Source organism: Botryllus schlosseri, chromosome 10 (genome assembly GCF_051294905.1).
Source record: "Botryllus schlosseri isolate E-star chromosome 10, Bs_hap1, whole genome shotgun sequence".
In the NCBI taxonomy this organism is placed as follows: Eukaryota; Metazoa; Chordata; class Ascidiacea; order Stolidobranchia; family Styelidae; genus Botryllus; species Botryllus schlosseri.
Genome location: NC_137245.1, coordinates 8001079 through 8073167, shown reverse-complemented (window position 1 = coordinate 8073167; position 72089 = coordinate 8001079). Strand labels below are relative to the sequence as shown.

At 40.1% G+C, this 72089-nt stretch overlaps 3 protein-coding genes across 3 annotated transcripts in view; 1 reads left to right on the top strand and 2 right to left on the bottom strand.

Annotated features, from left to right (window-relative positions):
* The window catches only part of LOC145449009 (D-beta-hydroxybutyrate dehydrogenase, mitochondrial-like), a 9201-nt gene extending 4121 nt beyond the window's left edge, over positions 1 to 5080 (bottom strand). Inside the window, exons 1-6 of the mRNA XM_080327470.1 lie at positions 4779 to 5080; positions 4553 to 4706; positions 4315 to 4488; positions 3334 to 3489; positions 2140 to 2284; positions 1562 to 1703 (exon numbers count right to left, since the gene is read on the bottom strand). Coding sequence (XP_080183596.1) covers positions 1562 to 1703; positions 2140 to 2284; positions 3334 to 3489; positions 4315 to 4488; positions 4553 to 4685 — 750 coding nt within the window. The 5' untranslated portion in view covers positions 4686 to 4706; positions 4779 to 5080. The remainder of the gene's footprint in view (positions 1 to 1561; positions 1704 to 2139; positions 2285 to 3333; positions 3490 to 4314; positions 4489 to 4552; positions 4707 to 4778) is intronic.
* Positions 5081 to 5232: 152 nt separating this feature from the next.
* On the bottom strand, positions 5233 to 8128 carry LOC145449003 (uncharacterized). The gene has a single exon (XM_080327462.1). The coding sequence runs from the start codon at positions 8077 to 8079 to the stop codon at positions 5920 to 5922; it is 2160 nt and encodes a 719-aa protein (XP_080183588.1). The 5' UTR covers positions 8080 to 8128; the 3' UTR covers positions 5233 to 5919.
* A 12115-nt stretch (positions 8129 to 20243) lies between these two features.
* Positions 20244 to 39114, top strand: LOC145448183 (nose resistant to fluoxetine protein 6-like). Its single transcript, XM_080326522.1, has 13 exons — positions 20244 to 20677; positions 24279 to 24424; positions 25838 to 25995; positions 26698 to 26819; positions 26891 to 27055; positions 27163 to 27349; positions 27590 to 27764; positions 30099 to 30178; positions 30813 to 30935; positions 31195 to 31408; positions 37967 to 38165; positions 38224 to 38382; positions 38507 to 39114. Exons 1-12 carry the CDS (start codon positions 20317 to 20319, stop codon positions 38241 to 38243), a joined length of 1950 nt encoding a protein of 649 aa, XP_080182648.1. The 5' UTR covers positions 20244 to 20316; the 3' UTR covers positions 38244 to 38382; positions 38507 to 39114.
* The last annotated feature ends 32975 nt before the right edge of the window (positions 39115 to 72089 follow it).

The window sequence follows — 72089 nt, the reverse complement described above, 5'->3', positions numbered from 1 at the left end:
TTGACTTGACTCGAGTCACCTTGGAAAAATGACTTGACTTGACATGACGCTTCAGAAATGCAGATCTACTCATTACTCGGAGAGCTTCTTGGAGGTACAGAACTTCAATATACAATTGTATAGTATATTCATATTGAAATGAACCCGAATATTTTCGGCTGACATTCGTCAGGGGTAATCGTCAGCAACTAGTAGAGAAATGGAAAGAACATTGTATATCAACAATCGTATCACAAAATATGACGTCACCAGCATGAAATTTGGTGAACGTAAACAAAATTTCATGCTGGTGACGTCATATTTTGTGATACGATTGTTGATATACAATGTTCTTTCCAATTCTCTACTAGTTTCTGACGATTACCCCTGACGAGTGTCAGCCGAAAATATTCGGGTTCATTTTAATATGAATATACTATTCAATCATTACTCGGAGCAAAATTTGCAAGTCAACTTCAAGTCATCAAGCAATAGATGTCGACTAAATCGCTGTATCTTGTTCAAGTTCGGATTGCCATAACCAATGAATCAATGATTGTGCGTTTTACCGAACCTCCATTGTTACATCACAAATAAATTGATCGCAAACGCGGTGATCGGACCTGATACAACAGCTTACATTGTCGTAAACTTGCTCACCTCAACCAACCATCTTGTATATAATTTAAATCAAACGAATATCGCTCACACATTTATAATTGTGTATCGTGGATAAGTGGGTGGGTAGGGTATTGAACTATATAATTTTTAAACTTCCTGAGGTTTGGTATGTTATCCTGTATTTTGGCCGATATTTAAAGACTGAGGCTATACCGCTATACTTGCGCAGTAGAGCAGTTCTGCATATGCGTGAGCGAAACAGCGTTTAATCAAGTCTTTATTCGTTCCTTGATTCAGAATAAATGGGTACGGTGCTTCATCTGTATTTAAAACAGTCAGGAAAATGTAATGACTTTGAATCATGTCTAGTACTTTGAAATTTCAACTTGACTTGACTCGAGTCACCTCCAAAAATCGCGTGACTTGACTTGACCCGAGTCACCTTTGAAAATCAAGTGATTTGACTTGACTCTTGTCAAAATGTGCACTGACTCGAGATGACTTGTGACTCGAAGGTAGTGACTTGATCCCAACACAGCCACGAACATTACCGAGCAAGGCTGTGTTTCAATATAACTGATGTTCGCGTGCAGTCTTTACCAAGGGTTTCCGCATACGACATGAAACCAGAGTTCATAAAACTAGTTGACAATATTAAACGACCACAGATGTCCGATTGACTTCAATAGCTGTTGTAAATAAATTCACTAAATACTGTTTTTGGTCGCCATGCTTCAAACTTAAAGTTTACATTAAATACAATTGATTCCTTGTATAGGTGGATAAATACGCGATTAAGCTATAATGTATATATATTCTGTAATCCCGCCAGCCAAGGTCTTCACTTTCCCATATCCGGCTCGCCGGCCGGAGAAGTGGCTCGCCCCTGTTCTAATCAATGGTCCGAAGTTTCGGGAATGCGCCTCAAGCTAGATGCCGCATCATTCTAAATCTAATCTACCTTCACTCCCCATTGCTTCATTTCATAGCGTAAGCAATCAGAAAAGGCTTGAACGCCAAATTTGGTGATGCAGTATACGGACCGTGACGGTGCAGCCATCCGTGATATACCGCTTGCCATGTTAACAACTCTTCCTTTAGCCCTGAAAGTGGAAAGCACACCTTAAGTTCGCAAACACTGATGTCAAATTCATATAACTTGATGAAACCAGTTACAGAACCAGTAGACAGCAATTACTACTATGATAGTGACAATCACATGTCAATCACTATGTCAGCGGTTCATTACCTTTACTAATCCGCAGAACACTCACACAAATCTGCAAGCATTTGCGGAACGCAAATTTTCGCTGAGTCATAAAAACAAAAAAGTTACCAAAATATACCTCTATCCGCATAGTTAGATTACTATAGCTTGCTGGTGCACAGATTGACCTGCGCATCAACGAAATTAAAAAAATAACACCATCAAAATATTACTTTCACACAAAATGAGAACATTGCAATGAATATCTATAGCATCTATTCTACTTTTTGACTCTTGCTACCAATACAGATGCTAAGCAAATCACCGCTTGCCTTCGGATAAGCGGCAGGCATGCCTTTGTCACTCTGACGACGCCCCACAAATTGACGTCCGCCACATGCTTATATAGCTCCATTGATGACCATTCAATGTCACCGAATGCGGATGTCCCGGCATTGTTGATCACTCCCCAGAGACCTGATGAAATTGTATGGATCAAATTATTTTGAGAACTGAACAAGCCTTTGTCGATTAGCAGTGATGGTGAAAGCAGCTGACATTGCTACTCAGGAAGAAATATCAAGTGAGCAGTCTAAGAAGTTGGCTACTCAAATAAGTAGTTTCAAGAAGTAGATTTGGTCGAAGTGTCACACAGGGTTGTAAAGAGTCGACTTTTACTCGAGTCATTTTGCATGCCTCGAGGCAAGTCATACGACTCGAGACTGAGACGTCCAAGACAGACATTTTGTTGTAACTTCAAAGATTAGTAAAGTCACCACATTATTGGTATTTCGTCTATCATTCCTGATTCTTGGAAAATAGAACAAGAATCTGATGGGACTGAGGAAAATTATGATCTTATGAACGCGAACCATTCCATATCACTCAAGCAGAGTTGGAAAAAGAGGGTTGAACCGGATTGAACTCAAAACTGAACAGTGAGCTGAGCACAATGACTTGGACTCGAGTCACAACACTATGACTTGGACTCAAACCTCTTCTCACTGACTTCGACTTGACTCGGCGGTGAATTGAAAATGACTCGACTTGACTCGAGTCAAACCTATAAAAGTGAGATTGACATGTCACTTGGAACCTTGTGACTTGGTTACAAGCCTGGTGTCACATACAGTCAATAACAGAAGACTATTTTAAATTGGACGATGCACCAGCGCTGCTAACAAAAAATAACCAATGACAATGCAAATAGGCAATATCTTCGAATATATATTCCAGTACAATGATACAGGGGCAATCTCACAAAATTCTTACGACAATTTCACCGATAAAATTGATACAAACTCATCCCAAAACTACTTTCTAATTTTTAAACTACAAATTGTCGAAAGTAGTTGGCCTTAAAAAGGTTCTACTAAGAATTTTACTAAAATTATAAACAATAGAGCACATCTGGCAATTGCTAGCGTTGCCCAAGGCTTTACTCCACTAACCACACATACAGTTAAAAATAACCACACATTGGCCCCAAAGTGCATCACATTCCTAATGATTAAAAACGGTCTGACCTGTTTGTCCCGCGGGTAGATTTTTTCCAATGAAATCGACTGCGTCTTTGACACTTTCATCGCTTGATACGTCAAGTTGAATCACTTTAAGGCGTTCAGAGCCTGTATCCTGGAGCAGCTTAGCTCCTTCACCACCTTTATCTTTCAAGTAGCATCCTACATCGGGAAGACAGAAAAAAATTGCAACAAATCGGAAAATGCTAAGCTGACTACAGTAAAAATGGCGTTCATTGAACGAAAATGCTGGTTCTAACCGAAAGATCCGATAAGTCGCTCAAAACAACTTTATTTCAGCCACTGAAATGAGATGTCATTCTAACGATTAAAACAACACTTTGAAAAGCGTCATTTAAAAAATCACAATTCTGTCATTCAATCGATCAAAACAGCTCACAGATACATGTGTCATTCAAAAATCATAACTTTGTCATTCAAACGTTCTGACACTTCACCATATCATTTATTATGTGTACAGTAGATGTAAGTACAATAGGCTATATAGCCTACAGTTGTACACTACACATCTCTGAACATGAAGATACCGACCTTTTGTGATTGACATAATGTCTACAGATATGTCTAGGTTGATAATGTTTGCATGATACCAACTAACAACAGGATTAGCACCTAACTTTGCAGTTAATCAACTATTTTGGGGATTCCATGTCAATATACCTTCATCATCTGCAATTGAAGGAACTAATAATTTTCCATAATTTGAGGGAAAGTATGGATCTAAATTGAATAAAGATAATAGTCCTATAGCAGAAATGAATAGTGGGCCACCAGAATATCAGATTATGATAAAAATGACATTTTAAGCAATTTATGGTAATCTTTCTAAACGTAACACCTTGCCTAATTGCATTGACTCTATAGGCTATAAGTCAAATTCTGAGATTTCATCGATGGCAACAACACGGAACATGAGTTTCTGTTCTGCATTTCGTGATATTTTGAAAATCAACGATCGAGTCTTACCGGCAAAAACGTGCATTCCCATAGCATCAAATTTTTTAGCTGCAATCAGCCCGAATCCAGTATCGCAGCCAGTAATGAATATTGCTTTGCCTTTTGAATTCAACCTTCCTCTTGGAATATGAGGTAGAAGCAAGCAGAATATGAATACCACAGAAAGGTATGTGCATGAAAGACCTGCCAATTACACCGATTTCAATATTTACATTTAGCCGCAACTAAAATCACCAGTTTCACATACCTTTGGTCAAGTCACCCTCCAATCCAATTGCTGTAGACACGTAGTATATGATGAAAGGTAGAAACAGTCCCAAGGTTCCAGTTAAAATCAGAGAAACCACCCAATAATACGCAGCTTCCACTAATTTACCCATGTCGACCACCCTGCAACAAGCCTATTTCAAAAGGAAACTGGAACTTAAATTCTATTGCCAGCAAACGCAGAGTGCATGCTACAATAACTTTACCGTCGTTTATCCGCAGACTAGTCATGTTTGCATTGCTTCGCCAGCTGAATTGACCTTACACGGGTAGCAAACAAAGCCATCGAAGACTTTGCACGTGTCGTTATTGCTAGCATCTCACTAATTACATTCCCAACAATACATCACATCATATCCACTAGTAAACTGCAGTGGTGGCATTCCTAACACGGGGAGATGCACCAAAATTGTGTTTAAACTGAAACCTAGTTGGTACAATTAATATGCTCTGCATACCACACAGAGTACTAATTGCACCAACTCATTATTTTAACTACAGCTAAAAATCTGTAAAGATGCCTTTCAACCCTGATTATTGGCCAAGCGCCGAGTGAATGACAACACACGCACTAACTGAGCTATCCACATCCGTAAGTGACCAAGATAACTCTCACCAAGCTAGTCCTGCACTCTTACACGTAATCATTTCGACAGGACATCATTTACACATCACCTCTCATATTTCACATATAATCAACAAAACCACTTTACAGTTGTCAAACAGCAGCACAATTTAATATTCGCGGTCGACACAAGCTACTGATGGTAGATTTTGTTTTGCAATAGCAGAACAACAACTTGTAACGTTCGCTTTATAAAGAACTCAAACATCAATTTATAGCATCGGACATCATTCAAAATTCAATAACTGCACAAAATTTAAATGGTGAAGCAGCGAAATCGCTTATGCTGGGAAAAATCGAGTGCCTGATAGATTCAATTCTGAATCTGGAATCAGTGAGTACCACCATGAAATCATAACAGGATGTATGTGGTAAGTTCGAATATAGTTTATCTGCGAGCGAAAAGAATACTGGTTTCAGATAATTTGGAGTTACGATCAAGCTTTGAAGCAGAAAATACCATCGTAATTATAATTTCACCAAAATTGTGCCCAGCCTCAGTTTCGACGTACATAGCTGGAGTACAACTAGTAACGTTTGCTTGGCGAGAAACTTAACACCAACGCATAGCGTCAGACAACATTCACAACTCGTTAACTTCACAAAATTGTCAATTGTCCTGTGTTCAGGAATTGTCAACGACAGTACATAAATCCCGTGAAACTTGGCATACCACCAGGGGTAGCCTGCAGATCAAACGTGTATCAGACGACGAATCAAACTCATTGATTCGCGCTGATGGCAATGTTTAAAAGCTCATCTCCCGGATCTGCAATCTGCAGGCCGTTTTCCTCGTCTTTTTCTGCGTCATCCCCCACCAAATTGCCCATATCCACGAGCTGAATCATCTCCCCAGACTGACTAATCACGGTTTTGACTTGGCTTTCGCCTGCAGAAGTGACTTGAGTCAAACCATCAGCTGGCTTCTTCTTCATTAACAGCACTGGTTCCGAATCGTCGTTGGTTAGAAGATCGTCAATCATGTCTTCGGACTGCACGCCTGCTATCAGAACAGCTGCATGATTATCATCTTCCTCTGTGTCCTCATCATTCTCCACAAAAACAGTGACAGTTTTCACTGAATCCGAAGTGCCGGCTTCGATGATAGCCGGTATCTTTGTGTCAATTTCTTCTTCATCCTCATCCATTTCCCAAGGACGCTTTCTGGATTCTCTCCCATTTTGATTCTGCCTCGTTCCGTAGCTTCTATGAGATTTTTGGTGCTTCATCAAGTTCCAACGGTCATGAAACAGCTCTCCGCAGTAGCGACATTGTATCGGCGTGTCGAGGTAAGCGTGTTGTTTACGCATGTGCACGTTTAGATCGCTCTTCCTGCCAAGCAAAGTGTGGCAGATTTCGCACTCGAATTTGGGGGCCGTTTTTAGATGCTGTTGCATGATGTGCATTTTCACGCTGCCGCGTTGTGTGAATCGCTGATGACATTCAGGGCATTCAAACGGTTTTTCTCCAGTATGGGACATTCGGTGGCGTTTGAGATGGAAGCTATCGGCGAACGCTTTTCCGCATTCGTCACAGCTGTAAGGTCTTTCTCCTGTGTGAGATCGGAAGTGACGTCGTAACTTGCTGATTTCGACGCTTGCGTAATCGCACAGAGTGCACTTGAATGGTTTTTCATGCGTGTGTCTGTACCTAACGTGTCGAGTCAGTTCTCCGCTCGTTACAAATGCCATTACGCAACCTTCTTCGGCGCATTTGTACGGTTTTACGCCAGTGTGGGTGTTGATGTGGTTACGTAGCAGTGTGTTGGTGCGAAACGCGCGTTCGCACAAGTGGCATTGGTACGGTCTCTCGTCAGTGTGAATTTTGATGTGTCGTATCAAATTGCTGTGGCGATGACTGTAGAATGAGCATTCTTTGCATTGATAAATTTTGCGGCGGTCTCTAGATTTATCCACACCACGCCTGGGACCGTTTTTTTTAAACATAGACGGATCAACGATAGCTATTTTACTGCTATCTTCATCAGCGTCCTTACCAGTCGGAGGTTCTTGAAATTCGTACACACTTTCGTCAGCTATTTCAAGGCCGGTGTTACCCATTATTGCAGCGTTCGAGTAGTCTTCCGCTATACTCATAGCGACCAATGTTGAAGTTGAGGCTTCTGACGAAATCGGAATGATATCGCCCGCTTGCGATATATCTTTTTGGCTGTAAACTCGAATTTGTAAAGACGGTTTCGATCCATTATCATCATTTTCCTCATCTGAGTCGCCAACCTCCTCTTTTGTGATAGACTGTTTCTGCTGTTCGAGTAAAGCCGCGGCAGTGGTGGCTGTAATCATATGCCGCGATCCACTGCCTCCTTCCGATAGCTTCATTGCTTCGTCGATTGTAATTTGAATATCTTGATCATTATCATCTTTTGTGATGAAAACAATGCCGGCTTGCTCTGCTGCGGCTTGCAAAATCGCGGTTTCAGTCACAGGAACACCATTGCTGTCGACAGCTATCAAACGAACTTGCTGTGATTCGGCGCCTGGAATTTGCATGTTAACATCTGCTCCTTGCACTGACACTGGTAATTCGCCGGAAGATACCATACGTTGATGCTCTTCGGCTGATACTGCGATAAATTGGACGGTTGTGGTGGCCTCAGCTTCATCCTCGGGTATAGGATCTCCATCTTTAGCGGGTTGAAGCTCAATTTCCGATGCGTCAGCTGTCTCCGACGCGGTGATATCGCTTTGAGATACGGTGCTGGTACTCGCTTGGTCGACTTGCGTCGGTACTACGGCTGCTTCGTCTGCTTGGCTATGAGAATTGTCATCAACTACTGCGCCATCTACAGCTAATTCCGATGCATTTTGCTCCTCCACTCCATCTCTAGCGACCCCAAGAGATTCAGCACTCTCCTGCGACATAGCGGTGAGCTCGTACGCTATCTGGTATGAAAACCGCTCCTGAGAAATCACCGCTTGCTGGCATGACGGAGGTCACGTGATTAAACGTGCGCCGACGTCACATCCACCCGATGCTTTGTAACGGTAATACGGATAATAATGGCACTATCGCATGGCTACTATGACACGTCGATTAAAAATTAGTCAACGGGAATTTATTAAAGTCAACTGATAGTATTACAGGCGAAAACCGATTCTTGGTACTTCGCAGCGCCGTTGGTAATAGTTACGCATCAGTGAACATAGGCTGAAAAAAGGATTTTTGAAATTATCCGCAGTTGACGGTACGCGCCTATATTAATGACGACCGAATTTGTTGTCTTTGGAACCGCTACCAATGGAAATACGATGCAACGAGTGCTGTGCTAAAATTAGAACAACGGATATGTTTCAAACCGATATTTTCCGACGTGTGCTAATCAGCCGATGCCATTATAACAGTTGAAACCTAAAATTTCAAAAAATAGGGAATGCAAGATATACTATCACTGGTCGAGCGTTACGGATTATTCAGAGCCGATCTTTTTCCATAATATTAAGGAGGAATGCCATCTTAATAAAAAGTAGGATGAAATAAAAAATGTTTTGAGCTGTTCCATGGCGATATGGCCCCTCTCTTTGGCGGCATCCGAATTAAAATTGTTATCAACAGTTGGCATTGTTTTTATCGCTCAAGACACACTAGTGCGGGACAGATTTTTAAGACTCCCCAGTCCGACTACGATCCGGGTGCTTCAACATGGAATTCGTCTTCGACTCATGACTAGGCTTACCATATTTTGGAAATCTAAAAGGGGGACACTTTTCCTAGGCCTGCAAAACCGGAGAAGAATTCTCAAAAACCGGTGAATTTATTCCACTTTCTGATCGGTTGACTAAAAAAAAAGGTATTCTCTCCGCTCAGAGCTCAAAAATACCGTTTTGCTCGCCGCATTGCTAGGTGGTTGACTAAAAAAAAAAGGTCATCTTTCCGCTCAGAGCTCAAATCACCGTTTTTCACTCCGAAATACCCGCCGGCCTTAAAAAGCGGGACGTTTGGCTGACTGGTCGGGACAAGACGTCAAAAAGCGGGACTGTCCCGCCTAAAGCGGGACGTATGGTAAGCCTACTCATGACGCATCAGAAATGGGTATGAATCGAGCTGAACTCAAAATTAAATAATACTGCCCATAATATCCAATATCCACCCTGGATTTGGATAAATCCTACATACTACTCGCTAGTACCATAGTAGGCCTACTTTGGAAGTATCAGAAAAAGTACAAATTCGTCTCCGGCCTTCAGCGAATGTATGACTCCGCATCCGACTACTTCACTTCATCGTAAAAAAAGCGTACACCAGGCTACAACAAACGCGCGACCTCGACGAACAACCACCTTATGATCAGGACGGAATACATGAAAACGCGTCACCCTATCAAGTATATGCCGGACCTATGGTGTAGAACAGCTTCTTGCAGGCTATTCGACAGTCGTCGAGCATGCCGACATTCAAATCGAAACACAAGCAATTTCTACTGGATTAATACTATTCAGCCTTTATGATTACCGCCGGCCCACAATCTGATTATCGACATCGCTTACCGACACATGCAGCATTCATTTTTGTCACTTTCTTCTATATGATCTTTTCTTAAATCCAGTGTGCATGCCTCTTGTTTACATGCTCTAGGCCAGTGTTTCTTAACTTTGGCGCCAGTGACCCCAGAGCGGCGATTCGGATTTTGATGGGGGCGGAAACGCTCAGGGGCGATATGGGAGACGCTGACGAAAATGGCGTCGTAGTAGAGGGTGCAGTAGAGACATATGAATAAATAGCTCGGGATATTTTCCACAAAATGTTTCAAACTAGGTATTTTATCCCGCAGCGCACAGCGGGCCGAAATCGAAGAGGCACCGTACCACTTTTGAGAGTGAGAGCCCTTATACATTAATATGCTATGAAGCTTTTTGATCAAAATAAGCCATTGTTTTAGTGACAATGCACGACTGACTTCGCGAGTCAATTGTGTCGTCACAAATGATCTGCTCCGGACTCACGAAGTATTCCCAGTGAAAAGCACATAGGCTATATAGGTCCAGAATAATATCATGAACGCGTAAATTATGGAGTTGTAAATGCAATAGTAATGTTACAAACACTGGTTATCCAGTAAATCACTTTTACGAATCCAAAAGTAAATCTCAAATACTGGATATGACGTAAATATGCTTGTACGAATTACTATCGAGGAACGAATAAAGAGTTGATTATACACGCAAAACGGCGTTGTATCGCTCATGAATACGTAGAACTATACTAAACTACGCGAGAAGCAGCATAGTTCCAGTCAAGAATTATCAGCAAAAATAGCCTACAGTAAAATACGTAACCTCAGAAAGTTGAAAATCCGATATGGTGCAATACCCTGCCCACCTACATATCCATGATATAAAATTATAAACGTTCGAACGATATTCGTTCTACGATTTAAATCATACAAGATAGTAGATAAAGGAGAGGACTGGGCCCTGTGAGCAGTTTATAGAACAGAGATACTATGTTAATATTACTTTACGACAGTGTAAGCTGTAAGCTTCAGTCACTGCATGTGCGATTAGTGTATTTGTGATATATCAATGGTGGTTCGGTAAAACGCACAATCATTGAATAATTGGCTGCTCTCACATTTCACACCAACGTATCGTAATAATTCGAACTTATACAAGAAACAGCGATTTAGTCGACATCGATTACTTGATGACTTGAAACTGACTCGTAAAAATTGCTTCGAGTCACGAGTAAATCCGAAACGTCGAGTCAAGTCAAGTCAAGTCATTTTTGCAAAGTGACTCGAGTCAAGTCAAGTCATTTGAAAAAGGTGACTCGAGTCAAATCATGACTCGAGTCATCCCAACACTGAAGTAATCAGACATGCGGTGATGACTTCTTGAATGTAATCGATTGCGATTACGATTAGGCTACTTCTGAATCACGCGACTACGATTACGATTACTGCAAAATCAGAAAGTAGTCGATTACGATTACGACAACACTGGCAAAGTAATCACGATTACTCACGATTACATATATTTTACTTCTTAGAACTATTCTTAGAAGATATATAGGAAGACAATATAAGGATTGCGATGAAAAGGCGTAATGAGTTAACAACTTTCTTTTTGGATGATAGGTCATTTGCTTGTTGCGTCATAATGTAACCATCGTCCAACTTTATAGGCAGGGTTGCCATACCGTCCTTATTTCTAAGATTTGTCCTTATTTTGAAGGGCTACGTCTTAGAAAACTCGACTGTCCTTATTTCTAAGAAATGTCCTTATTTTCGTCTTGCGTCCTTATTTTGTCTTATTTTCAACCACTACCGAACTTCGATCGTTTTCCTCTGGTATCTGTGTTGCAAAATATTCTCAAATTATGCTTTTGCGTTGAGATTTTATGACATCATAAATGGAATGAACTCTCGTGACGTACGTACCACAAGATTTGTCTTCTAAGTGGTGAGATAGTTAGGGCAGTGAGTGGTAATATAGCAGTTTCGTCTGTACCAAGCTACCGCAGCGGACGTCATTTTAGCACTAAGCCGCAGTACCAGGTTCATGGTGTTTTGATCTACAGAAGAATAATAAAGCTCAAGCTGTGGGGAAGGCAACATTTATTGCGTAGTGAAAAAAGGCGCGGTCGACACATTGGTTAAAAAGTAATAAAGCTAATTCATTGATAAATTTATCTAAATTTTATTGCACTCGCGCATATAGTTTTGGCTACTAATAAGGCTAACTCTGATTAGTTAAAATGAGCATGCGTATAGACGAGTGTTACGTACATTGCTATATCTGCAATTGTGACATTAACCCGGAGGCCATGGGCAAAGACCGCTATTTCAACTCACATTGATACCCCGAAACACAAGAAGTATGCCATAATGATTAATTTGAGCGAGTCGAGGTATAATCTTTTCACAAGTCGATCAGCACCAACGACCACAGACTACAAGGCAGCTGCTGCTAAGGGTACCTGGGCATTCCATACTGTCAAACACCAGCAATCGTTCCTCACCAACGATTGCACATCGCAATTGTTCAAAGCAATATTCCCCGATTCCAACATCGCAAATACGTTTTCTTCGGCCAGGACCAACACTTCAAGCATGGAGTTCTTGCTCCACGCGCTCAAAAAATGATGTTGTCTTAACTTGGCTGATGGCCTTTATCCATCTTAGTTGACGCTTCTAATCACAACGATGTGAATAAGTTTGGTTTATCACCCTATGGGGAGACCCAAGACCAACATTTTTTTTTTTGGGGGGGGGGGTGACGAAGTGCTGCTTCTGCCCTAAGTAAAGGTGAACCTATAGACCTGAGCTGTCGTGAGATCAACGAAGCACTATCTAATAACAAGGAGTTGCTGTAACAGATTGTTTCTGGCGAATAGTATGGAATGTGATATGCCACGGCTCGCATAAATACAAAGTATGTACAAAAACGTTTTATCATGCTAATCTAATTTCTCGACTGTCCTTATTTTGGGGGACATGTCGATCGCAACCCTGCTTATAGGGGACGATTCATCGCACTTCACTGATTTGCATTCTTGCCAGGTCCGTAACTGCCGCACCCCAAATTCCCCAATCGGGTGAGTAGCGAGCTCGAAGGGAAAGTATTTCGTAAATGAACAAAAATTAAAGAGTATTTTCGAGAGATATAATGAACTTGAAAATTGTCTTCGAGTTTCGCGATTTAATGTCTCCAGCTAGCTTGATTTTGAAATGCATACGTCTCCCCCTCAGGAAAAAAGCATGCCTAATTTATAGGAATAGGCATTTAGGTGCCGGTCAGTACCGTGCCGCGACGCACCAAAGTCGAAATGCATGCGTTTAACTAAGCATAACCAAACATTAATACATAAGTTACTATTTGAAATTAGGCAGAGTGGTGATTATTATCCTGCTGCGAGGAATGGCGTCTGGGGGTATTGATAACCTAATATACAGCATGGCGGGTGTTCTTACAATCCCACTACAACGTAGGCCTACACGTACATTGTACATTACAATACATCGAATATCTATTTACTATACAGGGGTTCTCAACTTCCCTTGTATAACGTGGCGCATTTTAACAACAAAAGACGCTGCGGGCCGCAGAACATTATTACCATGTATTTGTGTGCTACTGTTAAATTGACGATACTGTAACCTATTTACCAGTCATACATGGGCATTTAGTACAATTTTATGCATTTTAAAGCATTAAAAGACAGCGTTTGTCAGTTCGCAGTTGCTGATTTTTGTGACAATATGTATCTTCCAGCGGCGCAAGTAAATCCCTCCATGAAGCGTGCATTGCATTCGTTGTCATGTCGGTATAAGCACCTTTAAACCAGAGAACCGAACTCTCTGCTTCAATGCGTGAGCGAGCAAGTATGAAACTACAGTAACTTTTTCGTTACAGAGGCCATTATCACTTTCAGCTCTCCGTGATACGAGGAGAAGTCTAGCGTTCGGGGTCATTTCTGAGCAAACCAATCTTCCCTTCTCCTTTCCCCCCAAGGCTGGAGCCCTGGACCAATAGTTATACAGAGGTCAGCTTTGTCAAGTTGATGTTTTCCGCTGGTCCCCTCCCCACGTTAACCCAGCCAGCATTTCATCTGCAAATATTGTATCGCATTTTTGTGGTGTATTGAACTGATAAAAATTGCTAATAAACCAATGATGATGATGTCCTCACTGGTAAAATGCATCCAGATAATTAATTAGCTATGGAATGTCTGTAGAGTCGGAGGATTCGTCCAACGCGGCAACGTGTTTTCAGAACATGCAATAAAAGATCGACTGACATTGCTGTTACTCTTCTGGTCACGGTTGAATCAAACCACTGCGTAGCTCGAAACTTGTCAGGTGATGTTGTCCTAGCTGCTAAGCTAAGTTCCGGAAACAGCGAATATTCACGCAGTGTGTTAAGCCTTTATTGAAATCACACCTTCTTTAGCATATTTCTTGGGTTTAGCGATAGCTATTCCAAACAATTTTAACGATACGTCTGTAACGGCGTCGAAAATTTTACCGATGCCTCGAGATATGGATTGCTAAGCTTGACGCCTATAGCTAGCATCGTTTTTTCTAAGATCAGGCGATATGTATAACTCCAGAAAAAATTGCCGTGGTATCATTTTAAGCTTTTACCCTTCGTTACAACAACTGTTCTTCGACAAATATGACACATCGGTTTTCCACGTATATCTGAGAAAGCAAATTCAATGTTCCATGTAGAGTTACAAACCCAGTTTTCGCCGTTTAATTTCCCGTTCCTATTGTTCTTGTTTCCGTTAAAACCAGTCGCGGCGAGCGAAATATACTACGCAGCGGAATTCTCTTGAATCCCAGCCGAATACCGATTCAAAACAATAATCTAAACTAGAGTAGCCTATATATCAAGAAACCAGAACACATCAAATTAGTAATCAAACGAAACAGAGAGTTAAGTAGCTAAATTATTATATAACGGCACCGTGTCAGTATAGTAATTGCGTTCATCATGAAAGATGTCGCAGGCCGCGGGTCACGGATTGAGAACCCCTGATTTACTGTGTATGGATACTTTCTACGCAATGACGACCATAACTTATACTTTACCCTTAATAATAATGACCAGTGGCATTTGCAAATCAGACGTTGGTGTTATCAATTAACCTGGTATAATAAAAAGTAATCTTTCTTTCACAAAGAAATCGATTAGATATGTGAAGTAGTCGAATATGATTACGATTACTTTGGATTTGTTTTCGAATGTAATCGACTACGATTACTTAAAAATGCTGTAATCGTCGTAATGAATTACGATTACTAATCGTGATTACCCCATGTCTGCAAGTAATATTAATTTTCACGTGCCCGTAAGCTTATTCAACTGAGTGGACGAATTTGCTGGTAATATTTGAGTAAATTGACGAATGTTTCCATAAGGGCCTGAGTAAGGTTGTAAGTTTTTGTTTTTGTGACTTGGCGCAAATTTGGGGTTCGACAAAGGGTTGTAGATTAGCGTAGGGTACAGAGTTAAGAACCACTGTTCCATTACAGGAGTATCCGGCGCTATATTGATGCCATATCACCTGTTTCTTTTGCTTCGCTTTATTCTTGACCTCTCGAAACACATGCATAGGCTACACAAACACATGCAGACATCGCGGCGATGAAAACCTATCCTATCCCGGTGTCTCATTTTGTCATCCGCGTGATTAAATTCACACTCAGACACTCGTGACACAAGTTAGGATAACAATTAAGCACTATGTCATCGCACCATATCGGGTGTTCAAGCTTTATATTTAACTCATTACACCCGCAATAAAACAAAGGTTACATAGTAAGTCAAATATTTACCTCCCGAAGATTATCATGCATGGGCCTGTATACTCATTACTCATGGATATGTGGAGTAATTATGGAGTTAAAATTTTCAACGATGATAAATTTTTTTGGGGAGCGATAGAGCAGCGAAGGGTAGGGTTTAGAATTGCGAAAATTGATGATCGCCTTCAATACGTGTGAGTGACGATGGAAAAACTGTTTCATGACAAAAATCGTTTTCCATACAACCGTCTCTACTACCGGCACAGGATAGCTATTTTAGAAATACCGGTACATATTCGTAGCCGATGCATGATTTCAGTCCTATCTCAAATCCAGATGCATGCCTCTTATTTACATGCAATGGGCAAATATGTTTTAACCTGGGGGCCAGCGCCCCCTCCTCCAAGGGACGATTTCGATTTTGAAGGGGCGGAAACGCTCGGGAGACGACATGTGTGGCACTGGGCTCAGGGGGGGGGGGGGGGGCGCAGAAGAAACTAGCGTTGCAATGGAGGGTGAAGTAGGTACATATCATTAAATAGTAGAACAACAGTTTTATATATCCCTGAGTTCTCATTGCAAATTAACATTCGACTGTCTGTCGAATCTCGAAATTTGTCGTCACACTGCGCTCGAAACATATGCCGACAATGTTTGCAACTTGTTTCCAAGAATCAGTGGCAATTAGTAAAATTGATTGCGCGTACTTTTAGATCGATAATTTCCCGTTAAAATATTCCCGCCACGCTAGCTCGGGTTATTTTCCATAAAATGTTACGAACTAGGTATTTTATCCAGCACCGCACATCGTGTCGAAATCGAAGAGGCATGATACCACTTTGAGGGTGAGAGCCCTTGTACATTAAATATGTTATGGATATTTTTGATCAAAATGACCCATTGTTTCGGTAACAATCGCAAATCTCCTTAAGGATGCGGAACCGACTTCGCGAGTAAATAGTTTCGTCACAAATAATCTACTCCGCGCCGAACTTATGAAGTGCTCCCAGTGATACTTGGCACAACCAACATCGCTTCGTGTGCAAGCAGTGTGGACTGTCGAAGTACCGAACCAACCTCAGATATATGTGTAGTCTGTGGATACATGATAGGGATGTTCAGTGAACCGCTTCGTCGCATTTCTCTCATCGCATGTAGTATACGCTCGTCGCAATGGCCAAAGCGAGCATGGCTACACCAATTCGAGTGTTTCAATATACGGCTGCATCTTGTCAGTGGTGGCTTTTGGGGTGGGCGCGGTGGGCGGTCGCCCAGGACGCCCTTGGTCGAAGGCCCCTCCCTCTTTGGTTTAAGCGCTTTTTCAAGGATTATAGCGAAGAAACGTGGAATCCGTGTACGAATCAAGAAGATGATTCCGTACAGATGGATCAACCATCAGTTTTCTGCATTTGTTAGAAAAGTCCCATATCCCGATAATCACCAAGTCTCTGCATGCTGTAGAGGTAGCCTACTTAGTTTTGATGTAGTCTATCCTTGCAACCATGCAATAATATATATAGCCTAATCCAGCGTCGGGCTTAAACCTTGACGTGGTGTGCTGGCTTATTACTAACAGTAGTTAATAAATATTACTAATGCACACTCCTAGACTATATAAATCATCCAAACAAGTTGGTATAAACCGATGTGAAAGGGGGGTCTTGGAGGCGGAGCCCTCGAGCAGCTGTAATTATATACTTATAGGCTCCATGGAAGTCTTGTATAAGGCCCCCCAATCGTAGGGCCACCACTGCATCTTTATGCAATCTAGAAAGAGGACAAAACTGACTCGGCTTGTGTTAATCACTCAATGAGGATGTAAGATGATTGAAAATTATGCAATGATGAAAAGCACATATATAGGTCCATAATAAGACCGTAAACGCGTAACATATCGAGTTGAAAATGCAATAGTAATGTTGCAAACACTGATTATTAACCAGTAATTCATGTTCACGAATTCAAAAGTAAATCTGAAATACCGATTGTCCAGCAAATAGCTTTTGTGAATGCAAAAGTAAATCTGAAATACCGGGTATCGCGTAATTATCTTATCCGAGTTTGATCTGTAATTTTTTTACCATCCAAGAACGAGCAATATTAATCTTCGTGTGCCATTCTACTTATTCAACCGACGGGACAAATTTGCAGTTATAGTTTGAGTAAATTGACGAATCCTTCTACAAGGGTACGAGTAATGTTGTAAGTTTTTTGTTTTGTTTTTGTGACTTGGCGCATATTCGGGGTTCGACGAAGGCGGGTAGATAAGCGTAGGGTACAGAATGTTAATAATCACTGTTAGGGTTGTAACCATGTCACAAGGCTCCGAGTCACAAGTCAATCACACTTTATTATAGTTTTGACTCGAGTCAAGTCGAGTCATTTTCAATTCATCACCTAGTCAAGTCCGAGTCCAAGTCAGCGAGCTGAGGGTCGAGTCCGAGCAATGGTATTATGACTCGAGTCCAAGTCCAAGTCATTGTGGTGACTGCTCAGTTTCCAGTTGATGTCTTGTTAAATCCACTTTTTATCACTCTGTCGTGTGATATGGAATGGTTCGCATTTAAAATATATCATAATTTCCTCACTTTTAGCAGTTAATGGTTGCATTTACAATTACCGGTACGAATAGACGCAGTCCCAATAGTTTCGTTACCAGGGCCGTAACAGCACTTCGTCAGCCCCCCCCCAAAAACGTTGTTCTTGGGGCCCACACATGATGATGAACCGAACCTCTGGGGCATCTTCGCCCCCCACACCGCCCCTCACACTATCCGCTGTTAACCGTGATACTTGTCATCTACATTGGGCGCCTTTGACTGTGCCAGCTTAACTCGCCTAGACGCGCCAAGCGCGAAAAAATTCTAGAATTCATGATTGAATCGGCCAATATGATCGGGAATTGCATATATATTGCTATCAATTTTTATCCTCTAACTGCTCACGTAATCAGATTTACAGGCGAGGTGTGATAATAATAATAATTAGACACCTTCGGGCGTATACCCGTTGGCAGGAACAAAACAGCACTTCGTCAGGTCCCCCCAAAAAACTTGGGTCTTGGGCTACCATGGGGTGATACACCTACACCCAATCACGTTGTTCGCTTTTGCCACGAAGTTAGCCGTACTGTGCAGTGAAGCGGCGCCAAGCGCGAAAATTTTCGATGAACCATGATAAAATCGGCCAAAAAGATTGGGAAATGCATATCTATTGCTTTCGGTTTCATGTCCTCTCTGCTCACGTAATCAGATTTACCGGTAGATTTGAGTGTGAGGTGTCTTGGAAACTGTAGGGCCCTTTGTTATGACTCCGTAACATGATGTTATTTTGCGACCTGCTGTCTGCTATATCAAAATATATAGAATCGGCCAAACGTAGACTACTAAAGTAAAAGACGCACACGATTTCAAATTGGTATTTCTTCTCTGGCATATAATTTTTCCCTGCGGGATGGTATTTGTCTTGCGAGGTTCAGATTGCCAAGACAGAAATATTCGGCGCCAGTCATTTAGGCGCCTATGGACAATTAAACCTATTTGTATTTTGTATATTTAACGAAGTTTTCGGTCAACATAAGGGCGGTGGCTTTCGGCCAAGGTTTTCTCGCTGCCGATCGTCCTGACCCACTTCTTGGAGTCACATGTTACATGGTCTAAAACTTTATATGTCTTGGTAAATCGTGGCGCGGTAATGGCCAATGCCGACATGCCCATTTCTATAAATCTTGCGTACTTTTTTCTTGGGGGAAGAGTAACTCAAAATTTAATACATTTGGCAACTTGAAATCGCGCGTAGCGCGAAAAACTTTTGAAAAAGTTACATGAATTTTCAAAAAATACTCTATCATTTATGCTAATCCACGAAACAATTTTGGGCCCCCTTCGAGCTCGGGCACCCCCAATTGGGGGTTTTGGGGTGCGGCAGTTACGACCCTGGTCGTTACTTTACTATTCTTCGAGATTACAATGAAATGTCGGTCTTGGCCGTGTGATTCTCGAGTCATATGACTTGTTTCGAGTCATACGCAACGACTCGAGTCCTAGTCGAGTCAATACACAGATTGAGTCGGGTCGAGTCGAGTCATTTCCATATTTGGAGAAAATGGCTCGTGTCAAGTTGAGTCATCAGAAAATAGTGACTCGAATCGGACTCGAGTCGAGTCCTGACTCGAGTCATTACAACCCTGACCACTGTTCACATATATGAGTATCGCCTGTTGCGTTCATACCATATCAATTGTTTCTTTTGTCCTGTTACATTATTAATCGCTCGAAACACATCATGTAGCTTAAAACAGATATGGCTGCAACGACAACCAATCCTGTCCCACTATCCCATTATGTCATCCGCGTGATTAAATTCACACTCAAACACTCGTGACAGAAGTTGGAATGACAAGCACTATGTAATCGCACCATATTGTGTATTCAAGCTTTTTATATAACCCATTACAACCACAATAAAACAAAAGTTACAGTTAGGCAAATGTTTACCTACCTACTATTATCATGCATAGGACCATACTCACGGATATATGGTGTAATTATTGAGTTAACATTTCATTGATGATAAATTTACAAGGGCAGCGACAGAGCAGCGAAAGGTTGGGCTTAGTACTGGGAACATTGATGATCGATCGCCTTAAATGCGTGTGAGTGACGATGAGAGAAAGTGCTTCATATCAGAAATCGTTTTCTATAGCCTACCTACGTCTCTACTACTGACACAGGATAGGTATTTTAGAAATATTGGCACACATCCGTAGCCGATGTCATGGTAAGTTCGCGATAACATTTTTCTTCTTCTTCTTGCTAGAATGATTTGCGCAGCATACTTCTAATAGAATATGCGAATTCAAATTTTTGCACTGATATACATCCCGTTGTTGGGATTCTGCATATCATGGGTGCATGCAGCAGAGGAATTCAAATTCCTTAGCGATCTCGAGTCGCAGGAACAATTTTTAAAGAAACACATTCCAGATTTCACTCATCCTGAAGTAAAAGAACACATCCTACGAATGACGCGTTGGCATCATAACAAGAACCGCGAACATTTGGCCAAGAAGTCTTCAGAAATTTATCGAGATACGCAAATTGCAAAAAAATTGAAACAAAACACCAACTACAACGTATCAGGACAGTGTCTGTCGCAAATTGCGAAGATAGCGATCGATGCAGATGCCAATGAAGCTTACGCGAGATTCGGTAATTAGCTTACTCCTACCTCCAGATTATCGCAACTGAGCAATATTGAACGCGGGGCACATGCATATCCATTCAACTATGACAGTTAAGTGAATTGGACGCATGGAATGTTGATGACGCCGATGAATGGTTGCATTTAAAACAAATGAAGTTTCAAAATATCTTGATTAAAACATATTTTAAGTAGTATTTTAAAAAATCCATTTTTTGAAAAGTTGTATAAATAGGCCATAATTCTATGAATACTTTCTAGAAAACGTGCAGTATGAGCCTGCGGACGATTTGCATCTGATATAGTCGACGTAAACGATATGGAATGGTTAGAACCCTCGGAATTGTCGTTGGTTCAATTGTTATAGCTCGTAGAAATAGATCAGGGGCGTGCAACTTTTTCGGTCGGCGGGTCTGATATCAGAAAATGAAGTACTTGGCGGGCAGGATTACAGAATCGATACACTAATCGCGTATTTATCCACCTATACAAGGAATAAATGGTATTTATTGTAAACTTTTGGTTTAAAGCATTAGAGATCAATAACAGTATTTAATAAATATATTAGTATAATGTACTTCAATAGCTGTTGCGGTCAATCAGGCATCTGTGGTCAATCAAAGTTGTCAACAAGTTCTTTGAACTCTGGCTGCATCTTAGGTGTATAGAAACCCTTAGTAAACATTGCACGTGAATATCAGTTATATATATTTATATTGGAGCACAGCCTTGTCTTGTTAATGTCTATGGTCGAAAATGTTTGCTCGCAAATGTATGTAGTGTAGACCCAAGCAGAACAAATATAGTTTCAGGTTGGCTTAGGGGAGATGTGATACCGATGGATCACTGGGACAGAAAGTACTTAAAAATTTCTCCATGATAATTCCATGACTACACTCCGTGAATTTGTCTACAATTACATGCTGACAGAATCTTTCCTCACATGCAAAAAAAAAAATCGACCTGCGTGAGTTATGGGGTCTGTGACGAATGATTTACGTTTTAGGAGGTGTAAAGTAAATTTGGATCGACATTTGCATTTTTCAATATCACCTTTCAGACTAACAAGTCCGTCATAATTTGTGATGTAAATTCAGGGTATATAATGGCACATATTTTTTGAATCAATACCATCCTCGAGTGGACTATTTTCAAGTCAATTACAATATTTATGAGTGGGGAACCTATGGTACCATAGCCAAATCAATCAAAATAGATGGACCAACTAATCCCTTAACATCAGTAAATCGCCAACAGGCTGTAAATCATATTTACCTGTGGTGTTTTATCGCTATTACGAGGTATTTGAAAGTCAAGATGTCGATTTACGGGTAATATGTATGTGGCATTATTTTGTAAGTTCAGGCGTAAATCAAAACATGATTTTATGCCAACATTTGAGTTGATATAATCTATTTTATTCTTGAAGGTCGCGACGAAACATTCTTCATTGGATTGCTGTAGCATAGCTTATAGTAAACAACAAAACAAGTCAACAAATTTGAATTTTTGAGCGTATGTCTCACAGGTCTAATGGTCGTGTGCATTTGGACTCACCGGGTGGGGACCGATGACACGTTCGAGCAACAAATTTTAAACGTTTATAAATATTCTTTGAAAAGGCGGATATTCATGTAAATGTCCGCGATAGGGAAATGTCCGCGATTTGAGGGCCAGAGATCATTTTGCAATTTTTTATCCATCCGTACCACATTTCCCCTACTTGCATTGCTTCTGTGACACTTGGAATTTATCAATACTTTCAGATTATAATTTTACTATCAAGGTAGAAACTCTCTGCAGGCCGCTCAAAATCCCGTCGCGGGCCGTATTTGGCCTGCGGGACGTATATGTTGCCCGCCCCTGATATAGATAATTGGTACGGAATGGGTGTTTTGATGATGATGACGGCCGATCGTAAAAATGTTTCATACCGATGTAGTTCCGGTAGGTTAAGATTATTTTTGGTCCGTTTATGACGGGGGTCGGACATTTTTCCGTCAAAGGTGCAATATTTATCCTATATTTTCAATTGTCAATGTCGATCCACTTAGACGTAACAATTAAAGATTCGTGACGTCATGGTTTGAGCAAAACATGTTTTAACCAATGCCATATTTTAAACTTGTTTGTTTGAAGTTGATTTTTGTATTTTGTAGCTGGAGCGGCTGACTTTTGCCGTACAAAACAATGAAGGTTCAGAATATGATCAGTTGATCAATAAATACATGAATAATGATGCTTCAGTTTCACTGATATAAAGTACAAACTGAACAGCAAATAAAACATATCCTATTGTATGAACACAAAATTTCGTATTCTCCAAGAACAGAGCAAATTGTTTTGATTACTGTTCATATTGGCTTATTCTAAAATGGGATTGCCAAATGTTTGGGTTACCATACGTCCTCATTGGGGGGTATCCTACTTTGTCAGGAAAATGTCATCCGAGGACGCCTAATTGTCTTCCTTCTGGACAACTGGTCCTCCCATACAGCTTACAGCAATCTGCTAAAATCTAGGGTAATGGAATGGGTCAACTAATAATCGGCATTAACTGCGCGAAATATGTAATACGGACGTTTGGTCGGGTCATTCGGGAGTCGATTTGTCGGTATTGTGTGGTATTAACTGAAAAAAGATCATCAATTCGGCCCGGCTCAAGAATTACTCACTTCTTTACGATAATATCTGGTGTTGGCTCAAGAAAAGGTCGACTTTCGACTTCCTCGAATTTTCTGACTTTCGCTGCGGCGGACTCAAGTTTTCGTCGTATTTTACTACATTTTATACAAAAGAGAGGGTGTCGTTTCCTATGATAATTTATTTCGAATCACAGCTGGATTTTTTTGTTCGCGGCATATATTTTCTGTGCGCGCAGATTCGAGGGAACATTGAAAGTGCAGACTTTTTTTAGTCAACACCACCAAATCGACATAAAAAGTGGGTGATTCGGAAGTCGAGTCAAGGTGATGACCTTTTTTCATTTTTTAGTCAACACAACAAGATTTCCAGTAAATATTTCAAAATCAGCTGTTTTCAATTTTGGTAAAATGGACTTCTTTCCGCCAACGTGCAAGGCGCGGGTCGATCAACATGCCCCGCGGCCAGCGCCATTCCACCAATCTGACATTATGACGCCGTTCATGTTCACTACTCCACAAATTTTCCATTGAGTGACGCATTGTTGAAAAATTGCTCCCACCCCTGTTCCAAGCCGCCAAAAAGCCAACTTCGTTCATCTTTATCCGGCTCGACGGCTGAAGAAGTTTCACGCTAGTAATGTGAGGTCATCTATCCTACTTGGGAGGGAATAGCTACTTTTGAATGAGCTATTCAGAAATATCGTACATCGCTTGGGTTACCCATCCACATAATACTACAATGAATTGCTACAATTTTGTGTCTTATCGTAATGCGTCAAAGTTATAGAAACACTGTTGGTGCTTGACTGCTTGATTCTTCAGAATATATTTTGTATTGGTACGGAGTAATTCCACCACATAATTAATGCCGCAACCGACTATTTCGATTCGCATGCTTTTCCGCGGTTGCTCAAATCGCCTATATTAGACAATCATCCACATATAATGATGCATTACATCACAGTCGAGGATTCAAATGGCCGTCAAAGAAGTGGGCTGTTCAGAGGTGATTATTTATGGTTGGGAAAATACTATGAATGCAAAGGACAAACCGACGCGACTGGGAATATAGTGACAAGAATGTGCCTTGCTGTAGTAACCGAGACTTTGGTGGGTTTCTTAGTGAGAGCGCTAGCATCTGCTCTCTGTGTATAGTTAGCGTTTGTGTAGGCCTGCAAACCTTGGTAGTTATTGCAGAAGCGGCTCTTCCTATAGGGCAAGTGGGACATTTCCCTACCTAACATTCTGTGCTATAACAATAATTTATCATATATAGACGCACAGAAATCAATATATATGAGGAAATAACGGATAATAACATTATGTTTATGCGTTCTCGGTTGCAAACGTCTAAGCGGGACATACATGACTCGCGCCCCGGTAGACCCCATAACAAGCTTCACCTGTCTATTCTCTTAAAGACGCTCACAATAAAGAAACACGTATGCCACTGATATAATCATATTATAGTGCATATGATATGGATTGAATTCATAATTGGACGGGCGTGTTCACAACAGGACGTCCGTCAGTAGGCCAGGCATAACGTATTTATACCGAGTTCACATCAGCTGGAATCTTCATGGACTCGCACGATACCGATGGTTCACTGATTCACACAATTTTGATTACGAATCTGGAACAGAGTAAATGTGGGAGTATATATCCAGACTGGACAAGAATTAGGACGATAAGCACGCGGGCTCAAGTTAGCATAATAGCAATGATGATGAAATGTTTCAAGTTAGCTATGGATAAGTAGATTCGTTGAGAAAGCAGTTATTCTGTGTCTCTTATTGGTTCAAAGCAAGCTTACAGGACCACATATTTATGTTATGTGCCAGCCCAGAGTGATCAATTCTCTTCTACATTATATGCGAACATGTAATGTTTATTGTTGATTAACATTTACGTTTTGCGAAGGAGCAAGGTTTTCTTACAATATGCGGTACATGGCAGATGTTCACAGATAACGATGGTAGATAAGTTTGGTTTGGACCTACTAAACACAATCTTTACACCGAGCAAGAGCATGGTATATAGATAATGACCGCTACCGATTAAAAATGGTTGCGTCTACATAGATTTCCAAAAGTAGAAAAGAGGCCCTGATTGAAAGAAGATTGAGAACCACTGGAATAAAATTCACTGAAAACTCAGCCACACGTCCATGGGCTCATCATAAACGAGCGCCAGCCGAAAATATTCGGGTTCATTTCAGTATCAATATACTTATTTAATTGTATGTTGAAGTTCTGTAACTCCAAGAAGCTATTTAAATGATTGATAATATGACAATGTTTGAAATATTACAGTGGTACGCTCGCTGTATAATGTCAATTTGATCAATTTATGAAACTGAGCAAAATTCACAGGGAAAAAATCCTAACGCGATAAAGCAATTCTGAGCTCAGAATCGGATTCAGCAACAACAATAGAATAGTCGAGGTCTATCATCTAAGATTTTATCCAAGTGATTTTTGAAATTTGATGACCAGTGTAATTTGTAATGAAGGTCTTTAGAATACGCCTGATGGATTATATATTACAACATGCTTCCCGGAAATTTGCGACGAGAACGACGTTGCGTCATATTTAGAAGCTGTTTTCGGTGACGGGTCGTCTGCAAAGGCATATTGCCCAAGCAAAAAACCGTTTTCAAAGGCTGATATCGCAGCAATGTAGGAAATAGATTGTGATCTTACATTTATTGAGTTTTGATTAATTCTACTTTACCTGCCATGGCAAGAGTTGAAACCACTGTAGTACGATATCACCACTATGTCGACACGGGTCGGATAATGTACAATATGACACACATGATCTAATTTTGTATTCACCGAACATGGAAACAGTAGAGTGTAGATGCAACGGTGATATTAACGTTCCTTTTCCCACATCTCCCGCATTAGAGGTCAAGGTCAATGATGGATCTGCGTTGCAGAACAGCAATCTCTATAAATATGGATTGCGGGTCCGATTCGGCATGAAAGACGTCATAAGCATCAGATCCCATTAGCGAAATGCCGCAATTGCTATATTGGATTCAGCAAAATTTCATCCATAAATTGACCATATGAAATTACATTGAATCGCGGTATATTCTGCATCGCTGGATCTGAAACGAGGTATGATATCTTCTGGTTCCTGGTAATCCTGGTATTGTTATTGTTTGTGTATTCATGGCGATTCGGCTACCGTAATCTGTATCCGTACCATGAGAGCAGGAAATATTAGAATCCAAATCCGAAAATAAAGTAATACCCAAACCCAAGTCTTTTTCATCTCGGACAGGCAGGGAATTTGACATGTAGCATAAATATCATTTTCAACCTGTGACACAGTAATGTATTTGACCATACTGGATACCTCTTTCAATGCAGATGCGTGTTCTCTATACTCGCATTCTTCGTGCTAGCGGGAACAATATGTGAGATAATATTTATCTGCCTCGACTTGCACTACGGGATGACGAATCCAGCACACGAGAAAAGAAAGCGTAGTGGTAATTAATCTTTAACTCACATGCCTGGAAAGTGATAATTTCCCATGATTTTTTGTGTTGTCGTGCTACAGTGCCCGCATATCTCTTGCTGTGCTTCTCATTGATTAAAAACACGAAGACCCTGTTCAACACCGATAGAAAAGAAAGTACCATTGAAGTCTTGGATGGAATACGATTCTTAAGCATGGCTTGGGTCATACTTGGACATGCGGTCTACTTTCCACTAACAACAATCGGTGCGTATCCAAATGTGTGCTCTTATGTTTTTGAATAACATTCCAGTATCTTGTGTCTATGGTGTGCACGTCAACACTTTCTCATTATTATTTCATTGTTTTACCAGACAATGTACTGGATGTATGCAACTTTTACATCACACATTTTGGTGCGATGGTGATCGTCAACGGCACGTTCGCCGTAGATTCATTCTTTTTTCTAAGCGGGCTTCTTGTAACCTATTTGACGATGAGAGAAATGCGACGAAGCGGTTCACTGAACATTCCAATCATGTATCTACACAGATATCTGAGGTTGGTTCTGTATTCCGACAGTCGACTATCGACACTACTTGCAGAGCATGTGAAATGAATCCATTAGATTATGACATCAATATTTAATTGCCTAGTAGCCCACTTGGCACAGGTGCTGTATTCGGTCAGCTTATTTGATAGAATCGGGCAACAATTCGATTTCACTACTCAAGCCGCTCACTATCGCTAACACATCATCAAAGTATCTGTGAAATAATATCTGCATCCGCTCTGTTTCAGATTGACTCCGACTTTGGTAGTTGTGATGCTGTTCACTAGCACCTTATTTATGAGACTCGGAGAGGAGCCAATTTACGAATTGAGAAATGCCCTTCTCCCAAAGCAGTGCGAGAAATACTGGTGGACGAATCTATTGTATATAAACAACTTATATCCAGAGAATTTCGCAGCCGGGGTACGTACATTATGAATCTGGCGGATAATGCATTTCATGTGTGCTAGTGATTCCCAAACTTTTTTGAATTGTGTTAAAGCCACACTCGAAAATTTTTAAAACACTCGTCATACATTTACAGGAAAGTTTTCTTTTGAAAATAAATTTAACGTGAAATGTAATGGGTATAAGTATGAATACGAACATATAAACGACAGAAGCGAGGTTGCATACTTGCATCATTCTTTGCAGACACATCCGCATTTCGTCATCAATTCCGAGTCGTCTCCCTCGTGTAGGCCTACAGCTTTATCAAAAAAGTGTTTTAAAAAATCGATCGCTACCTCATTCGATGAGCTGTTTTTTTTCTGCAAAAAGATTGTTTGATTCGATGCTTCTGAATGGACTAACTATACTAGGGATGGTGCGAATGATTCACAGTGATTCATGGACTGGTGCCCTCATATTTTAGGGCAGTGGTTATCAACCTTTTTATATTTGCGAACCCGTTATGGACCTTCACGGACCCCCTCAAGTTTTCGTTCAAAATTAACCCTATTATCGCGCAACCGTCATCTGTCTTGTGCACACTTTAACTGTAGGCTTGTGAGAAAAAGCCACAAAGTGACTTTTCGTGAAATTATCATCATACTATATGTAGAAATTGGGTGGACTTTTTATTATTTCGAAGCGAAGTTTGCAGCTGTGTTTATTGTCTTGAAAATCACAGTTGTCGATTTGATATGAACGAGTGCCGAAAATGTTTCCATAGAGATAGGTGTTAGCGAATGTAATATTATCGCGTAACGCTTCCCACGACACCTTTTAGTGTGATCGCAATTCGCAACGCGTATGGCACCAAAATTGAGAAGCAGAGTATTTAATGAACATATACCATCCAACCTGGTCATTACGATCCAGCATCTCATCTTGAAGTTATTCTGGAATAGTGGTTATGTATATTACCGGATAAACTGGATTTCGTGGCGAGGTGTCAATCCCTCATTAGGACACATTACGAAATAAATCAGGAACTTCTTATTCAAACGACCCCAACAAAAATTATCTAAACAGCAATATGCTCCTATAAGTAGGCTAGTGGAAGTTTACCAATTAAAAAATGAGTTTGCATAGTAGGATGTGTTATCTCAGACGACTATTCTAATGACGTGAGTCCTGAAGCTTTAGAAATTATGAAGTGAAATACCACATCAGCGAGAACCCTTCCTAGACTCACACGATACCGATAATTCAATAATACTGATTTACACAATTTTTGCAACAGGATTGTTTCTTTGGATCAATCTGACCTAATTTGGGCGCGCTTATTCCGAACCTGGCATTACTTTTGTTCAATCAGGTCACGTTTCTGATTTTGGTACTACTATTCCGGGTTACTCAAGTAGGTTTCGGCTAACCACAGTACTTGCCGAGGGCGTTATGCTTTCGGAATACTTCGAATTTTACCTGAACAGTGTATAGTGGATAAACTAATTACTTTTGGAATTTGGATTTTCAAAAGTAGAAAGTAGTCCAAGGAAATGAGTGCACCACTCTCACAAGTTGAATTATCCTAAGAATTGCGTGTAATAGCCCCATAGCACAGCAGCTGAATATATTCTCGATGATTCTACATCGGGGTAGTGTCATTGTAGATCAGTGGTTCCCCACCTTTTAACGGCCCGAGCCGCATTCTAAACTTCAGAGTACTATGATGCCGCATAAAACACTCGAGTAGACTACTTATAACGGAATTTTAAAGGTATAACTAACCTACCGCGAAAGCTCACCATCGAGCTAATGCAAAAGCACATAGACTTCCAGGGAGTCTGTTCCGGTTATTTTAGCATTGACAGACGCAGATTGGCGAGTGCTATGAATTGAAGTAAACTGAAAATGCATATCATTACTACAACATACTGCTATGTCAATATGTAATAGCTCTTATATTCCAGCACTTAATGCACAAGTTTGTGGGGAATTATACGCCAAGTAATATTGGACTTCTTTCAATTTATACTGGACTATGAGCAGTTATTTTAATGTTAGTGTCGAAATTAACTCTTCACAGATACGATATATAAATGTCTATGACCGGCAGAACTCATTACATATCCTTATCTGACGGGTATCCATGCGTTGGACGCTAGTCTGCAAGAATTCACATTCCCGGATTTCAGAAGCGGCATTAGTCAACTATATACATATCTAATATCAATCATTTTAGCATTGATATACATACATTGACTATAACTATTCATGGAATCAAACAACAACTGTCGTCTATCATATTTTTGTGGCATATTTAGAGGTCTTTCAGAGTCGCAAGAAGCTAAAACAATTATAAACTTTCAGTGCATATCATGGGTGTGGTATCTGGCTAATGACTGGCAATTTTTCGTGATATCGCCAGCCTTTATCTATCTACTTTACAAGTAAGTAGCCGTTATTTTCTCTTTAAATCTTTTAATTTGAACGGAAATGCGGTAGTACAGAGGTGAATGTCTGATTTTTAGCAGTTCGTTTCATATGCGGACACGACTTTGGAGATATTTCAGGCATGTATCGCGCCGAATGATCGCTCATCTCGAGATATAGCCTGTCGAACTTGGGCTATAGGCTCGAGCGCTGCATACGTACCCGGACCAATATTCAACCTCTGATGTGGTGCCCCAGGGTCTTGTCTTGTCCCCCCCAAACGTGGTCAAAGTATTTATGAACACTACTCAAGTAACGTTAAAAGTAGCCACACAATAATCTACTCAAGTAAAAGTAAGAGCAGGAATTTTAAAATAAACCTAACACTACTTCATGTAGAAATAGAATTGGCGGGCTTTATGTCAACTCAAGTACGTAGTCATGGGAGGCAGTTTAAAATACGCTCTCGTGGACTGTCAAAAACTTGAAAATCAGGTATGCAACATGATAGTAGCTGACTGAGGTATTGCAATGCGATAGTTACACTACTGAATTGTAGTGTTCCATTCAACAACGTGTTATAGCTCATATAGTTTGTTGCGATTAAGCTACCCTACCGATTTTTCTTCACATGATTTTCCTTATTTTTAGACATCGATTCGCAGGTTTTGTGGCGGTAGGATCTGTCGTCTCAGGGTGCATCATTATCACGGGAAGTTTAGTTTCTCATTATGACATATACCCGGATGTGCTAAGCTATGGTGTTGTAGCAAGGTATGCAGTTAAGTGAATATACTGAGAGTTCCCTAATTAGTAATAAGCAGTTAGCAATACGTTCTGCAACTGTTTTACTTTTTAATTGATATTCAATAGTCATTCACAATGCAACATGCAAGCTAAAGCTAAAATATTGGTATTTTTACCGTCTATTGTTTGATTTAAATATTAAAACAACGACTATAAAAATTATAGTTGATATTTAAAATAGTATATTTTGTGAATAACTTGGTGGAATAAACTTCTCTTGCTACAGAGCATTCGTGTACATTTACAAACCGCGATCCCCTGCTGCAACATACGAGGAGGTGGAAGTCAGCACCACCACACCAGCCGCAGTAGACGATGGAGGAAATGATTACTTCGGATATATATACAGTAGACCATGGTGTCGCATATGTGCTTACATGGTTGGAATGGTGGCGGGTTACATATTGTACGCGACGAATAAAAAGTTCAGGATAAAATTGGTAGGCCAGGATAGCTTATTTACCTGTATAGGATAGCCTATTTACCTGTATAGGATAGCCTATTTACCAGTATTGTTTCTGTCGATCCAAGTATAATTTGCGGTTGCGTCGGTCATATGCTTAACCTTACATACTCTACTACGTCTACCGCTAAGATATACACGGCTTACATGTTGTTTTATCTGTCCAATATTCTTTTTTGGTACGATAGCGATAGCGAGTAATAGGAAGTAGAAATCCAGTGAATTTTGATAAAAAAAGTCTGTTACTATCTGACAATTCCCAAAAACGTTGGCACAGTAGATCGTAGCCTACTAAAGTTCTTTTGCGAACGCGAGCCTGTGTATTATCGATGTTCGCATAGAGAACACCAATGTACAGTGTAAACAGAACTTCCACTCCAACCCGAAATGGTATCATTTGGTAAGTGTACTAATGAATAAAGTTGAAAATAAATTCGGTTCTACATTCAATCGCATATCCATTCCACACTACAAGTTGTCGGTACATATATAATTGTGAACAGTTACTTCAGTGGTCTCGTCGGGGACCTAATATGTCACACATATGGGCCCGGGGCATCTTATTAACCAATATTCACGAATGACGCGCCAAGACCTGAATAATTTGTGCTAGAACGGGCTTGATCGATAAGTAATGGGCGGTTACAGATTATAAAAAAACACTTTGAGACTGGGGGCAAACGTTAAAATCAAAGAACCACTTGTGACACGCAACTTGACTTTTTTCCAACCATGGACGCAACAAACTATTTGTGTTTAATGCGTCGAAGCTTGGTATTTCGTTATCTAAACCAATCGTCATGACAACCATCTGCATTCTGTGGCCGCCTTGACTTATAGTTAGTTTCTTCTCGAGTCCCTTTATCCTTCACCGCTTCACCGCTGTAACACCAATGGGTAGTTCGGCGATCGGACAATTTTAATACTTTTACACTATATTTATGTTGTGGTTCATCTGTTGCTATATTCGAAGGTAAATCAATCGCTGTCTTAATTTATCTGGACAATTACATGTCCATTAGCCTACATATCAGGAGTAGCCTACCCACGAAACCAGGATAAGGCTTCACTGCTCGAATGCTTTGATATCACATCAATATTTGGTAAATTCATTCTATCTCTATATAGTAGTCAGTAGTGGCAATCAAATGTTCGCTAGCTCCACAATTATAACCCTAAAGCTTTCATGGTGACATAATGCATCTGATCTTCAGCTCAATGACTGTGTTTCATAATTGTTACAAATTATGCTTATTCCCTACCAAGTAGGCTACAACAATTTTGTGCAATATTTATGAGAGTGATTTATTCGCACCAGGCTTGAATCGTTACAATAGTAAATGTCATTTTCACGATGTGCGTGGGATGCGGAGGTGGTCAGTAACGAAGTACTTCTACTTTTTCCAAGTACTCAAGTAGTTTTCCTCTACTTCTGGTACTTATTTAAGTAGATATAATCTTAGCTACTTCTACTTCTACTTCGTCATATTTTGTGATCTACTTACTTACTTTTCGCTATTTTCGGTTTGTCAAGTAGAAATAGTGGTGACATAACCGAATACACACCAAGAACTGCCCAGAACATGAACGAGAAAGACTTCGACGTTTCAGGAATCGCATCTCTGCATCTCATTTCCAAGGCAAAAGAAAATACAATGAGAGATTTTTCAACAGACACAAAAAAGACACTCTTAAAACTAGGTCAGGACTTAACTTTCTCCTATACCGGACAAAAGGCCATAAGTCTGTTTCAGACATCGTGAATTCGGATACGGGGAGAAAACGTCCAGACCCGGTGGTCATCGCGAATCACTTCAATGAATATTTTTTTTAACGTTGGCCTTAATATTGCTTCTTCTATTACAAAACCTGTGTCGGTCAGGTCAGAGGTGAGATCGATATCCCAGTATATTGTGCTCAAACCTACGACCAAATACGAAGTCGAAGTAGCCTTTCACAAACTGAAATCGTAGAAGGCCGTCGGCTATGACCAAATCCCATCATGGTTTTTAAAAATGATAAGCTTCCATATCGGACAGTATATCGCCCATTTTTTCAACTTCATGATATAAAATGGAGTCTACCCAAGCTATCTAAAAACAGCCAGAGTAGTCCCTGTACACAAAGCTGGGGATAGAACCAGACATGGGGTGATTACTTCATGAATGTAATCGATTGCGATTACGATTACTTCTGAATGACGCGATTACGATTACGATTACGATTACAGCAAAATCAGGAAGTAGTCGATTACGATTACGATTACATTGGAAAAGTAATCACGATTACCCACGATTACATTTATTTTGCATCTTAGAAGTTATATTGGAAGGCAATATATGGATTGCGCTGAAAAGGCCTAATGAGATAACAAACTTCGTTTAGAAAAGATGCGTCCTTTGCTTGTTACGTCATAATGTACATATTACCCATTTTTATGTGGACGATTTATCGCACCCAACGACTTGCATTCTTGCTAGATCCATGACTGCCACACCCCAAATTTCCCAATAGGGTGGGGAGCAAGCTCGAAGGGAACTCAAAAGTATTTCGTAAACCAACATAAATTATAGAGTATTTTCGAGAGATTTAATTAACTTGAAAATTCTCTCTAGATACGCTTGATTTTGAAATGCATACGTCTCACCCTCAACAAAAAAGCAAAAAATTTACAATTTATAGTACGGTTGCATTTAAAACAAATGGTTGTTTAAAACACTTTGTTTAAACAGTGTTTTAAACAAATGCTTTAAAAAAATTGTGTTTTTTTAAGTTGTAAAATTATGCCAAATTTGTGTAAATGCTTCTTGGAGGTACAGAACTTCAATATATAATTGAATAGTATATTCATATTGAAATGAACCCGAATATTTTCGGCTGACACTCGTCAGGGGTAATCGTCAGCAACTAGTAGAGAAATGGAAAGAACATTGTATATCAACATTCAACAATCGTATCACAAAATATGACGTCACCAGCATGAAATTTCGTGAGTGAGAGAGCGTTCAATGTACTATTTTTAGGTGGTACACGAACTCCTTTTTTTGACAGAGTTTTGGTTGGTGTATTTTGATAAAAGTCGACTCCAAGGCACACAAATGGAATTGTGAACGGCCTCGCCAAACGATTCGAAATCGGTCGTCTCGATAATTATTCGCACAAATCGGATTATCTAACAGATGTTTGCCGATGGCAGAATTGATGGCCTTTGATCGATCAGCATCAATCTTAAGCGGATGAGTTAAGGGTGAGCTTTTCACTGAGCGTGAAGCACGTGTTCTGATGAATCTCGGGACATGTTGGTATAACTGCATTACAAAAAACATGTTGTTTGAGCCTACGGTCAATTACCACCCGATTTAGCCGACAACCATCGGTATAGGATGGTTGGAACCCCTTAAAATATAGTCGGTTCAACAATTATATTAAAGATATTTCGTCAAAGGAGCTATATTTACCCTATATTTTCAATTGTCAATGTCAATCCACATTCGTGACGTCATTGCTTGAAAAAAAAACATGTTTTAAACAAGGGCCTTCTTTTAAACATGTTTGCTTTAAATTGATATTTGTTCTAAATGCAACCCTAATTTATAGTAATAGGTTCCAGTCAATACCGTGCCACGACACACCAAAAGACATATGCAGTTTCGACCAACTCGCGACTTCACGAAGTGTGCTACTAAAGAAAGACCTCGGCCGAAACTTAGGGTATGTGCCCATTGTCAATAGCCGCGCTTGGTCGGCGTGACTAATAGTCGGGTCCTGTCAATCTGAGCCCTCAGTCTTCAACTTGAAAATATCACCCTATGGGAGCCAAAGACCAACGTTTGGACTGGGGGACAAATTGCTGTTTTGGTTCTGCTTCTAGCTAGCTATTACTCACGCTAACATGATATATAAGCCCATGGCTATGGCGGCAGGTCCCAATGTTGAGTAAAGAATTGTGAAATAACGATTGGCGCCCGTTTCAAGTAGAGTCATATGAGAATAAAATGAAGAGAACATAAAACTCTGCCTTCAACGTAATACAGATAATGTACTGCAAGCTGTCGTTACGAGAAAGCAAAAACGGCTCGGTTATGATATATATCAGCAGCTGTTGATGTTTAATGCTTCGTTTTATTTGACGAGTACAAAATTTCAAAACTTTGTCCGGTGTACGACTGTACGTACGTAAGCCTACTACATAGGCCTACTGCTTGCCAAGCATCAACGGTCAAACTGCGTTTAACTAAGCATAACCAAACATCAATACACAAGTTACTATTCTAAACTAGGCAAAGTGGTGATTAATTATCCTGCTGCGAGGCACTACGGCGTGTGGAAAGTGTTGATAAGCTGATATACATCGCGGCGGGTGTTCTTACAATCACACTAATGTACGTACATCGAATATCTATTTACTGTGGATACTTCTTACGCAATGACTAGCAAAGCTAATAGGCTACTTCTGACGAAATAATGAGCAATGGCATTTGAAAATGAGACGTTTGTGCTATCACGTAACTGGTATAGGTATAACATCTCTTCCTTGTTCACGAATGTTCAGTTCATGTCATAGTCCTTGTACGAATAAAAAGTAATCGTTCTTTCACAAAGAAATCGATTAGATATGGGAAGAAGTCGATTAAGATTACGGTTACTTACGATTTTTTCGAATGTAATCGATTGCGATTACGATTACTTGAAAATGCTGTAATCGTCGTAATCGATTACGATTACTAATCGCGATTACCCTATGTCTGGATAGAACTAATGTCACCAACGACCGTCCGATATCCGTTCTTCCATGCATCGGGGTTGTATTCGAAAAGTTGCTTCTCTCCCGCCTATCCTCATTCCTCGCCAAAATGTCTGTCATTTCACCTCAACAATTTGGCTTCCGAAACAAACACCAAACCTTACATGCCCTTTTAGCAGTGGCTGAACAGTATTATGATATCTCAGAGAAGTGAAATGTGGGATGTAGCATTTTTCTCGATCTAAAAAAGCGTTTGACTGCGTAGATCATAAAATTCTCATCTAGAAATTGGCGCGTTACGGATTTCGGGGCTCACAACTGGAGCTCATGAAAAGTTACCTCACTGGACGCCAACAAATGTTTGCAATCTCAAACACCTTGTCCTCTCCTCACCTGGTAACCTGTGGTGTACCGCAAGGCTCAGTACTTACACCGGTCCTCTTCACCTTATATGTCAATGACATCTTTGAAACCTCCTCATTGAACACCACACTGTTCGCTGATGATACTCAACTCCTTTCTTCCGTATCTTCGACGGCACAGCTGGATGCCCTGACTGGTGACCTAATGCCCTAAGTGCACGAGTGGGCGGACCAAAATAACCTTTTGCATAAACGCCTCGAAATCCCAATTACTGACAGTAAATTCAAAGAAATAACCTAACCGTTAACATCGCTGGTCAGCCCGCTTCCAACACAGATAAAGCCAAATATCCCGGGGTTTTATTGGACTCGGACATGTCCTGGAAGAGTCATATTCAGTCCCTAGACACTAAATTATCACCGAAGTGCGGCCTGTTCTACAGCCTTGGGCGCTTCATGTCAGCCTGGGTTCTTCTGATACTTTAAATCCTTAATCCAACGAAGTTACATTATTGCATCCTTTGTTGGGGGGGGGGGGGGGGGGCTGCCAATAGAACTGCACTCGAGCCACTGCAAAAACTACAACATAAGGTACTCCGTGTCATAGCTAGAGCCCCACAGGGGCCTGGTTGTCCATCCAACAAGTCGCTGCTAAAGACATTCGGTGTCCTAAACATAGAAGATATGCGGGAACTAGAAATCGCCAAGTTTATGTATCAGTTCCACTGCGGTCGTTGCCCCGAATATTTCAATGACTACGAGTATCTCATTTCCATAGCAAAACTATCATTTGCATCTCATGATGCGGTCGAATGCTCCTGCTGTCGCAAATTTATACCTTCTGGGATGCAATAAAATGCATTGTACATGAAGCTCTCAGCACCTTCCGCATAGCACAGTTTTTGAAAGTCCATGCGAATGTATTATGACAGTTTTCAAAACTACTTACTTACTTGAGTAGATTTAAAGCAAGCAAATTCTACTTCTACTTCATGTAGTTTTAGGTTGCTTATGGAAGAAGAACTTCTACTCGTACTTGAGTAGATTTTTGCGTCGCTACTTCTACTTCTACTTGAGTCGCTTTCTTGAATACTTTGACCATCTCTGGTGGGATGTCATTCTGCAAGGCTTACTTGGAAAGACCTTCAATACCGCTATTGATGCTGCGGCCCGCGGCGTCATTAAAAGCTAGAAATTTTACCCACGAGTACATTTGAGTTTGAGACCGCCAATGGCTAGCAAATGAATTGTATTGTATAATAATGTGCAAGGCTACATATAGTTTATATTTCCATGGTCGAGTCGTATTTAAACCAACGGCGACAGACAATTGACCAATGACCATACTACAACGCCACATAATTTTCACGGCCACTTATTTGTATGCGATGCCGATCGATGAAATCTGATAATTGTATTCTATATGCAGTTTTATGTCATGGAAATGTGGATAGCTGCGTTCGCTATTGGTATAACTCTGATTTATGGATGGTGGGGCGACGTTAAGGCTGTCGATTTGAATGACTTTCCAAGCGTCGAGTTGGCAGCATTTTACGAAGCTCTAAAACGTCCCTTATGGGCTCTTTGCCTCATGTGGTTGACCATTGGCTGCACCTTCGGCTACGGAGGTAAATAAATGACATTAGGAGTTCGTGACTCAACGCTTGATTACTAATTTTCATTTAGGTCCGATCAATGCAACTTAAAGCTGGAAAGTTTTCATCCCGCTAAGTCGGTTGACATTTTGCTCATTCTTGGTGCATCCCCTTGTATTATATTATATGTCCACAGCAATAGAAACATCACTACATTTCCGGGTCAACACGGTTATATACTACTACATAGGTATGTGATAGATATCAAAACCTACTTTGAAATTGATTAGCAACGTATGATATTTCCGGTAATCTGAAACGTCAATTATTGTACGGTAAACCGCCGATAATGGAGCATACCTCTACCATTTCAGCTGGACTTGTGTTGTCTTATGCGGCTGCTTACGTCTTGTCCATGCTCGTTGAGGCACCCATGGCTGGTTTGCAGAAGATCATATTCTATACATCAAAAGGCAAGACGCCATGGTACTCCATATTCAATGTAAATGTGGAAACAAATTCCAAACTTACAAAATCATCGCAATCCAAACCGAGAACTGACGTTCCTGGTGCGGTGACGACCATGGAAATGTCTACTCCTTCCGAAAAGGACTTCGAAGTTTCTTCTACTGCTTTTGCAAAAGAGGAGGGGGCCACAATGAGTTATGACAACCATGCCGCAAGTCCCGAAGATGACGAAAAGTTAAATTATTCAGCTGGATCAAAATCCAGCACTGCATTCTAGAATCAACCTCATAATGATCTCGCCTGACTGGTAATAATCGAATAGACTGAATAACAAGAAATCCCCAGCTACGTAGTCAGCCCAACTTTAACACAGATAAAATACCTCGATACATCCACAATTATCATAATGTATGTCGCTGTTCATGTAATGCAAGATTCGAATCCTAGCGCTGAACATGCAATAATATTAAATAGTATTCATCATTATAATCGAATATAGCTGTACAAGGAAAAAGTATACCATGACAGCAAATAGCATAGACCAGTAGGCTACTATACTAAGAAGTTGGAGAGAGAGAAGTTAGCGAGAAGATTAATAAGACATCTTGTGTAGACGTGTGACGCTTAGATAGCCCACCACAAAATTCAATATAACTGGTTTTATACGAGAGTTATTTTGATACCGATTCCGAATATACAATCATTATTTGGTTTCGGCTTCTGGAACCCTCCAAAACGACATTAAATATGAAACTCCGCATTGTTTTAGACCAGGGTATGGCTCACCTGCGGCCGTCGACACGTAATTCAATTAGTATGTGTTGGCGGCCGTCGACATGAAAATTGAATTTACGAATTGACGCCCGAAATTTTTAGAGATTTTAATTAATAATAACATTTTCTTCGCGCCGGGCGCGATGGAATGCGACTTTGTTCTCCGATTTTAATATAGTAGCGCCCTTTGCAATATGAAACCACAGTACAGATGATCAACACCAGACGAAAATTGTGCGCCCCGTAAAGAAATACCAGCTTGGAATCGTGTGCTCCTCTCGGAAGAAATCTGTTTCTGGCGCGTTCGGGAGATTCCCATATCTTTCCACTATACCGACAATCGTTATGGTAGGTCAAGAAATAATAGTAGCAAAGCGACTAATAGCAATTGGCCAACCGAAGATGCATCATAATTTATAACTTGCCCTAAATTTTCGAAAACACTTCCTCCATCATCTCCACCTGTGAATCTGATCACACGGGCTGAAAACGGATAAATATTCGATAGTAATATGTGAAACTACTAATATTAGACGAAATTCATTAGTGAATCTGAAATAATATTGCTGTCTCGGTAATTACTCATAACTAAGGCAATTATTTTTGACATGTCAAAAAAAGTCAAAATTTTGTCAAAATTGTAGCGTTTGGTCAAAAAATTGTAAAAATTGTTGACATAGTCAAATTTTTGTTGCAGCCTGTATTTCGTTTGTATGGTAAATGTTTGCACTGTCGGTTAGCTTATCATTTGGGAAAATGTTTTTCAGGCCAAACTACTTAATAAGAGCAGATAGTGCTAACCAGAAATGAAGATAAGTGCAGTAGCAAATCTAACATTATGTGCGAAAACACCTAATTTACATACATGAGGGAAAAATTTAGTCAGAATTAGGTTTTCAAGATATAAAAATGTTAAAATGATCATATTTCGATCAAAATCTCCCGTTTCCTAAGTAAAAAAAATCGCCCTACTCATAACATTATAGCTCGCGATTTCGGTGCGTATAGTAAGCCGATATGAGACAGTAGATTAGTCCGGAGCTCACCTGAAATAGACATGAACAGTTGATATTGATATTCGGCGTCCAGTTAGCTCGTCACGGATATGCCCTAGTGCGGCCGTAGGCTACATAAGTAATTGAAACGCGGCCGAGAATAGCAAAAAGATTGGCATCCCCTGTTTTAGACAATCGAAAATCACCTTAACATTACGCGATTGACTCAGCGAGACTATTGTGTTACCACAAATAATTATAATCTACTCGGAATAAGGAAGTGTTCCCAGTGATACTTGACCTGGCATAATCTACATAGCTACGTATGCGATGGGTCGCATCGAAATTTAAGCTGGCAGGTTTTCCATAAAGTACGTTCAGCGACGGACGGACCAGAACAGTGGAGCAGAATTTCGTAAACAATCCGACAGCTGTCCACATTCAAGTCAAAATACAAACAAATTTTACTGGATTCATTTCCACTTTTTGGGTTGGCTCAGATTCTAGGAAAGATTGCGCTGCGTATTCAAGGGAATTTCGGGGTGTTTTATGATAGATACTAGTGACGTGTTTAAGGCGTAAGCTTATATTCCCTTGCTAGTCATCATCGAAATTGTTGGCAAAGTGACTGGAGAAATTGAATCTATCGGAATATTGTAGCTTGTGATTGTTCCAGTTGATACATTTGGTGACATCAACATGTACTTTATCATTGTGACATAATGTGGCCTGAGTTGTTGTTGCTGTTTGTGGTATCCATGGTGTTTGTCGATTACTATGGTCATTTACACCAGGACAATGTTCGTCGTTTTTTATTTCGCAGCTGCCGACTTTTAGAACGGCCCACTTCTAGGCTTTTTATAGGACACTGCTGCTTACACGGATGAGAAGGCGTGAACAACCTAGATAAAATGTGGCCTGGTTCGTCGCTAAAGGCATCGCGTACAGTCTGTACACAGTACATGAATGTATTACTTCACTAAAATGTAGGGTGGTAATAAGCAATATGACGTCATATGTCGCAGGAGTAATTCAGGTTCAAACTAAAGCCAATATAGCAAAGTATGCCGTAATGTATTAATTAAAGTTACATGTCACTCTTTCCATATTCAAGTTCAAATCTTATGCGTTACCACTGATACATTAGGAAAGTAAGGGCCTTAACTGTTACTCGTCAAACTTTTCGAATCCTAATTTGTGAAGTAATGATATCAGTGGCGAGACAAGCGGTCATCACCACTTCGGTCATATATGATAATATGTCTAGCAATGAAAGGTACGGCTAAATACCAACATCGAAACAAGATTTGGAACACTGAAAATATGTTTACTCAAGTCAGCCGCGAACCGGTCTCTCTTAATTGATGATGATTGATGAGTACCCTTCTTCATATTTGGCCAGCCCGGACAAATAATTTCCCGTCTCTGACATTGTGCATGACAAGAGACTAGGCCGGTCAAAATACACATTCAATTGTAACTTCGAAGAAAAGTAAGGTTGTCACATTATTGGTATTTCGTCTATCAGTCATGCTACTTGAAAAATGGGGTCAGAAACTGCCCTGAGCCCTGAGCAGTGAGGGAAATTACGATATTATGAATGGGAGCCATTCTATATCCCTCGAGCAGAGTTGAAAACGTGGGCTGAACCGGGTTGAACCGGATTTAACTCCAAACTGAACAATGGACACAATGACTTGGACTCGGACTCGGACCACAACACCATGACTCGACCCTCTACTCACGGACTTGGACTAGGACTTGTTGTTGTTTGTGGTATTCAAGATATGCACAATGATTCGAGTACTCGAATCTGAATCGATTATTAATTTTAATGATTCGAGTCGAGTAGTAAAATACGATTTTTTCGAATATTGAAATTATACGCTCCTCGCGACTGAAAGTTCATTTACTATTAAGAATTATATTTTTGATACTATTATCCGCCGAGGAAGCCTTGAAACTTTGATTGACCATGTCACAGCATACGAGACATCAGAGTACAAAGCTATGAATGTTACAGGAAATACCACATTTCCGAAGACATGATCATCTCACAACGTTGTCAAGAAGTGCAGTGAAATCGGTATGGTGGAAGAAATACCAAAGTATTTTTAATGTGACGGATAACAGCCATTATGTTCTTTGGGTTGGCATAAAAGGTGCATATTTGAACTTTTACTTATGTTAGTATGCTGAAGTTTTTACTTGTATATATGTGAAATAGAGAAAGTGCAGACAGCCATTGGTACGCTTTGCAGTTTTATGATTCATGATTCACGACCAAAAATTGATTCAGTCACTTTAATGTCATTCAAATTTCTCCGTCATATTATTTTTAGTACACGATTGTTTTATTCAGGTTATTGCGTACGTCGATGGTTTCCGACCTTTTCCCATGCATCACAGGTTGCTTGCAACAGATATTGAAGCTCACGGAACCCCGCATCATTGATTGGGGTGATTGGTTTCACAAAAGCAAGCACTGAAAATCAAGTGCGCACTTTTACTAATATTCAGCGCAGGACCGTAATTGCCGCACTCAAAACCCCGCAATTGGGTAGGAGCGAGTTACACGGAAAGTCAAAACTATATCGTAAATCAGCATTAAGTATAGAGTCTTTTGAAGCAGATTTTATTTATCTTGAAAATTTTCTTCGCGCGATTTAGTTTCACAGTATTCCTTGAAGTTGACATCAGCCTATACTCCGTTGAGCGCGACTGCTGGAGTTTGTATTTGGCAAGCTTTCTTGATTACGAAATAAGTTTCATCTTCTATAATCATCTTCACAGAATGGTTGTAAAACACATGTTTCGTCACAATTTATACAGACTTTTTCAATTTTTCGCGCCCCCCTGACAGAATCCCGCGCCCCAGGTTTAGAACCGCTGAGTCTTACGCATGCAGACACCTGATGATTATCGGGATATGGGACTTTTCTAACCAATGATGAAATTTGATGATTGATCCATCGGTAGGAAATCATCCTTCTTGATTCGTACACTGACTTCCACGTTTATTCGCTATAGTCCTTGAAAAAACGCTCAGACCAAAGAGGAAGGGGCCTTTGACCAGGAGGGTCCAGGGCGACAGCCCGCCTCGTCCACCCTAAAAGTCACCACTGACATGATGCAACCGTATATTGAAACACTCGGTCTGATGCTCGCTTTAGCCATTTCGACGAGCATAGGCCACTGCATACGATGAGAGAAATGCGACGAAGCGGTTCACTGAACAATCCTATCATGTATATACCTACATATACATCTGAGGGTAGTTCTGTACCTCTTCAGTCCACACTGCTTGCATGCGAAGCGATATATATTGTGCCAAGTATCACTCGGAGCACTTCATAAGTCCGGTTTGGAGTAGATTATTTGTGACCACACAAGTTACCCGCGAACTCAGTCGCGATTGTCACTGAAATGATGGGTTATTTTGATCAAAAACCGCCATTGCATATCTAATGTACAAAAGTGGTACAATGTCTCTTCGATTTCGACAAGATGTGCTCTGCGGGATAAAATACTTGGTTCGAAACATTTTTTGGAAAATAACCCGAGCTAGCATTACAGGAGTATTTTAACGGGAATTAGCGATCTACATGTATGCGCAATTAATTTTCCAATAATTACCGTTGTATTCTTGGAAACAAGATGAAATCGAATGTTAATTTGGAATGAGAAGACAGGGATATATAAAACTATTGTTCTACTATTTAATCATATGTACCAACTTCACCCTCTACTGCGACCCCATTTTTCGTCAGTCTCTCCCCATACCGTCACGTGAGCCTGTCGCCCCCTGAGCATTTCCACCCCCTCAAAATCCAAACCGTCCCTTGGTGAGGAGAGGGCGCTGGCACCCAGGTTAAAAACACTGGTATAGGCTTTAACTATTACACGTCCAACTTTTCGAATCCTAATTTGTGATGCCCTCAGTGAACGAGACTAGCGGTCATCCTCACTTCAGCCATATATGATGTTATGTCTAGCAATGAAAGGTGCGGCTAAATACCAACATCGAAAAAAGATTTAGAGCACTGAAAATATGTTTACTCAAGTCAGCCGCGAACCGGTCTCTTTTAGTTGATGATGAGTAGGCTACCCAGCAGGTCTCCATTTTTAAGGAATATCACTCAAGTCGGCATTATGAGGAAAATCGTGCCCCGAAATACATGCATTCAGCTGGTGTGGAGGGCCGGCTAGAGAAGCTAGCAGAACGGCAAGGGCTTCGGACGCTGCAGTGTTACCTTCTTTCACCAACTTGGAAGCAGGGCTTTGGAGCCGAAGCCGGAGCCCGGAGCCGGAGCCCCGGAGCCGCGCATTTTTACCGGAGCTGGAGCCGGAGCCGGAGCTCGATATAAAATTCAGCCGGAGCCGGAGCTGGAGCTGGAGCCAGTTATTTGAGGGGTGGCTCCGGCTCCGACGTATTTCATAAGATGCTATTATATATGCAACAACCATATCTGCTGATTTCACATAATTCAACAGCAGAACTTCGCGAAATTAAGAATCTTTGCTTCTTTGGCGCTACCTTTTCCGACTAACCATATTCCTGTGGAATTAACAGTAGGGCAGTCGTATGTTCAATGTTCAATTTCCATACATTAGTACCGATCCTCAGTATGCAAAATATGCCTGTGAATACTGTGAGTATTCGGCATGCCCGCAATCAGCACAACGTAGTTGGCCAACTGTATACGGTTCGAAAATAATGATCACTATGTATTACGCGAAATGGGACAGAGGATAAAAACGTGATTTCGTTGCACATGTCGATATGACGAGCACGCGCCGAGAAATTCCATCTCATCGTTGCTATGAATCGGATGAGCAAATACTCGTTCTTTCGTGATAGTTCTTTAATCGTACCGCGAAATTGGAAAGTGTAATTGAGTATGCAATTATGCTCGCTAATTGGAATTCATTACTGCGCATCATCGTCATTCACTCCAGTAAGGATTTTCTAGCGTAAATAGGGGATGGCAGAAGAGTAGCCCAAAACCCCATGGTATTTTATGTTGGAGACAAAATGCTGATTTGATATCCGATTTCCAATTTGCAACCATCTGTTTCGTAAACATGTAAATGTGCAATGTACATATTGCATAATTTAATACGTTATGGGCAAGGCGCAATGTGCATGGCACAGTGTTTAATTCGATTATTCGACTCGTTTCAAGGGGAAAATATTATATTCCGATAAACTTGATCGACACCAGATGGACTGGTAACGCGTGCACCAATATCGAACGTCAAGCCATCGGCCATTTAGTACAAATGGAATTTCTATTGATCACGTCGTTATATCCGCCCACATTGCTCTTAATACAGTTACATTCGAATAATAATCGCGAATTTAAAGATTGAATTGAGCTGTATGGCTTAATGTTAACGAGTACAGTGCCAGTGTTAAAAGGCCGCATCAGAATTTTAATGCTGTACACAGCAATGACATGGATTAAGTGCGTTCTGGTGCAACTGTGATGTTATCGACAATTGACAAGTATTCAGTATGTCGTTACAAGTCGGCACGCAGGCACCTATGTCTTCGTTGCTGCATCCGATGCTTCTAACGGCTGACAGACTCTAACTAGATTACTATAGATAACTAGCCTACGGGTAAATTAGTAATCTATATAGACCTGGAGTGGCCAATATTTTCGGCTGAAGGGCCACATGAAATGGACGAACGAGTGCGTTGCCCACTATCTGCGCCAGTCGCGTAAAATTTTCAAAGTTGGGCTCAGTTTGCAAGGACAGTATCATATTCGGCATCTGGACATATCGATATCGAAGATTTCCGCTAATATACGACAATCACTTTGTGCCTACATTTCATCGGCGACGATCTTTCTGCGAGCGCAAACGCGAAAATACTTTCTCTCGTAATTGCGAATATAGTTAGACTCATCGGCTAAATCAGGCGTTTTTTCATTTTCAGGTGGGGGTAGGCTACAGAGAAAGAAATCGTGTGGAAATTAAACACGCGAAGTCTGAAGAAAAATTTTACTACTTTTCTATTTTATTGTTATTTACGACGATTTACTAAAAATGTGACTGGACCCTGGGTCTGCCAATGCGTCGTAACTGATATTGTAGTCATCAACATCACAAGTGTCGCGGTTATACTAATCATATTATTGGTTGGCCTTGCAAGTTCACAATCTGAGCAATTCAATTTCGATAATATAACAGAATTTCGATAATATAATGGGAAATTAGCTCGCGGGCTACTCAACACCTTCTCGTGTGCCACATATGGCCCGCAGGCCGCGGGTTGCCCACCCCTGATATAGATAGACACCATTCGATAGTTTTCAGAGCCGGAGCTGGAGCCATAGCGGTGGTAATAATGCGGCTCCGGAGCTGGAGCCGGAGCTAATGTATGATAGAAGAAAGCTCCGGAGCCGGAGCTGGAGCAATGCAAATTTACGGCTGCTCAAAAGCCCTGCTTGGAAGCATGTGCTAATGTAAATTCATTGATTTCAATTTAGATATAACTGCACGTCTATGCCCGCTACCTTATTTTCTGCTTCATGTTTGGCCCGCCCTGACAAATAATTGCCCGTCCGTGACATTGTGCATGATTAAAGACTAGGGCGGTCAAAATACACATTCAATTGTAACTTCGAAGAATAGTAGGCTAAGGTTGTCATATTATTGGTATTTCGTCTATCAGTCCTGATACTTGTAAAATGGGTTCAGAAACTGTTAGCCCCGAGGAAAATTACGACATTATGAATGCGAGCCATTCTATATCCCCCGAGCAGTGTTGAAAACGTAGGTTGAACGGGTTGAACCGGATTTAACTCCAAACTGAACACTGAACACAATGACTTGGAATCGGACTCGAGCCATAACACCATGGTTCGGACTCGACCCTCTACTCACGGACTTGGACTAGGACTTGTTAGTGCTTGTGATATTAATGGTGGGCACAATGATTCGACTACTCGAATCCGAATCGAGTATTGATTTTAATGATTCGAGTCGAGTAGTAAAATACGATTTTTTCAAGTATTGAAATTATACGCTCCTCGCGACTGAAAGTTGATTTATCAACAAGAATTATTTTTTTTGTTACTATTCTCCGCCGAGGAAGCCTTGAAATTGTGAATGGTCATGTCATGGCATATGAGACATCATAGCACAAAGTTACGAACGTTACTGGAAATAGCACATTTTCGACGTCATGATCATCCCACAACATATTCAGAAGTGCAATGAAATCGGTATGGTGGAAAAATACCAAACTATCTTTAATGTGACGGATAACAAACATTATGTTCTTTGCGGTGGCATAAAAGGTGCATACGGTATTTGAACTTTGACTTATGTTAGTATGCAAAATTTTTTACGTGCATTAGGGCTGTTCAAAAATAACTTTTTTCCCGGATTCCAGCCATTCATTGATTAAATTGTCAGGTTACCCTAAAAAACGCTGCATTAGGGCTGTTCAAAAATAACTTTTTTCCCGGATTCCAGCCATTCACTGATTAAATTGTCAGGTTACCCTAAAAAACGCTGCACACCAATTTTGGCTCAATTCTAACAAGTATAGGACTCCGCAGATCCAATTAAAAATTTTAATTTATAAGGGAAAATTAAGCAAAAAAATTTTCAAATTTTTCTGCCAACCCCATGAAATTGTTGAGCTGTCTTCTAAGACGATGCAAGACAAATTTGAGTCAATTCCGACCAGTAGAAGCGGAGTTATTTGTGTTTTGCGATGACAATCCTCGGATTATCCTTGATTTGTGGATAATCCGAGATTTATCAACGAAAAACTCACAGCGTTTTATAGGGTAACCTGACAATTTAATCAGTGAATGGCTGGAATTTGGGGAAAAAAGTTATTTTTGAACAGCCCTAATATACATATATGAAATAGAGAAAGTGTAGTCAGCCAGTGGTACGCTTTGCAGTTCTATAAATCATGACTCTCTACAAAAATTGATTCAATCACTTTATTGTCATTCACATTTATCCGTCATATTATATTTAGTACACGATTTTTTTTATTCAGTATCACGCGTACATCGATGGTTTCCGACCCTTTCCTATACATCACAGGCTGCTTGCAACAAATATTGAGGCTCACGGAACACTGCACCATTGAAATTGGTGATCGATTTCTCAAAAGCTAGCACTGAAAATCAATATACTAATATTCAACGCAAGACCGTAATTGCCGCCCTTCAAACCCCTCAATTGGGTAGGAGCGAGTTTCAAGGTGAGACTAAACTATATCGTAAAGCAGTATCAAGTAAAGTCCTTTGAGACACATTTTATTTATCTCGAAAATTTCGACTAGTAGAAGCGGAACTATTTGAGTTTTTCGTTGATAATCACCGGATCAAGGATAATCCGAGAATTATCAACGAAAAACTCGAATAACCCCGCTTCTACTAGTCGGAATTGACTCAAATTTGTTTTGCATCGTCTTTGAAGACAGCTCAACAATTTCATGGGGTTGACAGAAAAATTAGAGAATTTTTTTTTTTAGTAATAATTTAAAAATTTCGATTCAAGATTGCACGGCCGTTACAGGTTGGAATTGAGTCAAATTTGGTGTGCATCGTTTTCTTGGACAACCTGACGATTTAGTCATTAGGCGAGTGAGATTTGGAAAAAAAAGTTTTTTTGAACAACCATAATATACATATATGTTTAATTGTCCATAGGTGGCTAAATGGCTGGCGCCGAATGTTCCTGTCCTGGCGATCTGAATACCACAGGACAAATGACATCCCGCAGTGAAAAATTATTTGCCAGTAAAGCAACACCAATTTGACATCGTGTGTGCCTTTTAGTTTTGATGATTTCCATATCTTTTGAGATAGCAGATATAGGAGGTCACGAAATAGCATATTGTAACGAAGTCAATATACCAACGGGTCCGCCCGAAAATGTTTAATTCTTAATTAGGGGTCTTACCTTTTCCAACGCACCTCAATCAGCTCTACCGGTAAATCTGATTACGTGAGCAGAGAGGGGATAAAAAATTGATAGCAAAATATATGCAATTCTAGTTCATATTGACTGATTCAAACACTAATTATATAAATTTTTCGCGCTTCGCGCGTTTAGTCGAAATAAGACGACGCACTAAACAGTTGACCCGATGTAGCTGATAAGTAATAATGGGGGAAAACGTACAGGCTCAGGGGAGCTGAGGGGGTTCTGGGGGGAGTTTGTTTGGTTTATCACCCTGTGGTAGCGCAAGACCAACGATTTTTTTTTTGGGGGGGGGGCTGACGGACTGCTGTTACGGTCTTGGTGGGGAATAAAGGCTCGGGATGAATATGAAGTGGGGAATGAAGTCAAAAAGGTTGGGAACCACTGTTCTAAATGAATATAGGGTCCATCCCGCCCCCCAGTAGTGTAAAAATATTGACATTTACAAATAACCTTTTTCCGGAAAGTACAATAATAGGCAATATCGGATCGGTTGCTGAGATCAATCGCTACGCGTTTTGCAGCAATCAATGAGTTACAGTACCATCTTGCTGTCTTGACGTCACTCAGCTTCGCAAGTAGACAGCAGACATGCGTTAACCGCGTGGAAGACCCGATGATTGTCTGCTCCTATTGCGCTATCTTGCATAGGGGACTGGGTCAAGCTGCCCTGGTGAGAGAATACAAATTCTAAATTTAGGCAGTAAAAGCTTGTCGTTTTTAGTGATTATAAAATTACACCTTATCGGATAATTTGGCATGCTATGTAGATCTGTTTAGATTATAATTTACAGGGAGCGACTTAGAAAATTAGGAACCATGAGCAGCGTTTCTACGTAATACGCTGGTGCTATGGTTCCTAGAGTAGGTACCAAATATGATTGCTGCTTATTAATGCGATATAATGGGCGGATGATTCAAAAAAGTGGTTTTATCTGCAGTCATAATTATTGGCCATTATATTCCCGCATTTTGCATAAAAGAGATGCGAGGACATAAAATACGCATATACCTTGAGCTTTGAAACGGGCGAACGCGGAAGACAATATTACGGGTTAGCGAAAGAGGAGCAGGCTATCAGACACAGCATTCATACATATTCTACAGAAATCAACGTGACAGATATGTAGATCGCAACAAGGCGACTGACCAGGGTTGTAACCAAGTCAAAAAGCTCCGAGTCACAAGTCAATCTCAGTTTTATAGTTTTGACTCGAGTCAAGTCTAGTCATTTTCAATTCCCCACCGAGTCAAGTCATCGAGCAGAGGTTTGAGTCCGAGTCATGGTATTATGACTCGAGTCCGAAGTAGTTAGTATGATCGCTCGCGAATCGCCATTGTGTCTTATGGGCCCGCTGGTGACTCGTATTGAAAACTCGTGTTGGTGACTCGTACTTTCAGACCGCCCCTCTCGTCCGTGATACGTAATGTGTTCTTATGGATGCGGTGGTGAGTCGTACTTTCGGGTATAGGCTGCGGCGATGACTCGTATTGAAAACTCGTGTTGGTGACTCGTACTTTCAGGTATGGGCTGCGGCGGTGATTCGTATTGAAATACTCGTGTTAGTGAGTCGTATTTTCAGGTATAGGCGGCGTTGGTGAGTCGTATTTTCAGGTATAGGCTGCGGCGGTGATTCGTCTGTCATGTATTCTTACAGGGTCTCTGCTGATTCACCATGTGTTCTTATGGGCTTGGCGGTGATTCGTACTTTCGAGTATAGACATCTCTCGCGCGGTGTTGAATATGTATCAAGTAAATAGTCACGTGATTGGTACTTAGTTAATGTGTATATCGCAAATTATTATATATGACCAATTTGAAGTAATCCCAGCGTTTACGGTGAGTGCAACAATGATATATCGTTATTCTTATGGATGCGGTGGGGATTCGTACTTTTGGGTATAGACTGCGGGCGGCATGTCGTACTTTTAGCAAAAAAGGGTGAGAAATAGTTTGCTAAATCTAGGAATCACTTGCTTTGTAATATTTTGGTAATTAGTTTGCCACAGAGCCGGCGTAGACGGTGATTCAAATACCAACAATAGCCGCGTTCACATACTAACACTTCAAAAAAGATGTGAAATATTTGTAAAATCCTACGATCGCCCACAAGATAACACCTCAGACATAGTCCTCTTTCACGACTTGGTGTCATAGCCATACCGATCGCTCAAGCGGTGAAATTTTAGTATTCAGTTTGTTACAGAACTTGATTTCGCTGGTAAGATTTACTAAGTAACGACTAACAGAACCGCCAGCGTCGGTAACTTGAATAGCAACAAATTACCACTTATTTCCGTCCTAACCCTAATCCTTTGTGAGGTTACCGCATACTCAAATAGGTGTGAAATAATTGTAAAATCCCACGATTGCTCATAAGGGTAAGGAATAACACAACCACAACGATAACGACTTGAATACCCACAAATTGTCAATTGTTGGTATAACTCGAATCTTTTTAAGAGTATAATCCTTTTGAAACTGAATATTACTTGACTTGACCAACTTTCAACTCCGTTTCCGGATCATTCGCACATTCCACGCCGCTGTTTTAACACTTATAGAATCAATACCAACTATCTCTAACCCGATGATATTCAATCATTTTGGTAATTTGCCAACTTTAAATCCGTTCGCCAGATGTACCACAGGTAAACTGAGATAATCAAAAATGAAATATTTTGACTTTGGTATAGTGTGAATTGAGATAGGATTGACAAACATGACTACCAACTTTCAACCAACCCATATTTCGAAATTATACACACATTGATTTGAAACAAGTAATGAAACCTTACAACTGTATTCGCGAGTTGGTTTTCCGTTTGTCAGTTTCAGTAAATACTATCGCGATATTTTTATGTGTTACTACACAAAATAGAGTCAATTAATGAAATATTGCCCGTTGTTGAAAACATTTCCAACTTGACAACCGCTTGCACATAACGCGATCGAGTTGCAATGCGATGAGTTGAATCGGAATATTTCAAGCTATACTTTGTCATATCGCGATTTGAAGTAGGATTGCCAGACAGGCTGGGTAAACTTTCACTCCAATGCGTTTCAGATTAATTTATTCACACGATCACCATCTCGCTGCCCGCACACTTACACAATCGCATACTGTCACTCGCAACTTCGGTACGATATTTCAACTTGTCACAATAACTGATTATTCACATGTTGATTCGAAACAAAAGAAGCCTTGAACAAGTTATCTGGGTATTTTTTTTTTGTCACAATTGAGTTAATGGAAATAGTATTACGCCTCGAAATTTTAACATCTTACCATACTCAAAAGAGTCAATCATGAAAACCTTGTCAAGTAAATCCGTTTGTAACTTGTCCAACCAACTGGACAGTACCCGTACAGAAAGAAGACAAGATTACGCGAGTACATACAATCGCTACAATCTAAAATCCATAGCAAGTTCGGTTGTAGTCATATACCGCCAAATCGTCTTTTTTGTTCAACTGTAAAAGTCGTTACTATTCTGTAAGATAAAGTAATTACTATGCGGTATATTTTGTAAGACAAAAGTAATTACTTCTCGGTGCCGACGACTTGAGATAAGCATATGTTGAGAATATACGAGATTTGAAAGTCTGACCAACGTAGTTAAGAATTCATTTCCTACGATCAAACGTCGGTGTTACATTGAAAGTCATCTTACTGTAAACACAAGGATAGACACACACCGATTTGACATATGTAATAGTTGATCATGACGTGATTATAAAATTATTCACGTTAATTAGACCCGGCGTTGCGGTAAAGGTTATTATGACACAACAAACTTTTCACTACCATGGTTATTATCATATTGAGTTATAAAACTATTCGTGTATGAAATGTTCTTGATTGGCAAATTATTCCACCTTGGTACAAATCACTCTGCGTATCGCGGATGTTAGAAAATATTTGACAAATGTAATTGTTCCAGTTACCGAGACTAAAGATGAAACAACAATTTCGTTTGCTGGTTAGCAACCGGTGCAATACTATATTGTCAGAATCTGTTACAGTGAATTGAAACATACTCACCTTACGCAGTACGAGTAAATCACTTTGGACTCCGGGCGGCGTCATTTAATCCGTGTTAAACTCTGTTCATACTCTCTGCCGAATGCGTGAAATGTAAAACATTACGAGGTTACACTATAAGACTTTGATCAGCAGAGAAGCAATTTTCAATATCTTCACTGGTGCACCTTATTCTACTACACTTGGGTAATCTACAAAAACTCATAGCAGTATTAAAATCGAATTATGTCCTACACTGAAATCTACAAAAATCTGTTTGTATTGTCTTTCATAGTAGTGATACCGATTTAAACCGCCTGAAATAATTGTCATCATCTAACCAGACTACTGAAAGTCGTTACCATCACAAAAACAATTTGTATGACGTTTGCTAAATGTGTCCTACAGTTAGGCGTACTTGAATTATTTGTGAAACACACACACGATCAGAGAAATTAAAAATCTTCCTATTGTCATTCGTCAAAGTAAATGACATCACAACACTCAGTCACTAAAAGACTTTACGTGTATGTGATTGAATCACCGACAACTAACTCGCTAAACCAAACCCTAAGAAATTCCACTCACTCATCGGATATGAAACAGCGTCGCTTAATCGGTGTAGATCGTTTTTCTAAATATAAATCATATATGTCCAGCAGAAAACAATTTTCACTCACTCGGAAATGAAATCGAGGTCTCCATTCGATATTTTATTTGTGTCAAATACTTTGCAATGAACACATTTGAGTGGCTGAGCTTTACATCATCAAGCTGTCATTTGTAAATCAAGATTTCGGTAAACTCGTAAATGTAACGATTAACTACCCATCATTTAGTGATTGGTGAACATACCGAACGATACACAGTCACTTCGAAATACTCCGTTGATCGTAATTTCCATCATCGTAATAATCGAAGTACATTTGTTTCGAATCGCTGGAGTGGTTGAGCTTTACATCATCAGACTGCCATCTGTACATCAAGAATACATCCGACTTGTAACTGTATCGTTTACCTAACCGAGTTGTATGCACAGTTTGATATTTAGCGATTGCTGAACATACCACTTCGAAATACTGCGTTGATCTCAATTCCTTTGTCGTGATAATCGAAGTACATTTGTTTCGATTTCATAAAAACCGACTTTTCTATGACATGATAAATTTTTGAAAAGTTATGCTTAGAAGATTGGTGCATCTCGCGAAAAATAATATACCACTTATATTGATGCTGTTACTCCATTGACCGGTATTTTCAAACGAGTCGATTTTCAACCGAGCAAAATTTATTACTTGAGTTGTCCCGCTTACTATATTTAAGTGTAAACTCACCCGTCTTTCAAAACCACAACAAACAATGATAAAAAGTACACAAGCAAACACAACAAGTTTTACTTTTGTAGCACACTAATTATTATTCCACGCATCTCATTTCATACTAAGTGTATATGAAAGATATTCATGGCACACGAAAATATTCGATATTCCATGCTACGAACATACGCAATGATTGGTGACGCTTTCACACTATTTCGATTTAGTGTAACAAAAACAACAACAACAATTTTTACTCTCTTGACTTATGAAAACAACAGACGAACCTTCATTCAATATTTTGTTTGTGTCAACTAGTTACTTTTTATGAGACCCCCACAACTCTTACAAAAGTACGAAAGATATTTACATCACACAAAGTAATCAACTTTATTCGATATTCTCACATTACGAAACTAAAGAATGGTTGATTTGACTCTACAAACTGTTTCGTTACCTCAAGAACTTTATTGTCTGAATGGTTGTTCATGTGTCTTAAGAACCAAATAGTTCAACACAGCACTAGTACCAACAGAAACATCAGAGTTGTTTACACAAAAGTTTGTATGTGCGCAGTATGCGAATACCACGTGTAAGTCCAGCACAATTGCAGTATCCAGACGAGATTAGTTAACACCAATTTATTACAACGGAGCCACGTAAACTTTCGTGAATGTAAGGCATACTCACTTCTCGAGATTCTGTCAATGTCATAGCAATAAACCAGCTACTCCAACAACAGAGTACATATGTTTTCTAGTCACGGTCCTTACATCTTTCACACAGATCAATCTACTTTGCTAACGAAAAGTGCTGAGTCATCACATGATTATCCTCACAACAACCAGTAGATGGAGCTGTATTAAAATGTTCCTAACCCTCTGCACACCAGAGTTGGATAATTACATTATTTCAGTTAAATTACAATTACAATTACAATTACTTTCATGCATGTTTCAATTACATTACAATTACAATTACTCCATGCTAAAAATATCAAATTACAATTACAATTACAATTACTCCTTGCATGCTTCAATTACATTACAATTACAATTACAATTGCTGCTGTTGAACATGTAATTGAATAATCATAAATTCAACCGTGCTCCTTGACAACCGTAGCGTCGTAATAAACAACAATTCAAGTATTCATGTTTCATTCATGATACGCAAATACCCGTTTATTAATAAAAAGAAAAAACGCTTTCAAACTATTCCAGTATGCAGTATGTCGTTGAAAAAAGTATTATAATATATGCACGTGTTGGATTTCCGTATAGTATATAATTAAAGAAATAATATTATTTTTATCGAGGGACGTAGGACGTAGGATGAGGAGTAAAAACAAAACCGTGCTTTGTCAGCTAAGACGTTATATAATATCCAGTGGTATGGTTGGTTAGCCAGACGAAGTAACGATGCAGCATCGTGATCTGAAATCGTATTGTAGATTGCCAACCCACGGATAGATTCGCAAGACGTGAGTCACGGATGAATGCACCGACAAACGTACTGCAGAGCCGGCTAAAAGCAGCAAACTTTGTAGTCATAGAGCTGGCGATCCAAGCGTCCAAATTTGATGCATCTGGTCTTTATCGTAAGCTATTGATGCACTAATTCCGAAAATACAAATTAAAATCTCGTCAGGGCAATGTAACTGCTCCAAAATAGCCGTTTAAGGCCGACTGTTCTGAAAAGTGAGGGCGCCGCAGCAGCATGACCACAACACAATGACAAATTACGCCCAGCGATTGTTCAGAACAATGCCGATTCCCAGACTTTCACGACTATTTTGGGATTGTATCATTGCCTGGAAATATACTTTTATTGCGGAATCAGTGCGACACTAGCTTTCGATTAGAACCATACATATCAAATTTCGACGCTTGGATCGCCAGCTATGGGACTATCAATTCTGCTGCTTTTAGCCGGCTCAGCAGTTCGCTTCTCGGCGTATCCAATCGTGAGTCACGTGTTGCGAATCCATCCGTTGGTTAGTAATCTAATAATTGTATACAATGGCAGCGGAGGGCAGCATAGCGGTAAAAAAAACTTCGCCCGCAGTCAAGGGCTTCCGCAAATGGATCCACCAAATTCCTTGTCGACATTTTAAGAGAATGCATTATAAGTCAATTATTTTATGTTGTGCTTGTTAGGTCCCAATAGCAATTTAATGTAATTAAAATTGTAATTGAGCAAAATTTTTGTCAAATTACAATTACAATTACAATTACACAAAATAAAAATGCTTCAATTACAATTACATTACAATTACATTGAAAAATGTAATTAATTACATTCAGCTCAATTACAAATTACAATTGATCCAACTCTGCTGCACACCAGTGACAAATTGTTTTGTGAATCGAGTTGTTGTTCCGCGTCAAGTCTCCATGTTGAAGCGTACATTAAACAGCGCAATCCAATTAAAACCATGAATCTATTTTCATTTCCTCACAAACTGTCACATACAGAAAAATAAATTTTATTCCGCCAAAAACATACTTGTAACCAATCGCTTTCATTAAACACACAACACCATAAAAGTATTTACTTTCTACAACATAGGCATTCCAATGTAGTCAAGAAATATTTTTATTAATCAAAATCATCGACTTCTGTTTACGGTGTTAGTGTGTGTATGTCATACATGTGGGGCCCGTATTAAAATGGACACGACACGACTGAATGTAAGGAGATAGAAGTCTATCGCATAGATTTACATGTGGTATTCGCTACGGTTTCAAAAACGAATCATCTCTTTTGCATTGATCGAGACCGAACAAGTTAGTTACATGTATTCGCGGTCATGATTGTGTTTTTCATATATGCGAATGATAGGGTTACTGCCAAATCTACATACAACAACCTTCTGACACTCATAATAGTGTTTTCATTCTCCCCCTTCTTAATTGTAGACTCACGACAAGTATATTGTACAACTGGACAACTACGTTTAACAAGACCAATGGCACTGAACACACGCCTCTTACCCTAGTAACAATATCGTTTTCGTTTGGAAATATATTTTTTCCTAGAGTAGCAAACTATTTTCGTTTAGAAATATATTTTTCCCTGAGCAACAAACCATTTCACTTGGAAATATTTTTTTTTTCCTGAACAACAAACCATTTTCACTTGGAAATATATTTTTTCCCTGAGCAACAAACCATTTTCACTTGGTGGTCCGTCGTTTACCTGAGTAAAAATATCATTTTCCTTTGGAGATCTGGCATTTACCCAGTGTAACAATACATTGTCACTTGGCCATCTAGCTTTTCCTAGAGTAACAAAACCATTTTCATTTGGAAATCTGACAAACACACCTGACAATTTGGTATTTGTTGTATTGACGACAGTTTGAAATAGATTACAACGAACAGTGACAAAATATACACCAACAACGACCCCGATACATTTGTTTAATCAAATATTCGCTTGCTCTGATACATCCCATCAAAATCATTGGGTACTCGCATGCAATAACAACGTGCTGTTGTACATCGACATGTATGTTTTCGGAATTGGCGAATAAAGCAGTTTCCGATACGTCCGTGATGTCCGGGTTCGTGCTTTGGATTTTCCAGAGTCAAAATGTCTGAATAAAACCACTCCTCGACTTTGGTAATTGGTTGATACACGGATAACGGCGTTTGGAAAACGGATGAATTTATGTTCCCCATCGCGCTAACAACACCTAGTTACTTGTGAGTTTCCTAAGATCTGTTTACTATATTGTGTCTTTACCGGTCAATACATGTCGCTCCAGTCAGCTGAAACCGGATCACTAATATGAGAGAGTGTGTGGGGCGGATCCGGATATTCACTCATGAACCAACGACCAATATTCAAGTAAACATGTTACAGACCGTGTTTTGTCTCCGTGGAAAATACCAATGTATACACCATCACATCAAGTACGTCACGATTGTTCACAAGTATTCGCGTAAACGAGGTGTACATACAATGTGTCGGTGCACAAATATCATGGGACACAAATTCATGTTCTCAAGTCTCATCATGCGACGACTATGTACATTGGGGCAGATTGGGGCAGTATGGCAGCGCTGAAAAAATATGTCTTCGCAGTACGGACATATGATTATATAGTAGATCAGAGGTCTCAAACTGAAATGTGCTCGCGGACCATTTCCTAGTTTTTAATGACGCCGCGGGCCGCAGCATCAATAATCGGGATATTCAATGTATAGGTTCCAACTAGGCCTTATTTGACGGGTCCTTGCAGACAGGCATTCCATAAACATCGTGGAAATGTGTTTACTATTGCATCATTCACGCTTGACACGAAATAAAATCACATTTTCAAATATTTGAATAATATTTTTGTGCCGGGCATACTTTTTCTAATTATTAGGTGATAGACATAATACGAGAGGATGCATCATGACCAATGTTCCCTAAAATTTTTGAAATTGGAGCTGCCGGAAAAAATGTTAAGAACCAATGTTCTAGACCACGTAACATGCGACTTCGAGAATTCTACCAGAACCTTGGTCAAAAAGCAGTGCCGTTATGCTTACTGAAAATTTCGATATGTACAATTCATATATGTTTAATTGCCCATAGGCCCATGAATCGTTAACGACGAATGTTTCTGTCCTGGCAATATGAACCCCACAAGGCAAATGCCATACCGCAGGGACTAAATATGTGCCATTGCAAAAATACCCAAGAGAAATAGTGTGCGTCTTTTAGTTTAGTACGTGTGGGCGATTTCAATATCTTTTGACATCGCAGACAGCAGGTCACGAAAAAAACATCATTGAATGAAGTCATTATATATCAACGGGTCCACCCGAATATGAATAAATACTATATATTTACGGGCCCTACATTTCCCGAGACACCTCACTCACTTTTACTGATCAATCTGATTGCATGAGCACTGAGCAGAGAGAATTGATACCACTATATGTGCAATTGCCGATCATATTGACCGATTAAATCATGAAGCCCCGAGAATTTTGGTTTATCTCTCTACTGGGGGCCCAAGACCAACTTCATTTTTTTGAGGGGGAATGACGAAATGCTGTTTTTTTTTCGTTCAAAGTGTTACTTATTAACAAAGCTATATTTCTTTCAATATTGAATTAAATAGAGTATAGTGTAGCCTATCTGATTGCATCTTGAATCTTACGGGGAAAGAAATTAAACTGAAAGGGAGCGCTTATACATTATAAGGATGAATAGATCCACTTCGGAATACGCATCCAGTCCGAATATATCATCATCAGCAACTACTGCGTCTCCCCAACTTCCACCCAGCACGATCGGGGAAATGAAGCTATCTTTCATTTCGGCAGCTTTCGGGACGACGTGGACTTTCGGGCTCGTTTCGAATATATTCATACTGATAGCACTTTGCAAAATGAAACAAACTCCCCTCAACGTGATCGTCATTGGCTTATGCTGTTCTGATATCCTGTCCATTCTTGCTTCGCCCTTCTTCATAACTCAGCTTGTGTATTCCGACATAGGAAAAGACTATCCCTGGAACAGACCAATGTGCAAGGCGATTTATCCTATATTGAATGTATCCCTGACTGTGACAGTCCTTCTAGTGCTGACTCTCTCAATTTGGCGAATGTGCGCTATTCATTTCCCTGCTCGAGCCAGTGGGGTCATGATTGTGAAACGTGCAAAGCAAATAACTATGACTGTGTGGGTGGTTGTCATCATAGTTGTTGTGCCTCCTCCCGTTTACTACTTGGATGTCTTTCCTAATTCGACGATTATGATCTGCCATTACGAAGAACATCAGATATGGATAGTTCGTATTTACAATATCGTAGACACCGTGCTCATTACTTTTCTTCCGGTAATTTTGATCACCATTCTTTGCGTTGCTATCGGATTTTCGCTGCTTGTGCAGAAATCGAAAAGACAAGAACTATCAGGAAATCACCAACTCCGTACAGAAGAAAAGAATGCGTTGGTACAGCTTGCTCTGATTGTTGCCTCTTTCCTTGTTGGCTATGTTCCCAAAATGTGCTGTATCGCTCTAATTCTGCTCCGCAAAGAAACAGTTAATAGTCATTTCCACACGGTACTCATTCTGACTTCACGATTCCTGTTGAGCTTCACAGAATCTATCAACCCTATCATCTACAATCTCGGCTCGAAAGCTATTCGCGATTCGACCAAGCGCACTTTGCAGGCTACCTTCTGCCTATGCAGACCATCGATACCGAACGAAATCGGTGTAACACACCAGACCGCAGCGCAGGAGAACATTGAAATGAAGGAAAATAACCGGGGGAAACAGACATCGGATGGATAATGTCATAAAGCTGGACCATGCCACTTTCTAGCGTTTTGAATGATGGTTTGATTTACTGAGTAGCTTACCAAGAAAGCGTGATATTATCGATAATAATAAATTGCAACCTACATAAGTTGACAGAGCGCGAACGCCTTTACTGTGCTATAGCTTTACATTTTACTTTGACAATATGAAGAAAATAATATAATCAAAGGAATTCTTTTCATTTCAACTTCGGACCACTATCCACAGCGCGCATGCATGACGTGAAAAGAAATTCGGCACTAAACAAAGCATACACCTTGCCAATTTAAAAGATCATTCGCTTTGTTAGAAAGTTTGCTCTGATCTTTACGATTGTGACTCTCTGTTGTGAGCCCTGCCGGCAATTACACAATAGAAAGGATGAAATACACTATGTCAGTGATTGTCAACCTTTTTATCTTCACGGACCCTTTTTCCGTCATGGACTCCCGCGGACACCCCCTACACCAGTGGTCGGAAACATTTTTCGCCTGAAGAGTCATGGTAGCCTATATTTATCATTTTAACTCTCAACGAGCCATACATTCCGATCGATTGTTACGTCACCATTGACAATTCGTGACGTCATCGCAGTACTAATTTAAACTCACTGTGGGATTCGTCGTAGGCGCCATATTTTCTCTGTAAAAACTCGTAGGCTACTAATCATCCTGTGATAGCGCAATTGATCGTAAAGAGCTCAGAACTTATATGAACTGATATTAATCTAATATAACTATAGCACTGATTTCAAAAATCTAAATATTGATCGACTTCTTAATTCGCCTACTTTTTAACGACAATACTAGAAAGCTACTCATCAATTGGTTCTATAGAAATACCGAGAAAATCATTACCGAGAATTGACACTGCCGAGAATGGCATTACCAAGAATCGACATTACATAAAATGATCATTACCGAGAATGGCTAATACCGTGAATATAACTTACTGTGACGGATGCTGTCGAGAAACTCATATCTGAGAATCGACATCGAATGGGCAGCACCGTGACGCAAAGACACACGTCCTGTACATATGCATAACATGCCCGCATTGCATACATTACATTATCGGTAGTGTCCATTCTCGTTGGTGTCCATTCTCGGTAATGTCCATTTTCTGAGGTGTCCATATCGGTAATGTACATTATCGGTAATGGCATTCTTGGTAGTCGTTTCCTCGGTGTTGACCGGACACCTTATCAATGTGGACGTGGATAGCGAAGGGTTGTTGATAATTTGGATTTGTAATTGAACTGTCACTTCCAAATTGGTTCATTGCTCGGCGTTGATCAAGGAGACAATGTGTATTTAAAAATTAGATTGTCAGATAGCCGTCCCCATGTCTGTTCTTCTCTTGATCAGCCAGCGTAGGGTGCAATCCAAGATTAAACAGCGTACGATGCCGGGTCATTAAAGACATGACAATTTGTGTGTGCGTCTCATGAAAGTTTTTCTTTTAGTCTGCTACGTTTGGGATACAACAATATCTTTTCATTATATAACAGACCGGAGGTCACGAATTAACAACATACACTAAAGTAATTATAACAAGATACCAGACGTTATAATTATGATATTACGTGCCCCCAGCTCTACAGGTAAATCTGACCATCGGGCAGAGAGAGGATTGAAAATTATTAATAATATAATGCAATTACCAATATTATTGACGAAATTCAGTCTTCAACTGGAAAATATCGCCCTATGGGGGCCAAAGACCAACGTTTGGACTTGGAGACGAATTGCTGTTTTGATCGTGATTCTAGCTACAACCTCCGCTAACATGATATATAAGCCCAGGGCTATGGCGGCAGGTCCCAATGTTGAGTAAAGAATTATGAAATAGCGATTGGCGCCAATTTCAAGTAGAGTCATATGAGAATAAGATGAAGAGAACATAAAATTCTGCCTTCAACTTAATACAGATAATATACTGCAAGCTGCCGTTACGAGAAATGGCAAAAACGGCTCGGTAATGACATATGTCAGCAGCTGTTGATTTTTAATGCTTCTTTGTTGAAACCGAACTGTTTTATTTGACGAGTACAAAATTTAAATTTCAAATCTTTGTCCGGTGTACGTACGTACTACATAGGCGTACTGCTCGCTGGGCAGCAACGGTCAAACTGCGTTTAACTAAGTATAACTAGGGTTGGGCACAATGATTCGAGTACTCGAATTTGAATCGATCATTAATTCTGATGATTCGAGTCGGGTTTTAAAACGCAATTTTTTCGAGTACTGAAAATATATGCCCGACGCCGCTAAAAGGTAATTTATCAACGATAATTATAGTTTCGATACTATTTTTGACTGTGGAAGCTTTGAAAGTATGATTGGCCGTATCGCAGCATACGAAACACATGGTACAAGCTACTAGCACTGCTAGAAATAATATATTTCTGAAGTCATGATCAATTCAATGAAATCGGTATGGTCGAAAAAATACTAACGTATCTGCAGTGTGATGGAGAGCAGCTATTACATTATTTGTCGACGCATAAAAGGTACAAATTTGAACATGGACATTTTGCATACTGTTATTACGTCATAATGAGTGATATTCGAGACTCGACTCGACTCGAAGCATAATGCGTGATTCAGGAATCGAATCACTCACGTACTCGATTTTGCCCAGCCCTGAGCATAACCAAACATAACTACACAAGTTACTATTTTAAACTAAGCAAAGTGGTGATACAACACGGCAGGTGTTCTTATAATCACACTAATGTATGTACATCGAAATCTCTACTTTGGATACTTCTGACCCAATGACTAGCAAAGCTAATAGGCTAAATCTGACGTAATAATGAGCAATGGCATTTAAAAATAAGACGTTTGTGCTATCACGAGCCTGGTATTATATAGGGTTACCATACGTCCTCTTTTAAAAGAATTTGTCCTCTTTTTTGGCCTTTTTGAAAGTGTCCTCGGAGGACGCCCTATTGTCCTCTTTTTTAAGATTTTGTCCTCATCTGAGAATTTTGGTCAAGCAAAATCCGACTGAGAGACCGTATAATCAGCACCGAAATGACGCTCTGGCGGGTATTTCGGGAGCTATGCGGAAAGTTGACCACCTGACAATGTGAGCGCGTAAAAACTGTGTTTCGGGCACCGAGCGAGAAAGATGACATTTTTTTAGTCAATCGACCACCATTTTTTAAGAATTCTCCTCTGGTTTTGCAAGTCTGAAAATTCTGAAAAAGTGTCCTCTTTTCAGATTTCCAAAATATGGTAACCCCAGTATACGTATAATATAACTTTCTTGTTCATGAATACTTGGGAAATCTCAAAAAAAAAAAAAAAATTGCAATTGTTGATTGCTTAAAATAGTATTTACGGTGAGCAGCATCGATAGCTGTTCACCGTAAATACTATTTTAAGACCATTTTAATACCATACTTTGTTGAGGTTTTTATGAAGGAATAGACTGCACTTCGAAAATACAATTTTATATCAACCATACTGCTTAAAAGTACATTTTGCAATAATTATTTTTGTGGAAATGGAACACTACATGGATTTTCAAGTGCGGCCCCCCCCCCCAATTTTTTTTCATCCGTAACTTTTTTTTCATCGAGTTTGGAGCAAAAAAGTTGATGTTTTCCAATTCCTTGGCCCAGAATTGTATAAATAGTCATTTTAATTGGTTCTCCACCATGAATTTAAGCAAAAAATATCGATTTTAAAGATTTTTGCATGTAGCGCCACCTAGTGACAAGATAATTTCGAATCGCATTATCTTTTAACCCTAGACTGCTCAGGTGGGATATCGTTACACGATGAGTCAGGTGGGGTCAAATTGACCCCATCAGTTAATATGCTTTTTTTCTTACCAATTTCGCTATAGATCTGTCTAATAACCTCCTGCGTAACGTTATAACGATGCATCTACCTTTTTGGTACATGGAACCCTACTCTCTACCCATCCTAGACCACTGAGGTGGGATATCGTTACACGATGGGTCAGGTGGGGTCAAATTGACCCCATCAGTTAATATGCTTTTTTTCTTACCAATTTCGCTATACAGCTGTCTAATAACCTCATGCGGGACGTTATAACGATGCATCTACCTTTTTGGAACATTGAACCCTACTCTCTACCCATTTCAAAGTTCCCGCTGAGGCCTAATACCATTACACGAATGGCGAGCTGTGGTCAAACACCCCCCATCAGTTATTTATTACAACAATTATTATTATAAACACTACAGGAGGCCTGCAATACAATACAACTATACAATACGGTACAATATTACAACAATTATTTATTACAACAATGTAAATTCAATCAGAATCCTTATCCGGCCCAATGCATGTTTCGCATGTGGTACATCTTCTGTAGTAACACTCAATCCATGACTCAATCCACCTAAAACCGAATTTTTCTGACCAGCAAAGAGTTCGGAGCTATTCATCATGTCTCGTTGACTCCACGTGACATGAACAATGCGAAAGAATCACATAAACAGCCGGAATTGGTCCGATTGCAAAGAGGAGAAAATACTTAGTCTGGCCATTATACCTTCAGAATCTGACCCATGCTAAATCAATAGCTCATAGCGGCGAGGAATTAGAGATAACCAGCTAATGCTTTATTCCAATTGATAGTGCATATGACCATTTAGGATTACATGGCTGGCAAGAACAATCTGACCGCACATGAAAATATGACTCATATATTTGCTAGCCTGGGGTCAAATTGACCCCAACCTGAGCTGTCTAGGGTTAAACCGTTGGAAATTTTTCAATTTTGTTTTTTGTAATCCACTTAGAATTCATAAAAGAACAACATTTGTAAATATTGTACAATTCTGAGGGTATGCATTACAGCCCTTGCTAAATTATAATGGAATTAGCCTATAGCAAAGTATGCTGTAGTGTAATAATTTTAAACTACATGACACTACAGCTCATCTTCAAGTTATTCTGCAATAGTGGTTATGTATATAACAGGAGGAATTGAATATTTGCAAATACTTCGAATTCTCACTTATGTATCCTACCACCCCAACTTATTCCCAAAACCCCAACAAAACCTATTTAAACGGAAATATGTTTGCATCAGTAGCAGGGCTTTGGAGCAGCCGTAAATTTGCATTGCTCCAGCTCCGGCTCCGGAGCTTTCTTCTATCATACATTAGCTCCGGCTCCAGCTCCGGAGCCGCATTATTACCACTGCTCCGGCTCCAGCTCCTGCTCTGAAAACTATCGAAGGTGTCTGTCTATATCAGGGGTGGGCAACCCGCGGTCTGCGGGTCATATGTGGCCCGCGAGAAGGTTTTGAGTGGCCCGTGAGCTAATTACCCATTATATTATCGAAATTCTGTTATATTGTCGAAATTGAATTGCTCAGATTGTGAACTTGCAAGGCCAACCAAAAATATGATTAGTCTGGCCGCGACACTTGGGATGTTGATGACTAAAATATCAGTTTCGACGCATTGGCAGACCCAGGGTCCAGTCACATTTTTATTAAATCGTCGTACATTACAATAAACTAAAATAGTAGTAAAATATTTCTTCACGCTTCGCGTGTTTGATTGTCACGCGATTTCTTTCTTTGTAGCCTACCCCCACCTGAAAATGAAAAAGGCCTGATTTAGTCGATTGAGTCTAGCCTAACTATATTCGTAATTACGAGAGAAATTATTTTCGCGTTTGCGCTCGCAGAAAGATCGTCGGCGATGAAGTGCAGGCATAAATTGATTGTCGTATATTAGCGCAAATCTTCGATATCGATATGTCCAGATGCCGAATAGTCCTGTCCTTGTAAACTGAGCCCAGCGGGCGCTATACAGTCGACCCGCAATATACCCAAGTAATAATATTATTAACTTCGGAAATTTTACGCGCCTGGCGCGGTTAGTGGGCAGCGCACTCGTTCGTCAATTTCATGTGGCCCTTTAGCCGAAAAGGTTGGCCACCCCTGGTCTATATAGATTACTAATTTACCCGTAGGTTAGTTATCCGTAGTAATCTAGAGTTTGTCAGCCGTCAGTAACATCGGATGCAGCAACGAAGACATAGGTGCCGCCCTACCGTAGTGTGACGACATACTGAATACTTGTCAATTGTCGATAACATCATAGTTGCACTAAAACGCACTTTACTCCGTGCCATTGCAGTGCACAGCATTAAAATTCTGATGTGGCGTCTTTACACTGGCATTGTACTCGTTAACATTAAGCCATATAGCTCAATTCAATTTTATATGTGCGATTATTTTTCAACTGTAACTGCAGTAAGTGCAATATGGGCGGATATAACGACGTGATCAATAGAAATTCGATTTGTACCAAATCGTCAATGGTTCGACGTTCGATATTGGTGCACTCGTTACCAGTCCATCCGGTGTCGATCAAGTTTATCTGAATATAATATTGTCCGGTTGAAACAAATCGAAAAATCGAATTAAACACTGTGACATGCACATTGCGCTATGCCCATAACGAATTAAGGTATGCAGTATGCACATTGCACATTTACAAGTCACAGTGCGCGATAATCTGGGAATACTAGAGTATCAAGCAGACATCAAGAATGAATCAACGAAACAGATGATTACAAATTGGAAATCGCGTATCAATTCAGTGATTTGTCTCCAACATAAAATACCATGGGGTTTTTGGCTACTCTTCTTCCATCCCCTATTTACGCTCGAAAATCGAAACTGGAGTGAATGACGATGATGCGCAGTAATGAATTTAAATTAGCATGCATAATTGCATACTCAATAACACTGTCCAATTTCCCGGCCCGATTAAAGAACTATCACAAAAGAACGAGTATTTGCTCATCCGATTTATAGCAACGATAAAATGGAATTTCTCGGCTCGTGCTCGTCATATCGACATGTGCAACGAATTCACGTTTTTGTCCTCTCTCCCATTTCTGGTAATACATAGTGACCATTATTTTCGAACCTTATACAATTGGACAACAAGATTGTGCTGATGATGAAATTGCGGGTATGCCGAATACCCACAATATTCACAGGCCTATTTCGCATACCGAGGTTCAGGACTCATATATGAAAATTGAACGTTGAATATATGACTGCTCCGCTGTTAAATCCCAAGGAACATGGTTAGTCGGAAAAGGTAGCGCCAAAGAGGAAAAGATTCTTAATTTCGCGAAGGCCTGCTATTGTTTTATGTAAACTCGGCAGATATGGTTGTTGCATGTATAATAGCATCTTATTAAATACGTCGGAGCCGGAGCTACCCCTCAAATAACTGGCTCCAGCTCCGGCTCCCGCTCCGGCTGAATTTTATGTAGAGCTTCGGCTCCGGCCCCAGCTCCGGTAAAAATGCATGGCTCCGGAGCTCCGGATCCGGGCTCCGGCTGCAAAGCCCTGATCAGTAGGCAATTAGGCAATTGAAATGAGTTTGCGCAATAGGATATTTCATCTCATACGGCCATTCTGTTGATGTCAGTAATGAGGCGAAACTGCCTTCTAATACTTTGAAAAACATAACTTCGCGTTTCGCAGACTCCCTGAAAATAGACTCTCGGTTGAGAAACACTTGTGTATGCAGTTTTTGCTTAATCAATCAATCATTCTCATATACAGAATCAAATTTATACACAGATGATTTATATTTATTTAATATGTTTATTGTATCAAAATCAAAATCCTTCCGATTGGGGTGTTGGCTACTGTATAACCTGCTTTTGAGATAACAGCCGTCGAAAGCATAGAAACGTTTTTTTTACCATAATCAATATACATGTAGCAAAAGTCTGATCAGACCTTAAGAATACATAGTCCGGTCTACCCTAGACCGTGCAGGCCAGTAGTTCTCAACCTGTGGTACGCGTACCACTAGTGGCACGCGAATGTCTTCAAGGTGGTACGCGAGTAGATTCTGCTGTTTTTGCTCGGCCGAAGGGAGTTATTAGTTCTGGCGTTTTTTTGCAACCTCGTGAACGAATTTCGTCGAAAATAATAGTAGGCCTAGTTTTAGATATTGATGTCAAATATTTATACATTCTCAGTCCACGTGATCAGATTAACAGGCGCAGCTGATGAATCGCCCCAACATACCAGAAATACCTTTATTCGTGAGACCCATACGTCTTCAGTATTATTGTGAAGAAGTCCTCTTGGCTTCGTTATAGAGTTGGACAATAACTAATAACATAATTCACTGTCGGAGATCCGATAAGTCAACACAATACAGCAATAAAATACAAATATTAATAATAAAATTACGTGTTCTTCTCATGGAAATTTCATTTACAAAGTTTTATATAAATAAGCCAACAACTCGATAGTTGATATAAAAATGAAAATGGAACTGAAGGAGGCGCAAAGTTGTGGTCAACTGAAAAATGTTTCGCACTTCGCGTTATTTACCTCCAATTCATAGTTATTGCACTGTGTACGGTCCTAATTTCGTGTTTGAGAATTCTCTCATCAGTAGTCATAACCTTCTATGCAAGTGGTTCCCAACCTTTTTCCACCCACGTACCGTTTCGAGGTTTTATTCAGTGCTCGCGTACCACCTACCTAAGTTACGCGCGTCGAAGGCCGTTAAAAATGTTTCCACCGTGTTGAGCTGCCCAAGGCAGCGAAACAGAAAACAGAATGCCCATTTTAAGACGCGGTTTATGATTTCTGTAGCGTGACGTAAATGTGCAAATTCCAACCCAACATTTCCGTAAAGTGATAGATTAATGTACACTAGGCCACTAGACAGTACAGAGAGACGACTCAGGCTACATTACGTCACCAAATGTATCAACTGGAACAATCAAATGCTATAATAATCCCATTAAATCAATATCTTCCGTCGCTTTTCCAACAATTCCGACGGTCAATACCAGACAATGTAGTCGGCGTCTGACTATTGAAACATTGATATTGAGCAGAGTGTAGAAAGATTTTTTAGCTTGTTATCGATATTACCCCATAAACAAGTTATGCAGTAGTCAACGCCCCTATCGCACGGAATTGGTTTTTATAGGGTTGCCATACCTCGTCTTCCATGAGGTGAGGACTTTCCTCTTTTTTGACTTTTATGAAAGTGTCCTCGGACGACGCACAGATATCCTATTTTTGAGATTTTGTACTCTTTTTTCAGAATTTTGGTGAAATATAGGGCAAAATTAGACTGAGATACAGTAAATAAGCAATGAAGCAGCGCTTCGGCGGCTATTTTGGGAGCTGCTCAGGAAAGTTGATCTGTTTTTAGTCAGCCAGTCGACAATGTGAAAGAAAAACTGTATTTTGGGAGATGAGCCAGAAGGTTGGCCTTTTTTCTTTTTCTTTTTTTTTTAGTCAACCGACCATGAAGGGCAAAAATTTACCATTTTCCAGGATTTTCCTACCGTATTGCAATTCTGAAAGATTTCCAAAATATGATAAATCCCAGTATTTATAATTCAACAAACATATCAAATCAAGATGGATCCCGTACACCTGACATGTACGATGTATTCTCCATATCAATGTCATTAATTGGTTGAATAAGCATCATTCGCTGCATGTCATGTCGGCCTAATTCGTTCTTGCTGTTGTGTGATTGTGCCTGAGGCTCACAGCAGAGAGAGTCACTAAAATTTCACAAACTGAAGGCTGAATATTTAGAGCAATCTTTTTTTGTGATGGTTCATGCTCGTTTAGTGTTGCTTTTTTATGCTGCAAAGTCACGCATAGAGTGGCCCGAAGTTGCAATGCAAACAATTTGAATCAAAGGTGTAGTAAGGACGTGAAAAATTGGACTAAATGAAAAAGGTTCACGGTGCAGAACCTGCCAAGGTTCGTTTGTGAACGCGAACCTCTAAATTTCATAGGTTCACACACAGAACGCGAACGTGGACCGCACGTTCACACCATCCCCATAATGGACACCCCTGGATTAGGCTTACTACGGAGTCAGAGTGTAATGTGGTCAGGGGTGTACGAGTTTCGAATAAAAATTAGAAGGGTGTACCACGGCGAAAAAGGTGGAAGAGCACTGATATAGCCTATACTCCAACAATATGTACAGTGACTTAATGATTAATGTGCTGCGATAAATGCTCAATCCATTACGATTTGTTGCCGTGGTGCCGTGTACTTCCACAGAAAGTTGATAATTGATAAATAGTTGCAACTGTGGCGCTTTGTATGTTACGATAATTCGAGCGGCCGAAGTACCATCAATCTACATCAAATGTACCTGAGTCCGAGTTTAATGTCATCATTTTCAAGGGCAGATGACGTGTGACACTGCTAGAATACTTGGTTACTTTAGCATTAACTTCCAGTTATTACATAATCAAAATTATTTCGTTGATGTAGACCAGTGCTGGTTCCCAACGTGGGCGATATCGCCCCCCAGGGGGCGATTTGGCGGTCTAGGGGGGCGAAAATGACGAAGGGGGAGACAGGGGGCGAAAATGGACAAAGGGGGCGACGGGGGGCAAAAATAGCGAAGGGGCGATAGGGGGGCGATGGCGCGTCTAAACGGCTGACCTTTTTTTTTTAGTCAACCCACGCAAAATTTAGTTATAGAAGTGTGAAAAAGTGTGTCAAATCAGACTTCGAGCCGAAAATTCGACCTTTTTTTTAGTCAACCCGCCGATGATTGCAATTTGTATGCCCAATTTTCGGTACACAAAATTTGGGGGGCGATTATCGGTGTTGACCTTGAAAAGGGGGCGATGGGTCGAAAAAGGTTGGGAACCACTGATGTAGACCGTAGATTGTCAAAACCGTTTTCCCTCCCGTTTTCGCCGTTTCTCCTCCCATTTTCGACTTGTACATTGTGACTCCATAATTGCCACTACATCTCATCAGAGTCGAATAAAAAGCTTTATATAGCCTACGTATATAATACAATAATATGAATATATTTTTTAATATATAAACATAATATCTACAAGTAAACTTTTAGTAATTCTTCAATTTTCCAAATAGCTCTGTGTCCCACCCTTTGAGAACCCCTGATTTAGACTTTACCTTGAGTCCATAAGCACGAAATTTCAGCCTAATGCTGGCGAATCGTTCGCCGTGCCCGTCGTTTGTCTTCATCTTCCAACGTGTCATACCAAAGTACTGTTTGTAAGTGCACTTGGTGACATTTCACACATTGAATCGCTTCATGT

Excerpts from the sequence above, each read along its gene's own strand:
- LOC145449003 (XM_080327462.1), bottom strand. The coding sequence starts at position 8,079 with ATGTCGCAGGAGAGTGCTGAATCTCTTGGGGTCGCTAGAGATGGAGTG.
- LOC145448183 (XM_080326522.1), top strand. The coding sequence starts at position 20,317 with ATGCGAATTCAAATTTTTGCACTGATATACATCCCGTTGTTGGGATTC. Across the intron at positions 27,350-27,589 it reads TATCTACACAGATATCTGAG|ATTGACTCCGACTTTGGTAG; the intron begins GTTGGTTCTGTA and ends GCTCTGTTTCAG. Across the intron at positions 31,409-37,966 it reads AAAAGTTCAGGATAAAATTG|TTTTATGTCATGGAAATGTG; the intron begins GTAGGCCAGGAT and ends TTCTATATGCAG.